The 51,386-nt window shown below is 42.5% G+C and overlaps 1 protein-coding gene and 1 long non-coding RNA gene across 2 annotated transcripts; one reads left to right on the top strand and one right to left on the bottom strand.

The window, feature by feature from the left end:
* Window positions 1-7,625: 7,625 nt before the first annotated feature.
* LOC111855768 (serine/threonine-protein kinase 35-like) lies at window positions 7,626-23,970 on the bottom strand. The gene is made up of 3 exons (XM_023835120.2): window positions 23,222-23,970; window positions 20,565-21,314; window positions 7,626-11,362 (listed from the first exon to the last, which is right to left on the bottom strand). The coding sequence occupies exons 1-2, from the start codon at window positions 23,727-23,729 to the stop codon at window positions 20,605-20,607; spliced, it is 1,218 nt and encodes a 405-aa protein (XP_023690888.1). The 5' UTR covers window positions 23,730-23,970; the 3' UTR covers window positions 7,626-11,362; window positions 20,565-20,604.
* Window positions 23,971-24,466: 496 nt separating this feature from the next.
* LOC140591735 (uncharacterized) lies at window positions 24,467-32,493 on the top strand. The gene is made up of 3 exons (XR_011992040.1): window positions 24,467-24,668; window positions 25,201-25,245; window positions 32,484-32,493. It is a non-coding gene; the product is annotated as an uncharacterized lncRNA (long non-coding RNA).
* The last annotated feature ends 18,893 nt before the right edge of the window (window positions 32,494-51,386 follow it).

Raw genomic sequence — 51,386 nt, 5'->3', positions numbered from 1 at the left:
CTTTCTGCACACCTGCTGAACTGGAAACAGATTAACTGGTGTGCAAATAAAGCAACTACTTTCGATTAATCTTCTGAACAACTTAAGAACACACGGCTGGTTGCAAGTAGCAATGTCAAGTTGTGAACCCTTTGGAATTAATTGGATTTTTGATTGTTTAAACCATTCATTCAATAAAGGAGAGATGAATCATATTACATTTTAAGAGTCATTCCTGTAGGAAACCAGGTAATGCTAATGGTGTCTTAAACCTTTTTTCCGAAATTTATGACAATCCAGGTGTTTGTAAGCTGGTCATAACACCTTAAATCTCATGCACTGTCTAGACTCTAGAGGTTCTAGATGCTTCTGTGTCATCGTGCTGTTCTTAGTGTAGGCAGGTGAGGCACCTCCATGGGTCAAGCCACCTTCACAATGACAGTGGGGATAATCTTAATCCCAAGAAATGACTAGACAGTCTTGCAAGAGGCTTTTGTACTGTAGCAGGTGCCATGTTAATGTCATAAAACCTTATTTCCCCACACAGAGACAGCAATGGGATTTGAAAATGAATAGCAAATTCCACAGCCTTGTGACTCGAGTGGCTGATGTTTAATCATGCAGTTCATGTTTTTATTATTTCAAAATTGTCTAAATTTTATCTACAGATTTGATCCATTCACACAGCTGGGTCATTGGGTGAGTTTCCCATTTTCCCTCTCTGCATCCCGTGATGAATCTCTTTCTCCCCATTGGCTGATGATAGGGACTGAACATGTCGTCAGCATGCGGGGGCTGAGAGCAAGACAGATGTTACCACGGCAACCCCCACGGATCCCACCGGGGAGCTGAAAAACTGGTTCAATCAACTGAAACCATGCAAGGTAATCAGCAGATATATTACTGCCTTTCAAACGAGACAGTCTTCTGATCAATAATGACAAAAATAGGCAAAGGGAGACATATTATGGTCTTGCACAAGAACACTCAGCGCGGAGATACAGTAGAATTAACAATTTTGGGCAATTTGATATATTTAAATGTAATATGGTATTCAGTGAAACCTCAACTGTTATTTTCTATCTGATTATAATATGATACACGGCAACAGCATCCAAAGGAAGCAGCAGAACTCCTTGTACCTTTTTGAATGTGTTGTTGTTTGTTGCTGTTTGTTGCTGTTTGTTGTTGCTGCTGCTGCTAATCAAAGTAGGGTTATCAGAAGGTCTCCCATTTGGAATCTGAGCAACTTTTTGGCCATAGATCTATACATACTGTACACATACTGTAAAGACACAGTAACCTTGAAGAGAAATCACGTGGTACATCAGTTTCCCGTACTGTGCCCCCCCGAAAAAATAAAAATTAAAAACAATCACTCAAGTGGCCTCCATTCTGCTCTCATGCTGCTGGGGCCCTGATAAACCTCCAGGCTCCAAGGACAGGATTCTATACCTGTCACCTCTAAGTGCCCTGTCTGATGCCCACCTGCTTGGCGCACTGTTAAGCTGCCCGTGGCCTTGCCAGTTCCCCTGGGTAGGATGTTCCAGGACTTGTAAGCTGGAGTACCAGTGCTTACCTGTAATGAGGCTTAAAGAGATTAGGCATTGACTGGATTTGGGCTACTGGAAACATAGATCTGTGACCCATCATTTCAGTGCGGGTAGGAGCTGCACTGTTCCAGACACGCGGACGGGACAGGAAGCGGAGCAAACTCCTTCCCGGCACTCTACAGATGATCAGCAAGTGTGGGCCTTGCTCTCCTCCCGCGAAGAGTGGGAAAGTCACGCCCACAGACAAACCGGATAATTCTATGTTGGCAGATATTGTGTTTGCCACTGTTCCACTAGAGGGTGCTGTGCTGCACAATCGGCACACTCAGACCTTTCCACTGGAGCAAGACAGACAGAAATGTCCACTGCCACAAAAACTTCATTTTAAAACCTACTGGTACCTGTCTGGTTTGCTGATCTATTTCGCGAAAAATAATAATCATAATAATGATAATAATGCTGTTGATCTGATGTTTCAGTAATAGCTGCAAACGAAATATCATCAGTGACATACATTGCTGAAACAGATGAAAATGAAGGTGTTTTCCATTTGTATATATGACATAGTCAGTCTCAGTGTCCTCACTGATAATTATACTATGCCGTTTACACGCAATTTACACCTAATTTACCAATGTTCTTTTGCACAAACTATGCAAACTGAAAAGCAGATTATTTTCCATTGAAGCATAAGCGTCACAAAGCGAGTTGTTGCAACAACATGATGACCTGTCTCATTCCAAAACTCCACTTCCATCAAAGGGAGCAGAATTGAAAAAAAAAAAATTACACCTGTCATATTAATTATACACAAAGTTCAATACAGCGTAAGACAGAAACGGGCTTGGCAGGAACTGCAGCATGCGGCTGACTGACGCTGTTGGGATCGCTCTGACCGACGGACAGGCTGAACACCGCCATGTACTGCAGATCCACATTTGCAGGGCACCTTGCATTTCATTGTTCAATTGGAACTAAATCCAGGAAAAAGATAACATACGTCTTCAAAATTGTCTTTGGAATACAGTTTTGTGTTTTGCTGTGTCTGCTCCAGCTTCTTATTCAGGTTAGATAATCATCATAAGGACAGTGAGATTCTCAGATACACCCATCTTTCTGAGTACATTTCACATGGATAACAGTCAATGGCTTTGTTTTAATCAGATGTGTATAAGCTATAAAATAATACATATTATACAAGCACAGTAAGTTTTCTTCCAGTTATAGTGTTTCGTTGTACATGTACAATGAGGATAAACATATATGTTGTATGATTTTTATTTTTTTTTTGATGAAGGGGAAGGCAGAGAGGCAATTGGCAGAGTGAGCTCAGGTGACCTGGTATGTCACATGCCATGGCCAGTCGTGGCCTGTGTTGCTCTGTGAGGCCTGTGGCATCCTGACCACAGCTTCCGGTCAGGGAACATGAGCCGCTTCCCGATTTCAGCAAAAGCCGCTGGCACATGCAGTACCTGCTGGTCACGCCACGCCTGCCACGCCTGCCCTCTCTCGCTTCCTCTCGGCAGACCGTGCTGCGTTTCCCGTCTGGCGGGGTGCCACGGAACATCACTGACCTCCGTGCAGGTACTCAAAGCCCCAGTGACACCGGCTGCAACAGCGTGGTCCCACTGGGACGGGAGACTTGAAACGGGCCCGATCCAACAAATCACACTGCGCTGCGGACAGACCTCCGCTCCTGGTCATCTGGCCAATCACGTCTCGGCTGACGCTGACGTACCTGCTTGTTGTAAACCACCCCCTGGCCAGACTGGAGCCTCCAGGGCTGCACAGGAACGGATCTGAGTCCTAATACCTCCTTTGTTTCCAGATCCGCCTGTTTTGATGGGGGCTTTTCATGTCACATCAGGCACCACAATAAAGGGGTGATTCACCGTCACAATTGACCCCCGCTCACCAGTGGCTGACGTTCTGCTGTTGCAGCCCATGTGCCTTCCCAGGGACGCACGTCGCTCAGGGATTCCACACCCAACTAATGAAAAAGACATGACGCCTGGCCCAGTACCAGCGGCAGAACCAGTTGGGATGACAGGGGAAGGTGGGGCCGGCAGCTCGCATGGGAACGCAGACACACGGCTCACTGTTGACAGGCCACAACTCTACCTCTAGGCACCGATGGCAAGTCAACCACGTCTGTAAATAAGATGTTTATAAACCAAAAATGTCAAGGTGGGGGTGGCGTGTGGCTCAGCGGGGTAGGCGGCTGCGCCTGTGATTGGAAGGTGGCCGATTTGACCGTCGGGGCTCTGAGGCCCCTAACCCCAGTCGCTCCAGGGAGGCTGACCCTGCTTTTGCAAAAAAATATAAAACATGTGCTAAATAAATGACACGCAAAACTGTAGGTGAGCCAGACATGTAGCCAAAAATAAATTACATGGGGCGTCTGACAACCCTACCAATAGTCCCTTCACTATGGGAGAGGGGAGGGTTCTCCTTGGGACCTCTTGGGGGGGGGGGGGGGGGGGGGGGCTGGATAAGTCCTGTTATCATGGTACCTGACTATGTGCTTCATTAGCAACAAAGACATTTTGGGTGGGGGGGGTGTTGGGGGTGTACAGCAGCCATCGTGAAGGCGCTGCCCCCTCTGTTTGGGGGTGTTACTCTATAACATTCATCATTCGTATCCCAGCCCCCCTCCACAAAACCAGCTTCCACCACAGACTCAGAGCAATGAAATATGTCTCCAGTTTCACTTCTATAAGCTTCCCTGGAATACTGCCCCCCCCCACCTTCCACACTGGGACATCGGGTACCCAGATGTTCCCCAAGTCCTGCTGCGTTCCATAGGCTGAGTTTCCTGTTTTTCTCCTGACCAGTGGCCCACCGTGTGGCAGCCCCCCCTCCCCCGATTTGCCGGTGCTGTCCTTGCACCAGGCCCCTGCATGACGCATTGAGCTCCATGCGCACCCTACATGGCTATCATGTGGCAGGAAACGCTCTGAGACGGCACACTGGACACGGGAGAACCACAAACACCACAGACCCTAAAAAGAGCCCCTGAGCAAATATATATATACACAAATATGTTCTGGTTCATATATAACACACGTGCTCACCCAGCACATGGTGAAAAAAGGCGATTTGGATTCTGAGTGTGGTTTAATAGTGCCCCACAATTATACGTGACCTCACTAGCACGTTATTTTACATTTATAGAGTGTGAAGTCTTAAATGGTTAACAGCTATTCACCAGAATCTGGGCCCCACTGGAAAGCAACCTGAAGTAACCGTACCTTCTTTCCCGGTCCGTGTAGCTGAGAGGAAATACCTCGGATCACCAGCAGGGATGACACGCTGTCACCTGTCAGCCCAAGCACCACAGATGGGTACAGATTTACTCCTCGCCTACAGCCACTGGGTCCTTCTGAACCCGTTCCCTCCCCTCCTCCAAAATGTGTCACATGGTTTCCATATGTTCCTATAGCAAACAAGTTTAACAGTCTGCTAACGTGCTGTACTGATCAGCAATACTTGTGTCTCTCATAGGTATGAATGCATGTGGGGTCAAAGGTCGTTAAGTGCACTATAATTGGTGGATAGAAGCCAGCTGTGTCAAATGCGAATGGAGCAGAACAGGGCATCCCTCAGATGAGAACAGAGCCCGGGTATGGGGTCTTTCCGAACGTCTGTGAAGTGGCGGGTATTATTTTCTGTGGAAATGGTGCATTCTGGCCACTTCTCAGATGACAGCACAAAGAGGCAGAAACGGAAGAGTGGACAGGAGAGACTAATGCGACGAGGTCTCTTTGACGGACGATCGGCTGTCTCATTCATCATCAGCGTTCCCGGGGGACACCGGGGTTCATTTAGCGGTTTGTGCTGATGGCCCGTTTAATCACAGACCTGTGGATCAGACGGCTGGGGGGGGGGGGGCTTTCAGGAGCAATACACACAATGTTACTGTTTCAGGCTCAGTATGGGGTTCATGTCATACATACCGACTGATGGTTTTTCTTGGGGTTGGGGGCATTCCTCTCAATTGCGTATAGTCAAGCAAACACTGGTTTCATCCTGGGGGGTGGGATGCCAGCTGATAGGAGGTAAGCCTATAATAGCCCCCTCATACAGATCTCCAGGGAGGTCCGTTTGTTTTCAGCATTAGTCCATACCGTCTTTATCTTAATTCCACACGGCACAATTTGCGTTGAGTTTTACCTCTTGAGACCTGGCCGACCACCAGCGCACTGCTACACGTTGATCTACTATCACCATGTACAGAAAGGTTACAGAAGTGCTTCAATTAAAATCATCAGCATTCACTCTTGGTGAACGTAACTGCAGAGGGAATACGATCGCTGTCACCGCGAGGTTTACATTCTCCCCTCAGGCAGGACAACCTCATCGTTTCAGGAGCGGGGATTAGTGTGGTTTCAAGGTTTAGCCCCGGAGGCTGAAACGACCTAACGCGGCTGACCCTAACATCCGACATCTTTCCGAAATAATCCTCGCTTTGAGGCATTGTAAGTGATGAGCAGTAGATATGACTGCTGACTCCCAGCCTGAAGGATGTTGGGTCTAGTCCCCGAACCAGCATGATTTTGCTTTAGTGCTCCAGAGAAAAACACCGAACTTTGCTTCAGTAAAAGGGCAAGACTATGGCCTCACACCTCCGAGGGTGTGAGATTGTTTCTTTCTACTATGTTTGTGTGTGCACATGTGTGGCATTAGCGTGCTCTCCCTGTATTTACACGGGTGTCCCCAGCACAAGGGCCCGTGCTAAAGGCTTCAGACATCACAATCCTGGGCTGGGTTATGAAGAGCATGAGGATGCCCCAATAAAATATCTAATATATAAATGGGTAACTTGGTAATTTGACAAATATATAATAGATAAATATATTATTCACAAAAAATCTTGACAACATTAAAGCAGCAAACAGAAAGGTTATTGTATTTGACTGAGAAGCTTAATTATACTTCATACAAGCCTCTACCTGCACAGAAAATGAGTGACCTCTACTTAAAGTGACAGCCAACCTGAGGCTACAGGCAAAATGTACGAACAACACATAATCCACTCTGAATGCACTGGTTCTGCATGCTGTAGAGAAGAACTGCAGCATATAGGCTGCACTCCACCCAGAACCAGGAAGAGACCTCCGATGCCTGCCATTGATTGGACGGCCAGCTTTTGTTTTGTTGGGTGTAAGTATAAGCAGAGACTTGTACAGGAAAAAAAAGTTTATAACACACAAACCATCGAAAATACTGTGCTCTTTCAAAGTACATGTTTATATTTTATTGGTCTTTTTGGCAATTAGATATTGGAAGATATTACAGGCAGTTTGTAACCTTTGCAAGCATTTGCCAATTAATTATTGATCTGCATTGATTAATAAAATACATTTTAAAAAGGTCTCAAAAGCACAGACATGGTCAGTACATGTGCAGGTCTGTAGCAGGGAAGCAGACAGAGGACCTGATCCGCCGATCCTCTGTCCTGACCGTCCCATACAAAGTCTCACTAATCCTCCATTGACGGCGTGTGCACACAACGTACCAAGCTGCAGTGCAGGGACAGCCTGCAGTGCAGGGACAGCCTGCAGTGCAGGGAGCTCCGGGATACGGGCACTGCACACAACTGCCTGCCTGCAGAGAGAGGAGAGGCAGCTTCTCAGGCTGAGCGACGTCAAGCTGTACAGGTCAGGCCTTGGGATGCCCAGCGTAGCGTGAAACCCCCCTCCCCCCCCCATCCATATTTTTGCTTCCACTCATCTGAAAAAGAACACCCAATACCTGGTACAGGGGTGAAGGAGCAATAAGGTGGACTGTCTGGAAGCTGGAAGACTGGGTTAAGAAACACCGACTACCCCAAATAAGAAAACATTAACTATCCAGGAATACAAGAGGTAGTCAAGTCCAAACATACTCCCATGTTATAAAGAAATGGTTTACAGACTCCGCTAAGCCTCACTTAGCAGCAGACTGTCAGAACAGTGACCACACATAGTTCCCCTGTGATTTTAGAGCAGTGGATAGACCTACCAACATATGTGAGGATCCAAACCCTCACCAGCTTATGCTGTTGTTGAGTAAAAAAAAAAAAAAAAAAAAAAAGGCAACAGAAAAACCATGTTATTTATTTTACTTCATTTATTTCAAGAAACAACTTGTTCCAACATATTTACAAATTGGTCATTCTCTAAACCTCCTAATGGCTCCCCATTAGCACTATAGCCAAGAACAATTTAATACAATAAACAGAAAACAAATAAAACAAAAAGATTCACTTTGCTCCTCCAGTCTACTCTGAGAAAGGAGCAGGCATGACATCACGTGGTTCTCAGCACAGTGTTTTCAGTGAGATGCTTGCATAGAACAATGTACAAATCATCAAGTTGAACCAGAGAGATAATACAGGGAAGAAAATAAATACTAAAGAAAACCATCTGATCACTCACGGGATATCAGCAAGTACATGTAGGCGTGTAGTTATACAATACAACCGTGTACGTGCCACAGACCCAGAAAGACAGCAGTGCGCTCTGGGTCTCACAAACATGGAAAGGTCTGGTCATAGGTGAGGAACCAAAGAAAGTTACGGTATTAAAAAAAAACCACTCACTTCCAGTCACATCAATACCATCCTCAACCAGAGCAAACTAGTCAAAGCCACAAGACACAACCACTCTAACCCGCCTAATTGGAGACACATTCAATTTAGGGCAGGGGAGGTGGAAGGTGGGATCGTATCAACCTTTCCAGTTGTAAGTACTGGTCCCCGTAATAAAGCACAGATTGAAATCCAAGACAGACATATTGCTCTTGTAGGAAATGCAACGCCAACACCCGAGGAATAAGACTGAGCCAAGCGCAATAAATCACTGCAGTTGCAGGTAACAACGTGCAGACCTTATTTATTTACTTTTTTGGGGGGGGTGGGGGGGTTGGGCGTGGTGAAGAAGCCTATAACTTTGCATTTTCAGTTTAGGCTCCAGCTTAAAAATGTTAAACTTCAAAATGTAAAGCTATGCTGTTCGAAAAGCCTGAGTATCCAAAAAGCAAATGGTCCATTTTAAGTTGCTGGCATGACTCCAGTCGAAAGCTTGATCTTTAAAATGCATCGTTGAAGTTTCTGGGGGGGGTAAACAGGTCACAATTTGCTTGCTCGTAGTCATATAAAAGGGTGGGTGTAGAAGATACAGCTGTAAAACACAACTTATTGAACCTGCTCACTGTAGAATATGAGACTCAACCATTTACTATAATCATATTCAGCCCATTTACCCCCCCCCCCCCACACACACACACATGAATAGCAGTGTTAATAGTGTCAGAGAGAACATGGACAACAACAAACTGGTTTCACGCCAGAGATTAAAGCACAATTCAGATCAGCAGCCTGGAGAATCCTGGAACCCTTAGGGAACACCAGTCTATCAAGTCAGACCAAACTGGAAAGATACCTTTATTTGTAAAGTTAGCCTATCAATAGTCAACTAGCAACATTTTAAAAAGTCTACACGCCGAATATTACTCTTGCCAAGAGAGAACCCAGGACATCAACCAATGGCATAAATGAGGTTCTCAAGGAGAGCCTGGCAAATGTGAGGTAGAACCAGAAAACGAGACTCCAAATCAAGTGCATAACTGTAAACCAAGCAATTTAAGAAAAGCTCACACCTTCTAATATTCAAAAACAACTTTTTCAACCATCACTTACCACAGAGTTCATGCTGTTTTGCTGACAAATGCATGGATCTGCACAATTGTTTTCAAGCCCTTAGCACAGCTTGACTAAATTTTTGCTAAATTAATTATACTTGCTAATCAAATGACTTCCCACTTGAGGATGACTATGGTTCCCAAAATGCAGAGCAACTTTCAATCTGTCTCAGACATACAACCAACACTGAAAATAACCAAATTACTGCTTTTCTTGACAATTTTAAGAATCTGTAATATGTTGCAAGGTGCATTTAAATACCTTAAGTAGGTATAGGCATGTTAATGTTGTCAATAGTTAGTATTATCAGTTCTTAAAAGGTATGATACACATGTTGGTCGCTGCAAGGGTGTTTCAGTGACATGCCATTGATTCACACTGCAATGGTGAACAGTGGTACATGTAGGGATTTGAGTTTACATTAATAAACACTACAGAGAGCTATTAAGCTTTAACATTCAGATATTCCCAGGTAACAGGCAGCATCCATGGAAATTTCAGTGGACACTAAGGGGGGGGGGGCGCTAGTACCGCACACAAAATATAGGAATAGCAAGCCATCTAAACCGAAGTTTGGGGCAGAGTAAACAGAGGGAGTATCTAAAAATAGTTGTTTTCCCCATTATTTAGTGTTATTTGCCATCATCAAAATAGCCCAACGCAAGTCAACAACACCAGCAACTGGAACATAAAAATCCTATGATTTCCATTAAACTGAGCTTCCAGTCAAAGCCTTCCTGGGCACATTTTCCCTTTTGTGCTCAGTTTCAAGAACTATTCTGATTACCCCTGTGCACATGGTTAAACAGGAAACGAGCAGCGCGGCCCACAAGCCCTTCAGCTCCCTGTGGATACAGACTTTCACTGCACTCCAGACCTTCTTAAAGGGGCCGACGGACCGTTCAATCGCATGGCCGTTAAGTCTGTCCAATTACGCTGCTTGATACAGTTTTATGCAACACATTTAAGACCAGCTTGCTAAGTCAGTTAAGCGTTTCCTCATACAGTAAATGGGAGTCCATTAACTGTTTTTGTTTTGTAATTAATAATCAACTGGAAGTAAAACGGTGCATTTAATATTTCTTTGACCATGGGTATAAGCCAAAAAAGGATGGGCAAAGTGTTAGCTATCAGAAATATAGTCATACCATGTGGCAACACTGCCCAAAATGTGGGACCTGAAATGTTTTACTTTATTAACAAATATTGATAAGGGGAACAAACCAGCGTTAAACAAATTCAACAGCATCACAGTAAGGAAATGACACCCAGGTTAACTACTGGATAAATAATTAAGGCACACAGGTAAAAGAAAATGGCGTCCTTATTTATTTTTTTCAGGCAGCTGTGTCGTTTGATTTGGTTAGTATTCAGACTGAGGACAGTCATGGGGCTCCTAGTTCCCCAGGAAAGGCATACAGAAGCTGCTTCACGCTCATAAGAGAGAGAGAAGTCAGGCTCCTCAAGACCTGCTGAGGACCTCAGCTCAACTGGAAACACCGCTGAGAAAGTAGGGCAGTTTGGACCTGTGAGCCAACTTTAGCATGGGTACTGATGAACTGGGGACGCCTCATACTGGTCATCTGAACCAGTGTGGATGGTCCATTCATTAAAATATGTGATAGGCCTTTAACTACGAGGAAAAAGCAGCACAGGGATCAGACCACAATCACCTGACGGCACATCTGACCCAATCGCAATGGCAGCATGTGTCAATTAAAGAGCAACAAATAAGACCTCAGGCCCACTGCAGAAAATAAACCATTCAAGCCAAAAGGGGTGAAATGTCTTGACGACCTGCTTCTCAAAACTTCCACAACCACATGAAACCTCACTGCGTCCGCCAGCCATCCTGTAAACGTTTTTTTAGTTTATTTTTCTTTAAACCATACGTGGTCGTCCAACATCAAAGCGAATTAAAAAGAACCTGACTTTCTGTGCAACTTCATTGCATAGCGTTCTCATTGGCTGCATCCCAGTCTGGGGCGTGTGGTACAGCGTTCTCATTGGCTGCATCCCAGTCTGGGGCGTGTGGGTACATCTCCGCTTCATCACATCACATCACACTGGAAACTTCACAGTCCAAAAGATCGGAGTCCCTTTTTCACCAAGTAGGTGGCATCCAAGGGTGTCGAAGTAAACAAATCTGTAGAAGGGGGGAGAAAAATAAGATTATAGTGTTACTTGGGTGAAGGGGGCTTGAAATAGCAAGGTAATATAAACAGCCACCCTGGTCTGTGCAAGACATGCGGTGAATGAATCGATAACATCTACCAAGGGCAATGAGAAACAGAGAAGCTCTTATATTGGCTGCTGCAAGTTTGGCATGGCTGACAGAACAAGTAATGCAAGCACCACAAGGCTGCCTCTGGTGAACTAACTGGCGTTGCCAAACTGAACCCTAAACAAACTCCTTGTAAAGCGCTGAGGAAACATACAAAACAGCACAAACAAGTAAACATTCCTTCCAGGCGCAGAGTGGAATGTAGCTGGTTTGGACCAGTTCACGGGGAACGTGAAAGAAAAATCATTTTCACCTGGGCAGGACACCAGATTGGGACATTAACAGCTGTCTTTCACTGAATGTGAGGCGCCCCCCCCACCCCCCTTCTCTGTACCTCTACAGCTACATTTTCTGTTCCATTTCTACACTTTGCTTTTAATGATGCACACAATAGTTTGGCGCAAACAGTCCACCACTCTGCCACAAATGACTTGTGTAACAAGCAAAACATCCGGGGCTCAAATGGGCAGCTCTGTTAGAGCTTCAGGAGCAAGAGAATGAGGAGGGGAACAACAAACATGGAAGCAGTGATCTCTGAAGTACAAAAGCGACAGCTTGCCCACTGCAATACCCAAGGGTCCCCACCTGCCCCTCCCTCACAATTACAGATGGCTTAAATACATTTACTTTCATGTCATTTAAAACAATATATTACCCCCCCCCCATAAAAATCAAATCATTAGTCACCCTTCGTGTCTAAAATCCAGTCAAAATAATCCCAAGTGAATGATCAGTTTCAAACCAGTGGCTTGTGGGTTAAAGAGGGAGGCACTTACTAATGGGGTCCCTATAGGCACATGCCTAGTGATGCATCAGCCAATCAGCATAACACACTTTGCCATCTGGGAGGAGAGGAAGAGGTGGGGGGAAAAAAAAAAAAAAAACTGCTCCAGCAAAACCCATTTTAGAAGCAGCATATCACCTCATGCACTTTAAAATGGCTTCTCTGACTCATTACAGCAGGAAGGGCTTCCCCCTGAGGGCCGTTAGATTTGCGTCTGGAGAATACCAAAGGTAACGCGCATCTGACAGAGAAACCTAGAGGGCTTGGCCAGACACAGAACAGAACAAAAATAGATAAAAGCCACAAACACACACACGCACAAACACACACTACACTCTCTCTAGTCATCACTAACTAAAGGAGGAAAGAGCTTTTAAAATTCACGCTGCCCAACTCTGTGGCAAAACAAAGCAAACGCACAACACTCCTGGCAAGCCCATATAAATAAGAGAATTGCTAAATAAATTAATATTACTGTGCCTAAAGAAGGACAATGTTAGCATTGCAATTAATACAAGTTAGTACGATGCCACTGACTGATCCATCACAACAGTCTCTAACCTCTACACACTGTAATATAAGGGTAGCAGTTTCTGAGATGCTAGAATGATCATAAATGACTCCAATCACAGAACGTTTGGGGGGGAAAAAAAAAAAACAAATCAGGCATCTTAGCTCTTCGAATGCTTGGCCGTCTGCTATACATATTTAGTTGCAGCCACATTTTTTACTGTTCGAAGGCACAGCTTATTGGCATTAGCAAGTAAACGTGCCTTAAAAATTAGCTACTGTTTGAAAAGGTGCTTGAAAAGACCCAGGATGAAAACTGCATAACGGCATTTTCAGCACAGTCAGCTCCCTGGTCTGACAGCCACAACAGAAATAAATGCTACTGGAACGTGAAGAGCTGCCGCCCAGCCACTCTAATTACTGTATCACCGACCCACCGGGGAAATCAAACTTCAGCTTCTTAAATGAACTGGCAACATCCTGAGCAGCTGAGCCAAAAAAACAGCAATTAAACACTGAACAGGAACACGTCAGCCCACATCCCACCCAAAACTGGTCAAATCCGGCTCTCCACAGCACAAACACTGAAAATCATTCACTCTCAACAGCAAATAGGTTAGCCCACACTGCCAAGTATTCAGTGCATTTTTTTTTATACTTTGCTTTCCCAATGAATATAGTACAGATCCTTAAACAATTAACTAAACCTTTCCAGGGCATTGTGGGACATTGGTGGAACAGCAAAAGGAGCAGTGTTTTAGAATCCCACCTGCCACTATTCGTGCCAAAACATGCCGGCACTTAGAGGTACATAAGTGTGGCAACAAGATCTCGTCAGAATGCACACACTCCACAGAAGGACCTCTGCATCCTGGTGCATCATGGGAAGGGAAAACAGAACTTGCAACAAAATTAATGAAGTCCTGCTAAATGGACAGTAAGGTTAGTATCTCCAGTGATGAAGCAGCCGCTTAAATGAATTGCAGTGCCAAGGTGTGACAACCAGCTTTATAAGATGCAAATTATGCTGGAGATGGTACATGATTGAGCTGAGATTGATACACTTATACATCAGAGTGGCCTTTCATAGCAGGAGATGGAATGTGGCAATGCTATCAATTTCAATATGCGGAGAGACTGAAAGTATACGAAAGTGAACTTGCAAAAACAAATAGCATGGGGGGGGGGATGGCACGACACGTGGCTTAACAGAGCGGGACAGAGCCGGTGGAAGTGCCATGTGCAGGAGCGCACGACAGGAAACCGAGAAAACAGACCAGCGGAAACGAAGGGCGCGTGCAAAACAGCTGTGCAAGGAGCCACATGCCTGCCAGTCATCAGTAACCTTCAGCTGCAAGACAATTAGACAGTTAGCTCCGGGACAGTTTCCCTCCTGGGCACCAAAAATAAAGTAATCAGAGCGAGTGACAACATTTTAGAATAAGGGCAAAGAGAGGACAGAACTGGAGGTGTAGCTCAGCCGTCTAAAGAAGGGATGGTCTAAGTGATTACACAAAGCATGGCGGGTGCTTCCCTAAACTCATCCTGACGCTAGCCTATGGCTGTTCTGCTCCATAGCTCATCTCTTACTCACTAACAGACATTTCGAACCTTGACCTGTAGCAGCCTGTCAGAGGTCTGCACCTCACAGCATTAAGTTACCGCACCCCCACGTGTCCTCGGGCAACAAAGACAAAAACTGGGAAGGACGAGTCTAACCAGCAGGTCTGCTAGGGCTGCCCAACACCACGCTGCAATTATTTGAAATATTTGCACTTAATATTGCTCTATATTTATAAAAAACAGATTAAAGTTTACCAAAAATAAAATATAGCCAAAGAGAACTGACCTACCAACACAGTGTGTCAAATAAGTTGCTTCTGTTGCCACAAGTTGGGTCACAAATCAGACACAAATCAGTGTCAAGAAATGCGATGTGATTACAGGGCTTTAGACAATGGACATAAAAGTTTGTCTGGACATTGGCTTTCTGGCACTATACAGACATGACTTGGTAATACCATCATTTGGTAAGCAGATTAGGAGCACGTTTAAAATATAAGTGAGAGGTGTATTGTGTAAGTTAGTAATCTGTATAAATTCGGTTTAATTATGTGCCTGACTAACTGCAAAAAATACCATCACCGTCTTGTTTATCCACAATATCTCCTGTTTAAAAATATGTAGCTCTTGAGCTGTTCCTTTCCTCACTGCCACTTCAGTGCTTATCTTTTCCAGGACATACCTTGCCAGTAGTGTGGCATACTCCGCTAAGCGAATTAAAAAAAATTAAAATAAAAAAAAAAAGGATACACCATAAAATAAGGTGTCCAGACAAATATGTATGCCCGTCATATAAGGCCCTGGTGACAATTCAGATGTAATATCATGCAGCTCTAACGTCTACACCTAGGTAATATACCAGATCAGCAAACTAGTTTCAAAATCAATATCAGAATCAACACTGTCAAATGATATTGCCCCAACAGGTGCCACCTCTCATGTCTATTAGCAGATCTCTTGAAAACAAAATCAGGGTCTATGGAGCAAAATCACGAACTGCCACAAAAATGGTACTGGCGTGAAATATCATTAATGCATGTCAATGAGGGCAAAACTCCCTCTAGACCTGGAAGAACAACTCAGTTGAGAATCGTGAAATTTTTCAGATATTGTTACTGACTAGTAAATTCCTGGTGTCGTGACATCCTTGTTCCCTGTTATCCAACTACATACCTTGCAGTATAAATATTCTGCTCCTGATCAATTTCCATACCGCTTGCTGGAAAGATTCTAAAACTGCGGGCCTGTTCGTCCCTAGAGCTACATGCACCATTTGCAGGCAGTTTTTGGTACTTCAAAAAATAGAACTGATGATAGACACATTACACTACATAACAGTCAACAAGCTTGTTTGTAATACTAGCTACTGAGAAACCATTTTGAGAATAAAAAAGTGACTGGTCACAATATTTGTCAATAAATTACATAACTGCCCGTTGTCTTTGATGAAAGGGTTTACGCAACCAACTTACCTGTTTCAGAGTCCGAAACTATTATAGCTTCATCATCATGACTACAAATGTGTACCTGCCCAAAAGCTTCCTTTAAGCACACATGTCCAGCGGCTGACAAATTCTTCAAATAAACCAATGGTGTCCAGTCCCCCTAACAAGGACAGCAATAAGAAGCCAAAACACTGCATGCTGCACATACCAAACTAGGCTCTCAGTCACTGTGCAAACAGGAGCGTCCCCAATGGGAAGCAGAACCGGCAGCCACTGGCCCATAACAAAACAGGTAACGCCACAGCAGGGTCTCAGCCTCTAGAGGAGTCACACACACAGCTACACTGAAAATATTCCAAGATGGACTTTAAACGAAGGTAGCAACTACCATCATATGCGGAACAGAATATCCAACTCACTATAAGTCATGCTGAAAATGAAATGTAATATATGCACAAACCTTAACCTTCTAGCCCCGGTAAAACTGGCCTAAACTTTTACTGATTCATGGGAAAATAATTCTTGTTTCATCTCATCACTCTAGCACAGATATTTGAACAAATGGATTTTTGGATGAAGAGATTCAAAGATCTGAACACCTTAAAATTAAAAAAAAACACTTAAGTGTAGCAGGTCTCCAGCAGGGCACGTTCAGCTGGTGCCCCTCCCCCCCCTCCCCCAAGAATGGCCCGGCTGTTCCAGGGGGGGAGACGGAGACTGAGAACTGCGACTGCTTTCAGCCTCTAGAGGCTGCAATCCTCTTTTGCTACAAGAGGGGTTTGTGTGAAGATGTGCTAACAGGCATTACAGAGCCCTGCTTTCTGGCCAGAAGACTGAGAAGACAAAATCAAGACACTTTTACAGTACTCCCCACCACCCAAACCTCTTACAGTCTGTCTGTCTTCTACAAAAGGCTGATCTCCCCCCTCAGGCAAGGAGTGGGGTTGGGGAATGGGGGGGGGGGGGGTAGACTGAGGCCACTCAGCTCAGCACACTCAACAAGCAGATGGTAAAATCCTGACTAAGGCTTAGGGATACCTTATATTGATTTGCCTAAGGGGTGTTGTTACATTTTACTTAACATGAGAAACTTTAAAGTCAAAACAAAGAAGTAATGAAATGGAACAAATGTATAATTAACAGGTGTGAAGGTAGCAGGTCCCCTATTCAATACAGTAAAACACAGAGTTTCTTACAGTGTTTAAAAGCAAGTTTGAGTAAAATGGAATCATTCTCAATTTCTCTGAAGACTCAAGTCAGAATGTTGCCTTGTAGCTTTGGGGTAGAAGAATGAATGAATGAAAAACCAGAAGTAGTACAGTTTTGCTGATAAGGGTCTTGCTTGCTCAGGGTGTGTGTGTGTGGGGGGGGGGCACAATTTCAAGTGCCCACACAGTGGGAAAAAACAATTTTATAAACAACTGTGGATGCAATCGAAAAACTAAAAATTCCAAAAGTCATGTATTTTGTTTGGTTACTTATGGTTAGGTTAGGGCTAGGTAGGGGTTAGGGTTATCATAGTTGGGATTAGGGCTTTGTAGGGACCGTCCATTAATTCCTATGGACAAAGATACGAATACAAACGCGGGCATCTGTGAGTGTTTGTTTTCAGGCCACCATGGATGGGTAGGTGACCATTTAGGGAAAAACTGCAATATTTCCAAACCTACTCAACCGAAATAGCAGGGATCCACAACATCCTCACAATACACACCACTGAGCTGCTGATTGCTTAAAATTTACATATCTGTGGACAGACTAACGTGATTAGTCAAGCACTGATATTCATTCTGTTATAACTACTTCACGTCTCGTATTGCATGCCACCATTTTTCACCTGCAGAGCAATACTCTTCATTAATCATTACTGACTGCCTCACTTCCCAAAACAAGGAAAGTGGTCCTTTAAATTATACAAAAAAAGCCCATACCGCACACAAGCATGTTTGCTCAAACCAGGACCCCCAGGGCTTTCACTAAACCTGACAAACATAACGTCAGCTTCCACGGAGAGGATTTCCCACAGCGCTGAATCTTTTCTGCCTGGAAGACGACACATATCCCTAAAGCAGTGTTTCTGAAACTGGTTCCCGGGGACACCAGTCTGGGGACTGTCTGGCAAGGAGCTGAGAGGGAGCAAAAACATGGACAGTGAGGCAGGAAGCTGGGAGGGAGCAAAAACATGGCGCAAACCATCTCGGGTTAACCCAGGACCAGGGGGGTGTTCCACGAAGCAGGATTTCTCAGTTAGCTGGGTTTAACTTAGCTAGAAGTTACGAATGTCCAATAGAAATGCTCCTTCCCTAAACTCTTAAGTTAAACCCAGCTAACCAAGAAATCCTGCTTCGTGGAACAACCCCCAGGTTAAAAAACACTACCCTAGACAGCTTGGTGATCACGCTACCCATGACATCACTTACTAATTAAAATCTAGGGTTGGGCATCGTTCAAAATGTTTCAATACGAGTACCAGAACGATACCTTGATTTTGATACCGGATCCTGAATAATACTTTTATCAATACCAAAATATGTTTTTAAATCAATTTCAACAACAACAAAAATACATCTAACATTACAGCACTTTTACTTGAACAAGTTGTTTTGTTATTTACTGGGGGGATCGATTGCAATCATAACGGGCCACAGCTTTTTATTTATATTTTACCAGGGCTCTGAAATTTCATCAAAAGTTTGGAGTGAGAATACATCTGTTAGTAGCGCAGCGTGTGTCTCACAGCCAACGCGTGACACTTTACAGCCCAGCCTACTGCATCCATCAGACCTTTCAGGTCCACCTTATCTGCACTCCATATCTGTGCGCATCCACGTAAGAACGTGCTTACAGCGGGATCACATGCAACAAATGCCACTTTCTGATTGGCTGGTAAGTGGCTATCAACTCTGTCCAACTCGATCAGGACAGTTATGAACTCGGTGGGTAACTCCACTCCGTATGCCTGCACCTCGTCCATTAATTCCATATAACAGGACACCTTGGTGAGCGTTTCACCTTACGTCTCCACGTGAGAAACAAGGTGTGCATGGGAGTGTGTGAGCTGGTTGAAATGCACGTGTCTCACAATCAATGCATGAAACTTGAGAGCCCTGATTTTACTTATGCAACCCATGACATTTATATAATTCATAAATGAATCTGGCCAGAAGATCAATCTTTCATTTTCCTCAGAATAAAACACGATGTAACGTTATCCTGCTAATAAGTGTCGGCACCGGCTGGAGACGCAGGCAAAAAGTATTCAATCTTACTGAGGTACAAAAATAATACCATCTACTTTTATCTGTTTTTCTGCACTTCTGCATAACTTCCATTGCTTGTAGTCAAGCAATCAGCAAGCTTATCACCGTATGCACCTCAACAGTAGTGCCTCTGAGGACCTGAATCGGCCAGAGTTCCAACGATCTCACTCACATACACGTGCACTCCGACTCGCCGGGTGTTCCACGTGATATACGACGATGTGGTCTGTCCCTATGTGGGGGGCATATTGGTGCGCCTAGTTATAAAATTTCGTTTCCAAAAATGGTCGCAAAATGTGACTAAATGGTCGCAGCCCAACGCTGTGTAGCCACACTTGATTTCTTAGGTATTTTTTTTTACGCTACGCATTTAAGTAGCGTTACGTTAGAGAGCCAAGCAACTTCAAATTTACACAAGTACGCTGCATGTTTATTAGCTCAGAGACACAGAGTTACTGTTTGGGTATCGGAATTTAGCACCGAAAGCAAGTTAATATTTCAGTCCTCGATAGGATTGGACATTACAGTCCTTGATAGGATTGGATACTTCAGGCGGTTCCACAAAAGTACTGAGGTTCGGTACCCAGCCCCAATAAAACCCCCTGCCAAGATGTACAACTTAGGCTGGGTCAGTCACTGCAGTTTTCCTGCTGTTCTGGGTTTTCATGAACATGCCCGCAAAATTCCTTGGCTTCTAGCGATACAAACAAAAACCACTCACATAACACCTTGCCTCATCAGCACGATGGCTGCCCCAAGCTGTACTGGTCACACAGAAAACAACAGCGATTGTGCTACGTATGAAAGCGCATGAGAAACATCTGGAAAGTCCCAGCATACACTCGCGAGGTATAACGGCGCAGAGAGCATTACGGCAAGATAAAGCTGAGATAAACATCTCTACTCTGAGATCTGAGGTAGGGAGAACAGCTGATGTGATCCACCGCAATGCTGAGGCCCTCCGGGAGACACTGCGAGTGTTATGAAACAGCACTGGGGGGTGCAGGGCGGGGCCTTGGCTGGTACTGCTAAGAATGCTGGGTACACTCAGCCCCTGAGGCAACTTACATGTTTTTGATTAAAACAGAAAGGGGGAGGAAGGAGGAGAAGCAGAAACAAAAACAACTGGAGAGGCAAAGCAGAGGAAGGAAAGAAATAAAGAATTTAAAAATCATCACTGTGAGATGTTTAGATTGCACCAGTGTGACAGTTAATCTATGACCTTAATTAGTGAAGGTGAGTGCATGTGTGTTCAAGCGGGCAGGGCCTCGGGCCTCGGGCCTGGGCTGATATGGGAAAGGTGGTTTGAATTAACATGCACCTGCCATAAAAAATAAACATGTTTACCCTTAGGTGGTCACTAAAGTGCCATATAATCTCCTTAGCGTGCAAGTCATACTTTCACACAAGACACTAAATTCTTACGTGACATTTGCGGATGTCATAAAATAAAGAACTGTATGTCTTTTTGGGTCAGGGAAGTAGGCCGTACTTGTCAATACCTGATAAATAAAAGGTCCGCTATCGTTCGGCTTCTAACGGTCAAGCAGCACATGTAACCTGGTCCATTCTGATCTCCAGCTGGAAGGCGTCAGGCCGATCCTGGGGATTTACGGCCAGCATGTCTTGCAGGAGCTGCCTAATCCCATCTGACATGGAGCTCCTCCGCTTCTGGGGAATGTGGAGGATCATCTTTGGGTTCTCCAGCAGCGCCTCCCCGACCGGGACGATCTCTGTGCCCTGCCGGATATATGTTCCGAGCAGCTCCCTCTTGGACTCCGCGTCAATGAAGGTGATCCTCTCCAGCATGGCCCAGATGATGATGCCCAGGGCAAAGATGTCTGCTTTGGCTGTGTAGTGACCCTCCCATACCTCCGGTGCCATATAGAAGTCAGATCCACAAGCTGAAGACAGCCAGAACTTGTTCACATTGATGTCCTTATTCTTGTCCTCCCCTTTGCCTACGCCACCCAGACCCGCACAAACCTTGCTCAGCCCAAAGTCCGCCACCTTGAGTACAGGTGCTCCTGACTTCTCCGAGATCAGGATATTGTCAGGTTTGAGGTCCCGGTGTACGATATTATTCTTGTGCAAGAATGCCACAGCACTAGTGAGTTGCAGCATGAAGCTCTTGTTAGTCCGAGGGTCTGGCCGGCGGGACAGGATGAACTGATTGAGGTCTCCACCCTCGCAGAACTCCATCACGAACCACAAGTAGCATGGCTCCTCTGGGTAGCCCAACACTCGTTCTCCTGCAATAGAAAATGTCACACGGTTACTGCACACATACAGCTTCGTATTCCAGTCATACATCCTAAACTTAAACCAACACACAGGACCCCTGCAGAGATAAGGGTACCAAGGGGAGAACTGCCTTTCCAGTCTCACGTTAGCATATAATGCACAAAATCAGAAAGAGAAATATGCTGGAGTATGCTGCCATTGTTCATCCTCTAAGCTCATTTGTAGTTTTTAAGGCCTACACATTTAAGAACATCTCTGCTTTTATGGAGAACATTGCGATTGGGCATTCAATGGCAGACGTTGGTCATATTGCTTCATAGACATGGTCCAATAAGCCTGAAATGATAAGAATCATAAATGACCAGAATCACAATAAACAAAACTGTTTCTGTATCAGCCAGGAAACACCTGTGATAGAGCTATATATATATATATAAAAAACACAGGTTGGGGGGGGGGGGGTTCATTAAAATTTGCGTCATCAACTATTAGGGTCTAAATGCAAAGTACGTACATTGTCAGTCTGCATTATTCAGATTACTGTACTAAACCAATCCTCTCTCTTTTACCTTATGCCATAAAACCTTGACAAGGTAGTCAGAAAGAGAGGAAGTCATCAAACAACTTAAAAATAAACCACAGCAGGGCAACCACACAAAGATTGTTATCAGCAGCTGGCAGCCATTGAGCCATGCACAAATCTGGCAGGCAGCTGTGAGCTGCTCCTGAGGCCTGTGTAATCTGTCTGGGGCCTAGCATGGATAACTCAGCTTAGTCAGGAACACCTAAGCATGGATGGGAACAGAGCCGGGACAGGTCACCCAAGAGGAGGATGACCTCGGCACACCTCTGACTGCAGTTTAGGGCAGAACATTGGCCTGATCCATATGTGGCCAAAGGAACACTCAGATTTTTCCATGCTGAGTGGTAATAGAATACCAGGCTATGATTTTCTTCTTTCATTTGATACATCTATCAGACAAGGAATCCGAACAGTTTAAAGCATGACCGCTGAAAATGACATTTTGGGTAAAGTGTTAGGGCCCGAGTTTTCGCCTTACATATCCAACCAAATAAAAAATGAAATAATTTTTTTAAAAATCTTCGCGAAACCGCACCGAATTGGTGGAAACGCCACGAAACTGCCTCCATTCGCTGTCATCTGCAGCAGGATTCTTACAAAAGCACCCATCCCCCCAGCACAAAAAAGCACAATTGCATAACTGAAAACGGCAGGGCTTCGCTAAAGGGGTTATGTTTACTAAATGAATTCAACATAAATGCTGCTCTTGATTAGGAACATAAACAATGCTTCGATTGTACACACTGCTAGAATTTCAGTGACTGAAACTTTTCAAAAAGATCAAAAAGGCCTCAACTGAAATTGTGAAGCTGCGGCCGGGACAGCTAAGACTGGGCAGCAACTCCCTCGCTTTCCTTGCTATTACACGTTTACAAAGGTGATCGTCCACATCGGAGTCCCGCTATGGTCACAGAAGAGCATTCATGGTAATTGCTTTGGCCGAGCAGAAAGCCTGACAAAGCAAGCGATCGCGGAAGGCTGATATTAAAACTGAAAGCTACCGCGCAGTGCTCAGAAACTTGATTAATCTGGTCCAGCCAAGTCTGGATGACGTGACAAAAACACAGTGACTTCTCCATAAAGATTCCACTTCCTACCTCTCTAACGTCATAACAATAATTCTATAGTATTCTTTTTAAATAATAAAAAATACCTGCTGTTTTTAACAGTGAAAGTGAAACATAGGCTTAACATCCAGTGGTAAACTGATTACCTATATATAAAAAAAATGTACACAACCAAAAGGGCAAAGCTATTAGAATTTGAGCGATTAATTTTAATCTAATTTTGACAATGGATAATGAGGATTGGTAAATATTACTTGAATGTTACCTTTTAGAGAGGTCTCCACTAACCGGAGGTACTGCTTGGACCTCTTGTTGCCATGGCTCATTTTCTGAGCCATACCATTCCTTTGCAGCACACACTCCTCCAGCTGCACGACGTTTTCGTGTCGCTTCTCTAGGCTCGCCAGAGCCCAGAACTCGGCGAGGGCCAGCTCCACGTTTTCGGGGGCGTCACAGCGAAGCTTCTTCACGGCCACCCTTGCGCCCGACTTCCGCGCTATGGCTTCGTACACCACGCCATAGCTGCCCCTTCCGATCTCTCGCAAGAGGCTATAGCGCGGCGCCACGGTCCTCTGTTCCAAATTCTCGCTTCGGAACAAGTTCCCGTAAAGACAGTCCTCCTCCACGGGGACATTATGGTCCTCAGAGTTCCCCACAGACAAAGATCTAAGAACTTTGTCCACTTCCCTCTTCATTTTACCGCTTTCTGCTCCGGCTTTCCTGCACGTCCGAACGCTCCTCGTCCTTCTCCTTCTCCCGTCTTCTGTATCCATGGACTTCTCGTTGTGCGCTGATGTTCGGGGAAATATATTTTTCTCTCCTCATTACTCACTTAAGGCAAAACTACAAGAGATCACGATGTGAAGACTGACGTCGGCCTTAAAATCTAAAAAAGCAACATAACAACGACACCGCTGATCAACTTTTTGGCCCTACGGTTCACCCAACCCACAGCTGCCTGTTCGAACTACATAAACATTAAGCATAACTCTCCGACCCATTGAATGAAGGGAAGGCATGTCTGGATTGTACCATTCGAGTAAAAAAAGGACAGCCCGTAAACTGCTTTTGTAGTATATTTTAAAATTACAAGTAACAAATCAGAAACAGAGTAATCACACTAAGAATAATGTTTATTTAATTACAAATTTGTCCATATTTTAGTATCCTAACAATATTTGTGAATTAGTGAATTTTACGTTTTGGTAGCCTCCTTCAGCTGAGGTCAAACCAACTTTAGCGGAAGGGGTTAGTTATAGCCAAATGTTTTTGCATTTATTTGGATGCATATATTTGGTTTGTGACTTTGAATAAAAAAGTTATTATTTAGTTTCCAATAATGATTTTTAGAGAAACTGTCATGGCTGTTAAAATAATTTCTACGATGTTTACTTTTCCCCTTTTGTTCGAAGAGCTTCTGCAAATCGGTTCGTCCATTCTAGCTTGGCCTCTCACGTGCCTGCGTAAAGCACGTGTGACAGTACATTGAACTCCGGCTTCAGAAGGTCTTTAAAGTGGGAGAGACGTTTTATTTTATTCTGTAGTAACATTTAGCAACTGCTTGAAATGTTTCTCATTATGTGTTGTACTGTACTAATATAGGTTAAATATTGTGCTCAAGAAACGCAGACTCTGGACCGAAGCCGGAAACTTTATGCCTGCCTCGAACTTTAAGTAATGAGCGGGGATACTGTTCACGAATAGTGAGACTGGTAAATATTGTGAAAAAGTTTTTTTTTTTTTTTTTAAATAAATTATGGGATCGGACCTTTAAAATAAAGCATTCAGCTTTTAATATTATAAATATGCACTGTTACTAACAGATACTACAGTCATTTTATTGGTTACCTATACTTACTAACTTAGCGTTACAGTTCGTTTTAGATAATTCCCGATTAAAATTAAAAGGCTTATTTTGAAATGCAACGCATAAACAGTGATATAAAACCTTACAGGGTGAATAATAATTATATTAAAAGAATTGTTGAATAAACTATTTTAAATGTTGAAATTTAACGCATGTGCTTTAGGACCCGAGGAAACCATATGACAATGTGCTTTGGCACCTACTTTGGCAGGAATTTGGGGTACAACGGCCACTACTGTGTACTACTTGGTCCCTGTATGAAAGTAGCATGTTTGCGCAAGTGTCTGCATACTTGTGTCGTGTTGGGTATGAGTAGGTGTTGGCCTCTTACAAAAGCATGTCTTGTCTCCTCTCGTGTGTGTGATTTTCATGGACAGGGTATCAAGGCGTTGCCACTGCTGGAACGGTGTCTGGTATGAAAGGTGAGAGGTGACATTTGGGTTGTGTGGCTCAGCAGGTTAGGACGTTGGTTCAAATCCTAGGGTCGGCAGAGTGATTTAATATTTGAGCAAAGCCCTTAACCCCCAATTACTCCAGAGCTTATTCAATGGACATATTTCATCTGAGAAAATGAATAAGAACATGAACAGGAATAAAATGTATCACTGACGCACAATGACAGAGGTACACTCAGCTGTCACTTTAATTTTAGCTTAAAGCTGACCTTTACAAACAAACGTGAATGTGATCCATTGCAACACAATCGAGTGACACAACCGGCCTTTTTTGAATGAGCTGGAATAGGTCTAATGCCAAAATAATCCAATTGATTGTCAGTTTCACTCAGTGAAGTACAAGATTAGTAAAAGAACTTTGTTCTTACCCATAAAAATACATTCACTGACCCAAATAACCATTGTTTAAGACCCTCTTTTCATGTATGAGTCAATAGATATGTTTGTTAAAATGAAGCTTCACAAACAAGGAATTTGGGAAATAAGCATGCAGAAATCCACATTACCAATGAAGATCTTGTGGCTGAGTAATCTTGTCACTATCAGGCCATTTAGTCGAAAACACTGTTCAAAGGGTGCCAGAAAAATTGCTTTGCCCTCACCTCTGTGTCTGTGTGTCATAAGAGAGATGCAGATGTTTTTGTTGTATTTTTTATCTGTTCAATGACAATAAAGGCCTTCTAGAAAAAAAGCCAGCTGACCACTTCCTTAGTACTTTTATGGCAGTTAGTGTTGAAGATATATGTATATTTACGAAGTATCTGATCTTGATTGGTCAGATTTAGTAGGTATGTAATTTATACAGTTTTAATTTAATTGTAAGTTATAAGATTGAACCACCCAATCACCCAGGGCAGCATCTAGCTGGGAGGGATATAGGGTGTCCACACAAAAAAATTGTAATGGTGACATTTGTGTGATTGGTGCATGTCACGTCTATGATGATATGTCACCGTGCGGGTCAGTTAACCGTTTCAGAGTAGGCAACCTGAATCTAGAGTGTGAGCTAGGCGGGCTACCACTTAGAAATATGAAAAGGGGTGTGAGCTAGGTGGGCTACCACTCAAAAGTATGACAAGGGATGTGAGCTAGGTGGGCTACCACTCAGAAGCAGGGCTGTGGAGTCGGTAGATAAATGCTCCGACTCCGACTCTGACGACTCAGTTTCTAAATCTTCCGACTCCAACTCCCCGACTCCGACTCCTCTGTATGTATATACTATGCTAATGTATTTTCTACATCCATTGAAGGAAAGGAAGGCAACATACATGTCATTTCACCACAGAACTACTGGCTAGGAAGCCAACACTCTACTATAATGCCAGATTAAAGACAAACACAATGAAAAAAAGGTTTTCACTAGCGCATAGCGAAGGGGAGCCGACGGAGCTGAGAACACACCAGATGATTTTTCTGGCGTTTGACGCGTGATGACTCGTTGAACGGCCGAAAAATCGGCAGTGCATCTGTAAATGTATGGGGGGCTTTAGGCTAGGTTCACAGTTCCCTGTAACAGTGGAACACAACACAATGGAAAGCGGTGCCGCACCTTACCTGTGCATTACATCCCATATAGTGACGCATACAGTCAATGAAAAGCATGCTTCATGGTTACTTGACATGTTCGTTTTGTGGTAACATTATGCACTGCATGCATTGGGCTTTATTCTTACAGTAGTTCATTATGACTGTTTGTGAATTGGGACATTTCAACTTACTTTTTTAATTCCCATTTAAATTTAGTAGGAGTCGGAGTCGGTTACTTTTTGCCGACTCCGACTCCAGGTACCCAAAATTGTCTCCGACTCCTCGACTCCGACTCCACAGCCCTGCTCAGAAGTATGAAATGGGGTGTGAGCTAGGTGGGCTACCACTCAGAAGTATGAAATGGGGTGTGAGCTAGGCGGGCTACCACTCAGAAGTATAAAATGGGGTGTGAGCTAGGCAGGCTACCACTCAGAAGTATGACAAGGGGTGTGAGCTAGGCGGGCTACCACTCAGAAGTATGAAATGGGGTGTGAGCTAGACGTGCTACCACTCAGAAGTATGAAATGGGGTGTGAGCTAGGCGGGCTACCACTCAGAAGTATGAAATGGGGTGTGAGCTAGGTGGGCTACCACTCAGAAGTATCAAATGGGGTGTGAGCTAGGCGGGCTACCACTCAGAAGTATGACAAGGGGTGTGAGCTAGGCGGGCTACCACTCAGAAGTATGAAATGGGGTGTGAGCTAGGCAGGCTACCGCTCAGAAGTATGACAAGGGGTGTGAGCTAGGCGGGCTACCGCTCAGAAGTATGACAAGGGGTGTGAGCTAGGCGGGCTACCACTCAGAAGTATGAAATAGGTTGCATATATTTCAATGCGATGTGATTTTCTCTTTGAATATCATGCAGTCCTGTCTTGTAATGAAATAGGTTAGTATAACACTTGTATGTTTGTTAACAAACAGGGTAATGGTGTAATAAATCAATAATCTTTTTTATTTATACAGGAGTAGAACTTGTTTCTATTTGTCTTTGTTACTTATTTTTGATATTTATGAATCTTGTTTTAGTGTACATTTTTATATGTATATACTTTTAAAATGTATCATTATTTATTTGTATCGTTCCTAATGTCTTAATAAAAATGACTGTGCCAATAGGGGTGCCGTACAAGCTAGAACTGCCACTGGTATCCAGACCTTTCCATTTAGAAATTATATAACATTTATATAAAAAATACTTTGCATGTTTCTTTTTTCTGTATGTGACTCTTTGTTCTATCTGGACATCCATTGAAGGTTATGAAGAGTAAGCAGAGTGAAACCATTTTACTGATTAACACTATACACAATTTGGTAATCAGTGGAGGCGCTTGTGACAGGTGGATACCAGAATAGAGAAATATCAACATTATCTGATGAGCGATGTTCTTACGCATCACGCCAGCTGCTAAAGGGTTTAGGTTAAACTGTTCCTCAGTTGTCTTTAACTATGACGTGATGTAGCTTGAGATCTAATTAATGCCTCAGTCCTCCAGACCTTGACTTTTCATGCTTTCAGTGGGTGGTAAATGACTCACATATTTCTTCTCTGGATTAATGTTGTGAGTTTGCACTCACAGTTCTAACACGACTTGCTAATTTTAATTAAATGTTGCTCTGCAGCTGATTTAACTAAGTGGTAAAGATCACCAGTCAACCGCAAGCTTGTGTCGTGTTATTTTAGTACTATCATTGCTGGTATTTTTGGTCTAAACCCATGCTAACTTGGAGAACACTCAGCAGGAGATGTTTTGAAAGTTCCTGCACTTCGCAACATAAAAGGTATAAATCGAGGGGAGGAGACAAGAGCAACTTGGGATTTGTACCCTTGCTTATATATCCGCTGCATGTTGACCGATTTACAGAGTCAGATGTGACTGATGTCTCCTCGACGAGGTTCCCTGGAGCTCACAGATGTGGCAGGTCCTAGATGAATGTCCCTTATAACATCTTCTGTTCATCAGATGAAGATGGGTAACTGAGCAGCATATAACTGATGTGTGTTTCTCTACATTCAAAATCTCACCTACATAGTTAAACACACAAGGCCGTGGGATTGATTCTCAGCCCTGACTCTGTGATCACATTTGCATGCCTTCCTTGCGTTGACATTTGTTTTTTTTTCTTGGTACTTTAGTTTCGTATTGTGCATTTAGGTGAACTTTTGTCTCTGAGTTCCTGGTAGTGTGTGATTGTTCTACAGCTCTGGCCTGGAAAAGCAGTTATGGGAAATGGATGGATGGATTTAAGTATACTCAGCTCTCAGAACTTGCTGTTGAGCCATTTTCTGAGCCTGCAAGATCATAAAATATAGCTTTGGTCTCTAAGACAGCAATTCCCCAACTTATAATGACAACAAGCTTTAGTTAGGAAGGCTGCGACAGATTTTATTGTACCAGAACTGGACCTGGGACCTGCTTATCATTACGTACCTGCCTACTTCATTAATATCTACTTAAATTTACAGTATTATGCAAAAATTTTAGTCAGTCTAAGAAACTAAGAAAACGATGCTTCAATGACCTTCATGTTGGTGTTACAATTTATCAACCATTGGTTTATCAGCCATTTAGAAACCTCTCCTAATGTCACCCCAACATTTGCTCTTACCATCCCATAAGCTCATGTAATTTTTTGGCTTGACCACAGACCTCAATTATAGAAACTTTGTACAAAATAGTGGGTTAGCATTCGTGCGCATATTTATACAATCATTTTTGGATTTATAAAGGCACAACATAAACAAAACAAACCCTGAAAAAAGTGTGCACATTTGCAAATGGTCCAGAGTCTTCGTATGAATGTTTTGGAGGAAATAGAAACTATAGGTCAGATAAAAATGAGCATCTTAGTTGCATTTGCAGTTAGTTATATCACTTTGTGAAATGCACAATAAATCCAGATACATTTTTATTATATCTAATATACAACTAAAATTCAGCATTTGTTTTATTTTTTTAATGAATGAATCTAAATATACCAATGTATTTATTGCGTGGAACCTAAGTTAGATATGTACACAGGCTTACTGAAATGTCAGAGTAAGTATATGTGTGCACCGATATGTACAGTAACCCCTTCACATTTGCGGTTTCTCTTATTCGGGACTCACCCGTGAATAATTAAACGGAAATATTCTTGCAACCTGCTGAAAGACTGCAGACACTCATACATGACACATAAATATATTTATTATATATTTATATTCCATATAAATATTACTGATGTTAGTGCAAGTGCATACTATGTCTTTAATAATAAAAGCCTTGCCTTGGCCGTGTATCTTTGTCTTGGCAAGCAGACTCACTTGCATGTTAGCTGTTTTTGTGACTAAGTTTGAAACTTTCTAGTGCTGTCAATTGTCCATTTTTTGTAATTTTTAGTAATATCTTTGCAGACTTGCATGATTTCGTATCATTTAGATGGTTTGTATATTATATAAATGGTCCAGATAGGAAATGACAAAGTAATTTGACATGCAAAGTGTTCAGTACAGTTGTTTAGACATTGGTAATATAATTCTTATGCTACTGCTCAGGTTAGCAGACTGTTGTGGGTTGACGTTGGGAAGGCCCAATATTATTCACAAATTTTTACATTTGTGGGTTTCGGCCCCCCAACCCTCACTATTGTGAATGGGTTACCCCCATTTCACCAACCACAAAGAGTAGAGGGACGAAACAGATTTTAAATCCAGCCATTTAAGAAATTGTTGTCTTTGTCCAGCTGGTTGAACTGAAGCGGTGGTCTTCTAGCCATCCAATAAGATATCAGTAAATTTTGTGAGAATAGAAGAAATTCCTGTTAGTTTTTGCTGTCATTTTTAATTTTCATATGTTCTAATTTTAAATTGTGTTTTTTCTTTTATTCTCAGCACATATACACTTACTACCCAAATAAATAGCTTTAAACATTTCCTTTGACTGCCTAAGACTTTTGCACATTTCTGTTTATGGTTGTCTGAATAGCAGAATAACCCCCATGTCCATTGGGCTCTTCAATAAGAACAAAACAACAATGAAAACAAAAAGTTATTGATCCCGAAGAAAATTGCTTAAATGACCCTTAAATGTCATATATGCTTAATAATATAATGCTCAAACTGCCACTGCTTAATATTTCAATGCCATTTATCATTTTCTTCAGTTAAGCCAAGTCTGTGAGCTATGTGCTAAAGTAGGCTAGTAAAAATACCTCCTGTTTGACAGCATCATCCATGTCGCATAAATAGTACTAAAAATGTATCATGGCTGTTCTACTGGAACATGAAATTGTATTATTTCAAACATTAATGTTATAAATAAGTAATGTTAATGTTACAGACAATTCGCATTGTTTTGCACTCTATGGTGCCAAAATTACACTAGTATGTGATTTCTTTCCTTTATCCACAAAAATATATCATGCACTTCACCAATTCACCTGGATCACCAATAATTTCAAATACCTTGGTCCATGTCTCATTTTTCTTTATCATAAATAATTGGGAACCACGCTACGGCAATGATCAGATTCTCCTCCATTGTGCCTGGGAAGTGTTTGGTCGGAACAAAAGTTTACCCCCTTGTCTTCTGTGGAACTCTCTTTAGTGGAGTATTTGTACATTCTGATTGGTTGCCACCGTACCGCGTCTTATCTCATTACCCTAAAGTTGACCGGGCTTCAACTTCATTTTGATGCTCTCGCTGTCCAAATCACGTCATGCTGCTCTTTGCCACCTCCCATAGACGATGAATGACTTCTGGTCGCTCTGATGCTCTTGCCGCTCGTGGTGTGAACGCACAGCCTTTAGAACAACATCAGCCCTTTTTAGTATGCTGTCATATCATTCCTGTACTGTGTGCAGTGGGACATTAGATCATTTATTTGAGAAGAAAAATCTGCAGTTCTTTGAACGATGAAGGAGTCTGAAATAAACTTTGCACTTAGTGCTCCAGAGCTTCCCATAAAAGCGTTTAGATATGTGATATAGGGACGTCTTGAGCCTCATATTTCTTGGCTGTCATATGACCATGAATCATCAGACCTAACGGCTTCTGTGGGATTGCTTCCTGTACTGTTATGGATCCCATGCCGTGTATAATATTTGGCGACATTGTCGGTTGATGGCATCCCTTGGTTTTCTCCAAACATAAAGCCACCCAAGAAAAAAGGCATCAACATACTGCTCATTTCTGCTCAGGTTTTGTGTTCCATACACCAGGTTATGCATCGCCCTTGGAAAACAAGCCATTATGGATGGGAGGCTTGCTATAAATTCCAGGTTTGTGAAGCTAGAGATTTATTACGTCTGTTGAGAGGGCATTCCAGGTTCTGATTCAGTTCTGTGGTAATCCTGTTAAGTGTGTGTCCCTGTCAGTGAGCTTCGACTTGTGATTTCAGTTCCTCTTTGCTGATGCAATTTCCTAGTATTTGGTATAAGCTATTGTGATTTTCAAGGATGTTCCCCTTGATAGATCAAATAGCTGTGCTGATTTCGTGTCCAACGCATGTGCAATATGGGCACCAGCTCTATGGCCTCTTTGGAACCCAAAGTGTTGATTGGCCGACCTTTATTATTAGCACATACAACTGATTGGCATTCAACCTTATATATTTTACTTTAGCTATAAGTGTTTGTAATTGTGATTCATTTGCGTAAAAGTTAAATCCCCTTTTCGTGCGGGGTTTCTGTGATTTCAGCTACCCCTTGTGAAGCAGCCTGGGGCCACTATGCTGAAAAGGGAGCTCTAACACTACGGTCTGTATTCATTTAAGCATTTCAAATATCCAGAACTGACCAAACCCTCCTTTTGCTTTGCATTGATATTACTGCAGTAGTATGTTCTGATATTGTTAACAGCAAATTAATGCAGGTACTCAACTTAAAAAATCATTACCATTGCTGTTTTATCGATTCGGGTGATGTAAAATAAGCATGTTGAGTGTGTCAGAGTTAATAACATTTTTTTTTTTTTTTAGCAGAAGCTTTTTTCCAAAGCGACATACAATTGAGAAGGTGGGGTCAGACAGTCCCAGGAACAACTGGGGGTTAAGGACCTTGCTGAGGGGCTCAATGGTGAAATTACTTTGCCAGCTGCATGGGATCTGAGCCGATGGCCTTCCGATCACAGGCACAGTGTTCTAACTTGCTGAAGCACACGCCACCCCCCCCAGCAGGGCTTGTGTGAAATGCCAAAGGATAACAAAAGGATTTCAGTGAAACGCCAATGAAAGACGTGCCAGTAAAAGACACGGCTCGCATGCCGTGGGCTGTCATCACTAAGTGCGATGCATGCATGTGAAGCCCATTGAGTGAATGACGTGGTCTGGAGGAAGTTGCCTTTACGGTTTTTTGAATAGAACATCGTCTACAAGCACAGCCTTTAGAGAGCTAATTATGCAGGGTCTATTCCCTTGACCTCACAGCGCACCTACCTATTGGCAGGGCCGTGCTTTTCAAAGGAGTGCGATCCAAAGGCTTTGCACGGCCTGTTCTGACACTGGATGAATTGGCTTCATCAAGTTTTCAGGGACACCCCAGACTCACAGAATCCAAACATATGCTGCAGTGTTTCTATGACAACGATTTTTTTTCTCCATAAAATGAGTAATTGCGGTTCTATGTCTGTCATGTTCCAAGAGAAAATTATGCTTTTGGCCATGAAAGACAAAATGATCAAAGTTAAATATTCAGTCAACTTCTTGGGATGACATCTCCAGCAAATAAAATTGATACTGTTTCATCTGTCTTCTTGGTTGTGTAAAAGCATACATGTATGTATTATACTACAAATTATGGATTTTTTTGGGTGGTGGGCAGTTTGCTTGTGGCAACAGCAAGTATGAAATTTGTATTCAGTGTCAGATTCATGTAAGAATCTTTCCTTAAATACATACCGGTAAATCAGAGGGATTTTTCAGTCTGAAAATTGTTTCAGTGGTTCCCTAAAATACAGTGGACCTTAAAATGCAAAGATCTGTGCTCAGGATGCCTCCTGTGAGCTAGGATGTATTCCTGCACTGAAAGACAAATCTACAATCCCAACAACCTCAGCTGAATAGCATCTTCTGTTACTGTATCCTCTTCAAGGTCTGCATGCAGAACTGTCATTTTTCCCTTTTTTGACAAAACCACTGGCAAGCATACACAACAGGCGGTTTCAGGTAACCTATGTGCTGATCAAACGGCTTCCAGTTTCTTTGTACTGTAAAAGCTTTCAAATTACCTGTGTGCTAGACCACAGAGCCTAGAAGATACTATGATGTTTAGCATGGGGTGAAGAGAGTGTTATCTCAGCTTATGAAGCACTTGGAAGGCACACGGTTTCTGGGTGGCTCATCTTCATGTTTCACTGCATCACTGGGTAGCCATTTTCATTTGTGCAGTTGTCATGTGGCTGAATCCAAGTGGACCTCAGCTGCACTGCTTTCATCAGCTTTTGGCTGCATTTCCCCCAGTCAGCTAGTAAATATGGGAAGACGTCTGACAAGAAAGTGAGCTGCTCAGCTTTTTTGTGCTGTGTTCCGCTGATATGGTCCCCCTGTATGAGGCTCTGAGTAACTCACACTGGTCTATAGCTGACATGTGGTTCATTCATAGTCATTCTGTTTGCCTCATGCATGAGATGAGTAGTAATATATTTTTTTCCAAACCTGGAGGTCTGAGGTTTGAGAATTTTGAACCCTTTTTTGTGCCTAAATGTAGTACATCCAGGTTATGGTGTGGTGCAGGATAAGAACTTAGGACAATAACAGTACCCAGATAAAACAATATAGACAAATGCAACAAAACAATGTGCCAGACTAATATCCAGCCGATAAGTCGCTATACAGCATCATGCAAATAAAAGAATAAGTATTGTAACAATAAACTACCACAACTCCAATGTTCCAGAAACGATAATAGTGTAACAGAGAATAGAACTGATGTGTCATGATTGGTTAAGGATGTTCTAAGTGGGGGGTTTAAGTCTAGGTGAGGTTCTTGAGCAGCCTGATATCTTCGGTTGTAGTTTTGGTGATAATGTAGCCGGTAGGGTCAGTGGGATCTGCAGCAATCCTACCAACTCTCATGTTTGTCCTGTCAGTGAGGACAGCCCGTCGTTTTTCCTTCCTGATGATGGAGGTAATGTTGATGATAGCCGTTCCTAGGAATTTAAATTACTCAACCAACGACATGGCGTGGCCGTCAATTTCCAAGGGACTGTACGCAGGAGGATCTCTACAAGGTCAGCCACCAGCAGCTGGGCTAGATATATATGGATCGGCTCCAGAACAATAGTATTAAAGGTGGAGATTATCACGTAGAGGATGTTTTGGGGTAGTCCAGGTGCGAGAAGATGTGATGAAGTAACAGGTCCACCCCTGGGGCCAGCACACTGCCCTTCATCTTAAGATGATTAACTTCTGGTGAATAGTACATGTCACTTATATGAAGTGATTTATGTGGTGATCTGAAGAGATTTGCTAAATTCCTTTCATGATTCCATCTCCTAATTAAATCAGCTGTTTCACACGTCTTTCTCACAAAAAAAGGCTTTTATCTTAATAACAGTCTAGATATATTGACTTAAGCAAGTATTCCACATTTCTTGACATTTAACAGTAAAATGAGAACCTGCACCTGAAAAATTGCCATCCATCAAAGTAAACAAGTTCTTTAAACTAGACATATAACAAGAAAACCCTGCAGCGACTGATTAGATGGACAAGACAGCATTTCAACTCCTGGCGCCCCCTTCTGTTGATTGAAAGAATGTCAGTTAATAACAAAAAGTAATTTTAATTGTTAAATGAAAACAGTGTTTAAATCAAAATCATTTGTATGATTTATGAATAGTGTTTCATAATGAGGTCATATTTGATTTCCCTGTACATAGAGTTTGAAACATATATCGGTGTCATGGGTCAGTGTTCATAAGCAGGATTTTTATTAATGTTTCTTCAGTCAGCTACACTACATGGTTATCATTTAACAAATAATACTTTAAGTCTTTTGATATTCAAGCATAATGGAAGCAGTTAGTGTACAGAGGGCCATGGTGATTTGGCGGTGTGTGGTTCTAAACTTTAGGACTCTCGTGATGGAGGGTTACTGCTTCAAATCTTATGGCTGGCATAAGGCTGCACGATTCTGACGGAAAATGCGAATCACAATTCTTTTGCTTAGAATTGAGATCGTACGGTGCCCCTGAAGGGACCTGTGCAAAAAATTTAAATGCTCTGACTTTCGCGTGCGCACATGAAATTAAGAGCATTTCATTTCTTGCACAGGTTCTTAAAGTGGCTCCATTAGATCGCGATTCTTTGTAATGTGTTTTTTTTTTTAAAACATTGTTTGTTTATGAACGTTAATTTTTCTTAAACTGAAAAAGGAAACACAAGACATGACTGTGCCAAACATCGAAGACCGGTGTTCTGTCATAAAATACTACCTATCGAGACGTGCTATCTAGCCTTTCTGCGCATGTGCAGTTCCACCGTCTTGGGATTAGGGTTAAGTTTTAGGGGTTAGGGTTAGGGTTAGGTTTTAGGGGTTAGGGTTAGGGTTAAGTTAAGGGTTTTAGGGGTTTTGGTGGGTTAGGGTTAGGGTAAGAGTTAGGGTTAGGGCTATCGATTAGCACTATGGTAGCATTTTTCGACAAGGCAGCATATATCGACAGAACACCGGCATTTTAGCTCCTGACAACAGAAAGGAAACGCTCAATAGGCCATTCAATTATGTATCTAAAACAGCCATACGAATGGTACCGGTAGGCTTCCAAAAGTGCTATTGGGGTTCTTTTTTGGTACTTAGGTACTTTGGGTGGGATTTCAAACGCTTTCTTTGTTGATTGATTATGCAAATAGCCCGCCACTGAAACGCAATACAACCACCGTCTTGAAAACTGTTGCGAACTCAGAAAACAACGATTAATGAGGTAAATAATAATAATAATAATAATAGTAATAATAATAATAATGGATGCATGGACAAATGAAGTGACCCAAGCTTTAACCTCGATCTGGTCGGAAGAACCAGAGATCAGGATAGCATAAAAACCAATAAAATATTTTGTATAATCCAAAATATTGGTATTGGAAAATTGCAATGTGATTTTGTTGTAAAAATTACTGGGGTATTTATGAAACAAACAACAAAAAAGAGTTCAACTTACATTTCTCAATTTAAGTGATTGAAACAGCAAGGATGAAGATGATTATGACTGTCTCGGAGAAACCATGCAACGCTCGTGCAAAAGCAGCAGAGGTAAACTTTAATAATAATAATAATCGATACTTTATTATTGGGGAATTTATCTTTACGCCTCCCTCAACTTGTTCTTTGTAGAGTAAGCTGTCTGCGAAGGGCAGCCACCTGTAGGGGCCCCCAGGGAGCTGGGGGGTAAGGGCCTTGCTCAAGGACCCGCAGACATGAACCGGCGACCTTGTGATTACAGGTACAGCCCACTGAGTCACACGCTGCCCCTTTAAACTGATTTTTAAACATATATTAGATAATCTTGAAAAGGAACAATAATTCAACCAAGGAGACCTCAATAGATTGTTAACACGAGTGTTTATTTGATTAAACAATTTAAATGAGTATGTGAACAGTGATTTGGCGAAGCCCGTCTCTTGGTTGTCGGTTCCATCGACTGAAGCTGACAGATCTGGCTGGGCGACCAGGCAGGAGGCGAAAGAGCCAATCGCAGACCAGGACGGGGAGCTGAAGATGGTGGAGGGGAGGAGGTGGGTGAACCGAATAGCTGTAACGGCAAAGAAGTGGGTTAGACTTACTCTTTATATGAATCCTGGACTGATGTGATTGGACACGCTTGCATTCAGTAGGTTTCCTTGTTTGAACTTTCGTATTCACTTTCATTTAAAATTGCAAAGCTTGCTAATTTTTTTTTCCTATGACAAGGTAACAATGAAATATTTTAGCGAAACTTTAACCCCCTGCACTATAATGGATTGAAAGTAAGAAAAAAGAAAAAGCTTCATTTTAATGTACGTAGTTGACTGGCGATGCAAGAATTGCATATGCACAACATGCGCTGTTGGTATTAATATTGCGCCTCGTCCAGCCCTTTTGGTACTTTCTTGAAGTACCAAAAGTAAGGTACCTGGTGCGGTGGAAATGTGCCTCTTTAAAGAGAATGCAGAATTATGGGATGCTTGAGACTCTGGGGAAAATTAGGATCACTTTTTTTGATACAGGTGATGTAATACAACATGTATTTTAGAAATGAGATCGGCTGGAATTGTGAATCGAGATCATGGTTTTTTATGATTAATTTTGCAGTCCTAGGCTGAGAGCATGATGTCACTTTTTGGCCCTTGAGTGAGACCTTTAACCACAATTGCCCTTGGGATTTTGACTAAGCCTGCTCTCTGATCTTCACTTTTGTAATGCTTTGGACAAAAACATCTGCTAAATAAAAGCTGTCCAGATTCATGTCTTGTTCTCTATACTAACCAGACTGATGTAAGTCCAACAATCCTGTAATGGAGGAGTTTTTAAAAGTTTCATCTGAAATGGCAGCTCTGGTTTGCTTTTTTGTACAAAGCAATCAGGTTCACTTTGTCTGCCTTTTATCTCCATCATAAAAACCCCTGTGTCGTCCTCTGCCTGCTCCCTGTGTTGTGTGTTACTTGAGTGACCCAACTAAAGCTTTGTCACAAGATCTCAAATAGTCCAAGATGTGACATTACCGTAAGTAAAAGAGATCTTGACTATTATATCCTATTATATATATTATATAAGTATCTTGAGTATCTTGTACTCAAACACCATGTATTCATTTCCCAGTTAACTTCCATTCTTGCAGCAGTGGACATACAGTGGTTCCAAAGCCATCAATGCCCAGACATTTGGAACATGGCGATACATTATAGGATTTTGCTCTGTACATCAAGAGGCTGGGTTAAATGCAGTGTGGCAGCTGTCTAAATATAAAAATATAAGCACTAGTTTCCCATATATGGAAATGTATTACTTAATATGTTACATTATATTTTGCTATATATTGCCATATATTTTTGTTTCATAAGATTTGTGAGCTAGTGATTAGTAATTATGATGTTACAATTATGGAAAAGCACATTTAAAGTTATGCAACATAAACTGTGAATCAAAGTCAGAGTCCAACTTCCTGCAATTGCCTTCCTTAATGAAAACAATGGACAGAAAGTCACCTAAAGGACAAAAGCCACTTTGGGCTAATTGTGGATATAGTCCATCAACTTAATTGCATCCTAGAAATCAGAGGGAGCTTTATCTACAAGGTCAACTATCTCATGGCTAACATAGTGATTTGGAGAAAGGGTTTAGTTCTTGTGGCAGTATGTTGGTCACAGAGGGTTTGTTGCATTGTCTGCAGGTAACACGCGACTTGCATATAACTCCGGAAACTTCTGGCTATCACCTGGGATTGTTGTGGTCCTGCAAGAGGTGAGACATGCTTTTAAAAAGCAGCAGTATAGTGGTCAAGTTAACAACTTGTAAGTCACTCTCAGAAGCAAGATCAGTCAAGATAGGTAGTCTACAGTCACATTCTCAAGAACACATATATTTCATGTTGTGTAAGCATGGCAATAGCTTATATGACCATACATCCATGTACAAGCTTCACCTTATGTGACCTGTTGAGAAGAGCAGGTTTCTTATAGGCCATTGGTCAGTCTGTTGGGTGAAACATATGCCGGCATCTTCATCGGGGAAGTCCACTCAGATGATCTAACCAGTTTGATGATGTCGTGCCGAGTGACCTAGCTTCTGTTTTATGCCAAGTGTGGGAACCTTTTTATCCATCTGTCGATAGAATGCATCCATCTGCATAGCTATTACACAGGCACTGGGTCCCTGCAGGGAGGAAAAAGCAGTCAGCATGACGGTTAGGGTTATTCCAAAGGTTTATCGTGCAAGAATCCTGCAAAACACGAGCTAGAAGGTTTCAAACACTTGACCCCTGAACCACGGCTTGAGCTCAATGACTTACTCTTGGCAAAGGTCTGCTCAAGACTTGGTAATGAGAAATGGAGGCACAGGACCTAAATGTACAACCCCCAGCTGGGGACAATCAATACTTCATTGACTGGTGATGCCACCCTTGCTGTTTCACAGTAGTGAGGCAGTGCTGCACCTACTGCACAGCTGTGACTTATAACTGCTGTAAACACGTCGCCTCGACATATAAGCAGCGCATTAACAGAGCAATAGGAAGATCTTCACTGTTAGCTAGGGGATCGTAATCATGATGTCATGCCACAAAAGGTATCCAGTAAGCCGTCTGAATAAGGGCCAGATTCATTTCCATCGCCAACTGCGTCGACACACAATCTGATGTGTTCACGGTCCACTTAGCCTCCAGATGTTGGCCCATATTTCACTAATCACATTCATCTCACACCATCCTACTGGGTTCCATATGGTAGTACCTCATACTGGCACATTCCCACAGCCACGTCAAAATAATGACTCCATGAATATGCAAAGTACAGGGAGACTAACGCAATACGTGAATACAACTTTCTTTTTTGCTTTTATTTCTCAAGTCCAACAGCCTTATGTTCAAATCTTTGAAAGATTTTAGATTTTAGAGAAGGCACTGACATCAATTCAATTACCAATTATTTTGAATATTTTATTGACGTAGATTAAATCATATTTTTTTGTAAATGTGGAGACTAACATACTTTTAAACTTTATATAAACATATATAACGATCCAGGGGATGGTAACGAAGGCAGGATGGTTAGGTGAAGATAAACAAAGGCGGGAACTACATGTGAGGAATATGGAACAAGAGCAAAAACATCGACAACAATCCCAGAACTGCTGGCAGGTGGCACATACAATGAAGAGAGGAGCAAAGGCAGGCAGGCAGGCACATACAGTGCTCACAGAAAGTGCTGGGATGCTTGCTTAAGTCTATAAAATGTGACAAATGTATTGGTCTCCTGACAAAAGTCAATTGAAAAGCAATATTTAACATATCTACACAAATCATCTGCTTAGACATTTTCTTTTTATTAGGTCTGTTTTAATTGACTCATTATGTTCTGTTCTTGCTATTAATCGCAGTTGTTGACATTGCCTCCCAAAGGGATACTGCACACAAATTTTTGGTATTTTATATTATTGCAACAGTGTTACTAATTAAAAAACACCCAATGAGACTGCTTGTCAATAAAATATTTAATGCAGAACAGCTGTTTTAGATCTATAATTTGGGTTTCAATTTATTACTACTGGAAATGAATGTTTTACCTAAAACTACTACTACTATTTTTGTAAACAAATGAATAAAGTAATGATTTTTTATTATAAGCCCAATGAAATGGCAATATTTTTATTGACTTAAGCAAGCATCTCAAGACTTTCTGTGAGCACTGTATATACATAAGTAACCAGGACTAAACAAGAAACAGGGGTGGACCACTGACAATAAACCACATAGAAGGGCTACAGTAACAATAACAACCCAGGTAAGGGTTGTAATCACTACACACTAAAGACTCAAACACAAAGAATGGGATGACCAGCGACACCTGCTGGCCAAACAGGGGAGGACAGGCCCTCTTAACACACGCATGCCGGGCACAAGAGGCACTGCTAGTATCGGGACAGGGTATACAGGACTGGGAACAGGGAACAAGGAACAAAACCAGAAATGACAACAACGAGATGTTAATAAAACCCAGGGAACACGAAAGACTGCACCTGGATGGGATACAAAAAGGGCCAAGACCGACAGGTGGAACACAAGACGTTGGGTCAAGGCCAAAAGAACAGGAAATACCACAAGGGACAGGACCAGGGGTCTTGGGACAGGATGTGGAACATGAGGGGGAACCGGAGGGACAGGGTCTGGGAAATGATATGGGGACCAAGGCTGAGCATGGGGGTTCACGTGTGGAGGACCGAAGGGAACAGGACCAGGATGCAGGGGAGTAAATGGAGGAAAGAAACAGGGCCAGACTGTGGTCTGCAGGACATCAGGGGTCTAACAAAGGACTGCAAGCGGGACGGCAAAGGTGATTGGGTAGTGGGACCCGCCGCTGCATGGGAGGCTGAGCCTGGGCTGAGTGGCATTGAAGCTGCTTCTCCCCATGCCTGCGTTCCCGCTTGCCTCTCCCTCCTACTTATGCTGCCATAGCCATATCTGCTGGAGCTTACATACTGCACTAACCTAACTGTTTGCCCTGCCTCTAGTCTCTCCTACTTTGGCTAATTGCACATTTTATTTCTCCTACCCCTCCTGGGCTGTGCTGCCTGGAGACCCCAAACTATCAAGATATCCCGCCTACCCTCCTGCCTGCCACATCTCTCTTATGCTCTGCTGCTGCACCACTGTTCTTCCTGTCATCTGAAGCAGCACCAGCACCTGCCTGCCTCCCCGCTTTGAGGCTCAAATGTTAAAATTGGGACAGTGTGAATTGGAATTTCACCGTCTTGCTCATTTGACTTCCTCTGCCGGCCCCTGGAGGATGGGCTCCCCCTCTGAGTCTGGTTCCTCCCAAGGTTTTTTCCTCCTAGGGAGTTTTTCCTTGCCACTGTCACCTCTGGCTTGCTCACTGGGGGCTTTGGGCACGGATAAGGTGAAGCACTTTGAGACAATGTAATGTTGTGAAAACGCACTATACAAATACTATTGAATTGAACTGAATTGAAAGATGAGGACAGGACAGGACTGACAGGAGTAAGACCCAGAAGGCCTGTGGGCTCAGGTGAGGTTGCTGGGAGTGGGTCTGGGGTTCACTGAGAGTTTACAACCTCTTTGGGACATGGAGAGATAATGGAACTGTCGCTGACTGAGTCCATGTCCCTGGTGACCTCTCCCGGAATGGGAAACGGGATGGCCAGCGACACCTGCTGGCCAAACAGGGAGATGACAGGACCGGGACTGATACTGACGCCATTTCCCTGAAATTATTAATGCCGTTATTTTTGACCCAGATTTTGACTAGCATATTACACAGAAGGCCTTGCATGTCTTCTCTGGGTTTGCTCAATTCTCTTCTGGAAATCCTCCCAGCATCCAAAAGCATCTAGTTAGGCGAATCGCTAGATGGTTGGATGAATGAATAAGCAGATGAGCACAATGTTGTTGAAAATGTTGCATAAAACATAAGTGAAATGAGACGAAGGAATTAAAAAGCAGCAGTAATTAAGAAAACTATGTTTGGATTTAAAAAAGTTCACAGGCCGTGGATTCCAGGGTCAGCAGCAGTAGGGAGAATTAGCTGGTCCTGTAGGAAATCAAACAACTTAAAACTTGTTCTGCCTCTTTTCAGTGGAGGTGTGGGGATCTCTTAGCAATCTTTCAAGAACGCCTCCAGTAATTCTGGTGCAACGGACATTGGCTTTGGGGAGTTTATGGGGGGGGGAGGGGGGTTAAAAGGCAGAATAGTGTAAAATGTCTGCCAGTGTGTGTTTGTTTCACCTGCTTTTTGAATAAATGATTAATCCTATCCCCGGGCCTGTTCAAACACATGTGCTAGTTTGCACTCTGTTGTGTATTATCTACCAAGGCCCCAACACCTCAACTGTGCCATAGAAACATTCCTTTGTGACCAGGTAACACCTGCATTTCAGGCCAATCTGAGCCCTGTGTCACTGCGTTATACACAGCACATGCTCAGCAATCCTAAATTCAAAGGTCTCTTTCCGTCACCGGCTCAGCTCTCAGAGGCCGACCTTGCGTTTCCGTCACTGAAGCGTTTACCATCACCCACACTGGACAAGTGCAACATGGCCTAAAGTTTATTGTGCTTAAGGAACGGCTGTTACCTTGGTGACAGAAAAGCGCTTCCATTGCCATAAATAATCATTGAGGGGGTTGTAAATTTCAACTCTGCTTTTCCCCCCACCTTTAGCTGAAGAAATTTTGAGGCGATTTTTGCAAAAACAATGGCACATAAAACATTTCCTCTCAGCTTGTTTGCTTGCATGTTGTCTACATGACAGATTTAAAACAAGATCAATATCTGTAGAGACAATACTTTTGTTTTGTCCACTGGGGAACCTTGATTCAGTTTTGTTTCTAAAGACCCTGAAGCAGTCAGTACCAGAACATCTGCAAAGCCTACATGGGCTTTTATGTGAGTCTATTGACTGCTTCTTTGTTGAAATGACTCCACTGAACAATTGAGAGGAGGTCTGACAACTCATGTTCCCAGAAAACACTGCCCCACCCCAGAGGGACGAGTGCAACTGAGTGAAGACGACTGTCATAATGAATTAAGTTCCACAAAAGGTCAACTTCTGTTCCCTGTGAAATTGGTGGTTATGAGATTAAATAAACAACAAGGCATTGAAGTATACAGTAGGCATCACAGGTTAAATGTTATTATGGTGCTCTGTGCTGCCCCCTAGCCACCATTTAGGCTTCGCATATGTAGTGACATTCATTCCCCAGCACTTTTTACCTGACAGCCAGTGAGGGAGGCTGTGTCTGCTGCTGGGCTATGCAGCACTGGGTATGGTTTGTATCTGAATATCCACTAAAACAAAACAATAGTAACACATATGAAATGAAAATAGGCTACAATTTAATTATTTTTACCGTTTGTTTTTATTTGTATTTAAAATTATGGTACTCATACCACTCATTTTCATATTTGGTGTCATATCAAACTTGAATGCTCACACTTCCAGGGTTGTGAGTCCTTGGTCTCATAATGTCACATTATTTTTGCTGCAGTGATAGTTGCCAACTAGTATGAGCTGTTGGGTTTTAATCCTGCAGAAAAGTCTTGAATGAACTAAAGGATCAATGAAAATACCATCATTCCAGAAGGGAGAATCAAAGCTGTTGAAATATAGGTACTTCTGCTTAGGATTCCATGGGAATGCCCAACATTTACATTCTTTCAAGTGAATACCAGGACTCTGGAGCAGCTGCTTACCCTGGGAATGGACGTCCGCACGGACAAGCCTGGAGAGAAAGACAAGCCCCGGAAATTCTGCACCAGCCACACAGCCAGGCTGGCTATGGGCCTATTCTGCACAGCTCTACCCAATCATGACGTGCAATAACACAATAGGAAGGAGGTGACCACAGGTGGCCAGGCAGGCCGATGATGCAGCGGGTGCCACGACATTGACGGTTTTGGCCAGCAGGCTGCAAGCAGTCGGAGGCGTTCAGAACAAACACACACTGATTTCTGAAGCTTCTCATTAGTACGCGGCCCAGGAGGAGTGTGGAGCGGAGGCCGAAATCCCTCGCGGGACGGTGTCAAAGCCCATGTCGGGCAGGGCCATCTGTGTGAAGCAGTCTTATTATGGTTTTCATTTTCTTATTTAGTTTTTATTTGTATATTATTTGAAATCCAGTTTCGCTTTAGTTAGTTTTTGGTGTGGTTTTATTCATTGTTATTTGTTTTTATTTTAAAGATATTTCTATTTAATTTCTATATATTTTAATTTTATTTTAAGTTTTCATTTTTTTATTTCTAGTTGTAGTGCTATTTTATGTGTCTGATCCTTACAGAATCCTACATGAATACACAATGCACATTATATACTAATGTCTTCAAAATGAAAAAAGCCTGTTCTGGGTATTAGTTAAGATAATTAAGGATACACAAATCATTATTTTAGCTAAATAGTATTTAATAATGGAAATTATTTGGCATTTTTAAATATTTTATTTCAGTTATTTTATGAAGCGAGTTATGGTTTCTGTTTAGTTGTAGTGTTTAATTTTATTTCCGTATCCTGTTTTATTTCAGTTAACGAAAATGTTTTCTTATGGTTTTAGTTTTCGTTAACGATAATAACCCCGCTGTGAGGACAGTCCCCCTCCCAGCAAACACAAAATGGATTCTTAATCACTCTCCATCAGTTGTGAGCACATATCAGCTGCGGGTCCCTCTGGCTACTTGCTGTCCTCCCAGGCCAGGCCTGTGGCGTGTCCAGAATCACTCTACTAACCGGTGATGAAAACAAATGCAAGGAAAAAGCCTCTTAATTAACGAGGTGTAACACTGCATCACAACAGACTTCATTCGTATTCCTAACAGGACCGAGAATACATTTTACCTTCCTTTCCTGCTGGGGTCTGTATAAAGGGGTGGGGCCATCGGGGCATTGGCCCCATCTGAAAGCTGATTGGCCCCCCAGTGCCCCTCCCCCATCACTCACCAATTTGAAACATATAATGATAAGGCTAATGAAAAGGTTGGCCCCTCTGTATGAATTCTGGTCCCTCTAATGAGAAAATCCTGCAGTTGTGCCTTCTGATGTCTCTCCCCATAGCTTTTGAATTGTTGCATTTCATGTTTTCCCTCTTGTGTCCGCCAGCGAATTTATCACAGACTTGTGCCCGTGGTGTATCCCTTCCTCTTCTACTGCCCCCCCCCCCCCATTTTGCGCTCCTTGCTGGATTCATTCCTATATCAATAGTGACACAGACAGATATCTAACTTCACTGAGACTGTAAAGGACCCCCCCCCCCATCCAGTTATTTATTTTGCATTGTAATGACCTGCTATACATTTATATTTTTATTGAACTTTTATTGTCACGTAAGATATGCATTCAAATTAGCTACCTGAATAAACACAGCATTAGTGATGAATGTGGACACAATACTGTAATTATGAATTCCGAAGATGTTCCTGATGCCATGGTCCATGCTGGGGAGGTTAGGCAGGTGCAAATCCCCTTCGTCTTGTCTCCTGTAATTGCTGTTGGAATCATCTAAATGCATGATTCCATTACCAAACAATCGATTATATTTAGGTTACTGCTCTAATTTATTGGCCTGCTTTGAAATGTTGGCCGTGGAGTGCTATATATCAATACACAGAGGAGAGAGAGCTTTGTGGAGCTTGCAATGTGTGGTTGTGTATTAACTGTCAGCTGTATGGGAATGACATACAGTAATAGACTTTGGGCTTTGCACCCCGATAAAATTCATTTTCTTTACTCATATATCACTCGAATTGAAATTATATCATCTACTATCCTCAGCAAAAATCTCCCTTTTCACTATTCAGTGTTTGCCAAGATTTGGGACAGCAAAATCGTTCATTTCCAATCTATTTGCTGGCTTGTGTTGAAAATCAAACAGTCTGCCTGAATGCTGACTGTGTGTGTTTCTTCTATGTTTTCCCTTTGAGTGGATTTAGAATACAGACCTTTCTCAGTTAATGTAGACTCCTTTGCTATACCCAAAAGCTCTTGTTTTTGTAGATATGAATCCATCCATCCATCCAATTTCTCTAACCGCTTGTCCTATTCAGGGTCATGGGGGGTCTGGAGCCAATCCCAGAGGCTACGGGCACAAGGCAGGGAACAACCCAGGATGGGACACCAACCCATCACAGGTTGATATAAATCCATTTGCAAAAATGTTTTTTTTTTTTGGAATATGAAATATTTTGTGAGTATAGTTTAATTTGCACTCTCTGTTTTAGAAAACCTGTTTTTAGAATTTTCAGTATCCAGGTTATGAGGTTTTGCGCATAGTGACTCAAGGTCTATCCATCTTCCAGCAGCTTATCTCAGACAGCAATTCAGGGGGGCTGGAGGCCGAGGCCAGGAAGGAAGGAGCAGAAGGCAGGGGAACACCCTGGCTGGGACGGCAGTCTATCTACATGCATACAAACATAATCAGTAGCTACAGGCAAATTTAGAGACATCATTTGGTATAACTGCATGTCTTTGGGCTGCAGGAGTTAACTTGCACGACACACGAGGAACATGCAAACTCCACACACAGAGCAGAAGTGGGATTCGAACCCACAACCTGGAGGCAAGCATGCGAGCCACTGTGACATCTTAAGTAGTATTTCTTTGTATTTTTTCTGTAATCTTTAATTACAGAGAAATATCACCAAATTTCATTTTTCCTTTTTTTAAATTTTTTCTTTTTCTTTTCTTTAAATAGTTGTGTTTGTATGGTGGTGCAGTGGTTAGTGCTGGTACCTTACACTTCTGGAGATGAGGGTTCAAGTCTCTGCTCCATCATTTTCTGTGTAGAATTTACATGTTCTTTACATGAATACAGGTAAATGAATACAGCACCAACCCACTCGCCCCCCCCCACACACACAATAATAAAATATGCTAAGTAGAATTGGAGTTGCCTGCAGGGGGTCAGTGCCCCATCTTGGGTTGTTCCCTGGCTTGTGCCCATAGCTTCCAGAATAGGCTCTGAACCTCTGGCAAGCAGGTATAGAAAATGGACGGATACATTTAAAAACACACAAAAATGGTACGTTTGTAAATCCAGGAAGAAAAATGTCGTAATCCACAAAATATGCCTTGTGCCCTGTTACTACAGGGATCCATCACCCCCCAACTCTGTGGGGTTGGAAGATATGTGGATGGATAGACAAGAATCAAAGGGCATTTCCATGAGATTGCATCTGCAAAAACATTCACACAATGATATATCTTAAACTGCTTTAAATATCCAACATTTTAAAATAGCTGTTCAGTAATTTATACCTATTGCATGTGGCTGGAGAGAAGATTTGTTTTTCTGCCATGCATTTCATGGTAATTATAAAGAATGAGTTTCCTAGCAAACAGCTAATTCTGCAGAAGGGACAGCAGTTCAGTGTTTGTACTGTATGGCACCCTGAAAGAAGTGACTTTATGTCTTTTTGCTTTTTTAGTAATAAATATGCAGTATGATAATGATGCATACTTGTTCATAAGCACAATTATGTGAATCTGGAACTGCAAAATACAGTATTTGCCATTCGCTTTATCTGTATTCATTTTGATAATGGTTATCTGCAGCAAATTCTGTAAATATTTAGTTTGTAAGAAAAGGTTTCATAGTCTTAAAAAAGGCTTTGTAAGAGATTGTCAAAACAGTATGCATACAAACCTTGTCACTGTAGTATAGCATTTGCCATATGCACACACTTTTTCCCATGAATACAAATTAGTACTTTGTACTCCATACGTTTTCTCAATAACTCATTTCTTTTTGATGCTCTTGCATTTCCTGGCCCTACAACGAAGCATGTGTCCTGCCTCATTCATCAGGCTGACAGCTCAAAGGCTCATTCCACATGCTCGTTTCTTATCACGAATGACTATGCTTGTAAGTTCTCCACAGCGTCTAAAGGCTTATCAATGAATGGGTGACAGTATAAACAGTGCGGAGCCGAGTGCTGGATCTCGGAGCAGGAAATGAGTCCGGGAAATGTTCCACAGTTCTTCTGCTGCAGTTAATTTGCATCACATGTCCTGTGGGATTTCATTACATTTCCCAGTTCCCTCAATGCTGTCCTCCCTAATGGCTTTTAGATTTGGGGACCTTGGCATCCCCCTCCTGGTTCTCCTCTTTTTTGGCGACTGCAGTTATTGATTTCACTTGCGGTTAGAAAGGCACTCACTTTTACCCACAATGCTCACCCTCTGTAAGATGAGTGGTGCATCTGTCTGTATCTATGTAAAGGTAACACACCCTCCATTAACCATTTCATTTGAAATATCTAGGAGGAGCGTATGGCTGTCAATAGAAAATAACATTGTTTTGCTATTGTTTTCGTTTTTTATAAATTTATCCAGATGACAGTAAATAACAACAGCCAGTGACAGGTGTTGATCGAATGAATTCACTGCATTAATTAGACAGCTTTGGTGAACAGACTTGGCTCCTCTCTAACAAAGGGACATCATAAAATCAAATCCCTGTCCTAGGTGACAGTGTCATGTTCAGTGTGACATCCTTAGGAATGGCCAAGTGAACCTTCTTAATGTGAGCAGTGAATATATATCAGTGCATTGCAAAACCAGCACATTCGTACCACAGCTGGACACATTTCAAGACAGAGCAGGAGGACAGCGTCGTCTTCATCCTTCTCATGTGTTGTTCTTGTGTTTTTCACCATTTGTACTGTCATCTCTCTTCTTAAAAATATATTCCGTTGTGTTTTTCCCCATGCAGAATGAACCCATGCATTGTACATTATACTGTCTGGGATAGTCTCCAGACCCCAGTGACCCTATTCAGAATAAGATGAAGAAAAGGATGCAGTGAGAAAATTGTTTTCTATTTGCTCAAGTACACTGGAATGTTTCTTTTTGCCTCTTGTGCTCCTTTGAGACATACATGCAGTATATACAGATGACAGCAGAGCTTGGGGTCTGAGCGTAGGGTTAGCTGTTTATCCGGGACCCCTGGAGCATTTCGGGGAGTTAGGGGCCTTGCTCAAGGGCCCAAAATACATGCAACTGTTTTGCCAAGGGTAGGATTCAAACCAGCAGCCCTGTCATTGCAAACACAGAGGCCTGACCCAGTGAGTCACACACTAATGCTCTATGCGTGTGGAACGTAGCTGAAAACTGAATTAAGTGATCTTGGGATTTTGGCATGTGTACATACTGTATGTTTGAGCAATAATATATGAATCAATACTGCTTGGAAGTGGAATATTTTCACATTAAGGGCTGCTTCGTGATCGCACAGGGTCACACACACACACGGAATCACAAGGGATGCATAAAATGCTGCCACATTACAGGGAATGGATCAACGGCACATAGCTGACACATTAACTTCTGTCTGCCGTCCTCCTGGTGTCATTCTGCATATCTGTGAAGCATGTTACACCCATTAAAAGCGTCTGAATCCAACCATTATCCTTTGCTATCTGGCTAATTCTGTTGCTGAAAACACCCACTGTGTCTAATTAGACATGGTGACACACATGTGCTGTGAGGCAACACTGTCATCCTTTGAAGTCAAACATGCTCCACATTCTTACCCACCTTTATTTTGAACTTTGTCTTCAAAAAGCTTTAAAGTGAAATCATCTTATAGAGGAAACTAAATACCAAAGTAAAGGCAAACGGCAAATTGCTGGCTTATGTTCATATTGGAAATGCAGGGCATACTCTCAAAGATGCAAGAAGAAACTTTTTATTAGTTGACATCAGAGGACCTAATGTGAATGTGTGTTTGGAGTTACTAAGAAACAGTTCATTGGCTAGATTGGACTTCAATGAATACAGGAGAATGCATCCCTTGATTTGGCCAGAACAGTAAAGTTCTGATATTCACAGCCTTTTAATATTGCCATTCTAGGTAGCGTGCTGTGTTTTAAGGTTCCAGCTGGACTAGTGATTCATTCTACCAGGATCCAAATACGAGACAAATAAAACTTGTTTGTTAACTTACAGCAAAATGTAGTTCTGCCCTAACTGTATTAATCTTGTTTCTCCAAGTATCTCTAAGACTGCATGCTCTGTAGCATAATTAATAAATGCCATATAGGTACCTGCGTGTCTGTCCATTTCACCAAATAAGAACTACATTCTATGTTCAATCCATAGGTATTTCTTTTTTCAATTACCCATATTAAACATTACACTCAAAAATATACATTTGTCTCTGTTCTATTACACAGGATGTCCATTTTCATTATCAAGTCAGTTTATATATTTGATAGAAAATAAGAATGCACGTCGATCGTCACGGAAGGATGACCTTGAGATGTCGCGCTAGAGTTTTCGTTTAGTCAGAGAGCTGCCTCTATGTTTTCTTTGCCTGCCATTCATTTTTACCTGTTGTGTGTGTGTGTGTGTGTGTGTGTGTGTGCGTCGTTACATTGGAGAAATGATTTACAAATACATAAAACAATGAAAAT

This window comes from Paramormyrops kingsleyae, chromosome 6, assembly GCF_048594095.1.
Source record: "Paramormyrops kingsleyae isolate MSU_618 chromosome 6, PKINGS_0.4, whole genome shotgun sequence".
NCBI classification, from domain to species: Eukaryota; Metazoa; Chordata; class Actinopteri; order Osteoglossiformes; family Mormyridae; genus Paramormyrops; species Paramormyrops kingsleyae.
The sequence above is the reverse complement of the archived record's forward strand: the minus strand, read 5'-3'. Positions and strand labels throughout refer to the sequence as shown.

Coding starts and splice junctions, on each gene's coding strand:
- LOC111855768 (XM_023835120.2), bottom strand. CDS start 23,729: ATGGATACAGAAGACGGGAGAAGGAGAAGGACGAGGAGCGTTCGGACG. Junction 21,315..23,221: donor AGTGGAGACCTCTCTAAAAG/GTAACATTCAAG, acceptor TTTCTATTGCAG/GAGAACGAGTGTTGGGCTAC.